General features: G+C 59.8%; 4 protein-coding genes across 9 annotated transcripts in view; 1 reads left to right on the top strand and 3 right to left on the bottom strand.

Moving 5' to 3' along the window:
• Positions 1–9816, bottom strand: part of SDF4 (stromal cell derived factor 4) — a 15921-nt gene extending 6105 nt beyond the window's left edge. The window contains 4 exon segments of the mRNA XM_025386660.1: positions 945–1058; positions 1488–1624; positions 5964–6441; positions 9585–9816. Of these exon segments, the coding sequence (XP_025242445.1) occupies positions 945–1058; positions 1488–1624; positions 5964–6289 (577 nt within the window). The 5' untranslated portion in view covers positions 6290–6441; positions 9585–9816.
• Positions 9817–9917: 101 nt separating this feature from the next.
• Positions 9918–12715, top strand: B3GALT6 (beta-1,3-galactosyltransferase 6). The gene has a single exon (XM_025386670.1). It carries the CDS (start codon positions 9973–9975, stop codon positions 10960–10962), a length of 990 nt encoding a protein of 329 aa, XP_025242455.1. The 5' UTR covers positions 9918–9972; the 3' UTR covers positions 10963–12715.
• Positions 12716–20230: 7515 nt separating this feature from the next.
• On the bottom strand, positions 20231–24708 carry C1QTNF12 (C1q and TNF related 12). Its single transcript, XM_025381279.1, has 8 exons — positions 24553–24708; positions 22152–22268; positions 21954–22065; positions 21717–21868; positions 21176–21284; positions 20790–20880; positions 20563–20641; positions 20231–20425 (listed from the first exon to the last, which is right to left on the bottom strand). Exons 1-8 carry the CDS (start codon positions 24706–24708, stop codon positions 20327–20329), a joined length of 915 nt encoding a protein of 304 aa, XP_025237064.1. The 3' UTR covers positions 20231–20326.
• Positions 24709–30026: 5318 nt separating this feature from the next.
• On the bottom strand, positions 30027–48213 carry UBE2J2 (ubiquitin conjugating enzyme E2 J2). 6 transcript variants are annotated; one of them, XM_025386699.1, is made up of 7 exons: positions 48013–48213; positions 41904–42034; positions 36781–36821; positions 32029–32131; positions 31812–31950; positions 31153–31233; positions 30027–30612 (listed from the first exon to the last, which is right to left on the bottom strand). In XM_025386699.1, the coding sequence occupies exons 2-7, from the start codon at positions 42032–42034 to the stop codon at positions 30328–30330; spliced, it is 780 nt and encodes a 259-aa protein (XP_025242484.1). In that variant the 5' UTR covers positions 48013–48213; the 3' UTR covers positions 30027–30327. The 6 variants fall into 6 exon arrangements, with proteins under 6 accessions (XP_025242484.1, XP_025242491.1, XP_025242514.1 ...); XM_025386706.1 differs by having other exon boundaries at positions 47728–48182; XM_025386729.1 differs by having other exon boundaries at positions 41778–42034; positions 48013–48160.
• Positions 48214–56784: the final 8571 nt, after the last annotated feature.

Genomic DNA, 56784 nt, shown 5'->3' on the forward strand with positions numbered 1-56784 from the left:
ACCCAAGGAAGAGCCTCCCCCTGGGACCTGACCACTCCCTGGTGACCACCTGACGGCCACACAGATGTCTCCAGCAGACCCAAACCACAGGGCCAAGCCCTCAGGCACAGGCTGTGCCCTCTCCCTGGGAAACTCTGCCTCAGGTGGCCTTCAGAGTATGGGGCAGGCCCCACCCCAGATGCACAGCCTCAGATTCTCTGCAGAACCCAACTGAATAACGGCCGTGAAGGTGCCGTGACCAGCAGAGTTGAGAGCCGCCCGGGCACAGCTCACACACTCCCCACCAAACCCCTGGGTGGTGCCTGAGTTGGCAATGGCCTCATCCACTTCCCTCCTGACAGCCACCACCACCCAGGTTGGGCCATACAGTTAGGATGAACACGTGTGCACGAGCACATACAATGGGCGTGAGGGCGCACTCACCTGCATGTACTCACGAGCACACACGAACGGCCACCCGGATGTACTCACAAGCACACCCACACATGCACGGCGCACTCGTACACACGACACGCACACACCGCATGTACTCACGAGCACACACGGCGCACTCGTACACACGACACACACGTACTCACAAGCACACATGCACGGCGCACTCGTACACACGACACACACGTACTCACGAGCACACACGGCGCACTCGTACACACGACACACACGTACTCACAACACACACGTACTCACGAGCACACACGTACTCACGAGCACACATGCACGGCGCACTCGTACACATGACACACACGTACTCACGACACACACGTACTCACAAGCACACACGGCACACTTGTACACACGACACACACGTACTCACGACACACACGTACTCACGAGCACACACGTACTCACGAGCACACATGCACGGCGCACTCGTACACACGACACACACACACGCACGCATGGGAGGCCTGAGACCTGCGGCAGGAGCCTGGCTGAGCACTCACTTTCCTCATCCACTTTGAGCTCCTCGTTGAGCCTGATGGCGTCGGCAACCTCCTTCTCGCTATGGCCTTTACTCGCCAAAAACTTCACCTTATACTCGTCCCATGACACGTGGCCTGGAAGAGCAGGTCACACCTGTCAGGATGTCTGACACTGAGCTGAACTTCTTCCATTGAGATAGGGTATTGCTCTGCTGCCCGGGCTGGAGGCGGCAGGATGCCAGTGTCTGGAGCCCCAGGGCCCCGGCCAGCACCCCGCACCCGCCTCCTCACCTGTGAGGCCAGCTGGGAATGTCTGTGCCTCGGCACCACCAGGTGAAGGCCCCAAAGTCCTAAGAGGCGCCTTCCATGGGCCACGCCCAGTGCTTGGCACACACGCCTTTGTCACCAAGATTCTGGCATCACGAACCCAGCTTTCAGCGCCCACCACACTTCGGGGTCTCCGGCTGATGCCTCCCCGCCGTCCATCCCTCAGAACTGGCCTGTCTGCCCTCCAGGCACCAGGCAAGGCCCATGGCCCTGCCCACCCCGGCCCGGCCGCAGTACCGTCCCCATCGGGGTCCACGGCACGGAAGTGTGTCTTGCTCTCCTCCATGGCCTCCTGGAAGTGCTCGGCCGTCTTCTCCATGATCCAGCGCTGCATCTCCTTGGCACTGATCTTCCGGTCGGTGTTCACGTCCACCCTGCAGGACAGCAGATGGGCAGGCGGCCATCAGACTGGGCCCCCAGACCCTGAACAGCCAGATGGACGCCGCCGGCCCAGTACTCCATGGCAGTGTGAACCTGCCACCGACGGTGACAGGCTCCACCGGACGACACAAGAAACATCGGGGACGGGGGGGCGGGGGGGGGGGGGCCACGCCAGAGACACTGGGGAAGGTGGATGCCACGGTCCCCTCCCCAGGGGGATGCATGGACCCTCCCCCTCCGTCACACAGAATCACCACCAGACCCCCCTCTCCAACCACAGCTTCCGAAAGTCACACTCTTCACGTTTTATTTTTTGAGACGGAGTCGCACTCTGTCGCCCAGGCTGGAGTGCAATGGCACAATCTCGGCTCACTCCAAGTTCTACCTCCCGGGTTCAAGTGATTCTCCTGCCTCAGCCTCCCAAGTAGCTGGGATTACAGGGGCCCACCACCACGCTCGGCTAATTTTTGTATTTTTAGTAGAAATAGGGTTTCATCATGCTGGCCAGGCTGGTCTCAAACTCCTGACCTCAAATGATCCACCCACCTCAGCCTCCCAATGTGCTAAGATTCCAGGTGTGGCCACCAGGCCCAGCCCATGTTTTATTTTAGATGCTTTACGTGTGGCTACAGAAAAACCTTCATACAGTGGCCACACCTATAATCCCAGCACGCTGGGAGGCTGAGACGGGTGGATCACTTGAGCCCAGGAGTTCAAGACCAGCCTGGGCAACATAGGGAGACCCCACCTCTACAAAAAACAATTACAAAAATCTGACAGGTGTGATGGCGTGCACCTGTGGTCTCAGCTACTCAAGAGGCTGGGGCGGGAGGACTGCCTGAACCTGGGGCATGGAGGTTGTAGCGAACTGTGATAACACCACTGCACTCCAGCCTGGGCGGCACAGCAAGACCCTGACTCGAAACAAGACAAAACAAAACCCTTCATATAAACGTCAAGTGATAAGATTGAGGAAAAAGAGCGTGTGGGGACTTAACATTGTGTCCAAAGACTTGGGAGACAGGGACACAGATTGAGGACACAGCGTCAGCACAGGCCAGGTCAGGAGGCCAAGGCCCCAGGACAAGTCACTTCCATCCCAGCTTCACAGCCATCATGTCCTTGTGGAAGCCACAAGCACCTGCCCCTGCTGAGGCTGCACGTGTCCTGAGCTCACCTGTTGGAAACCTAACCCCAGGGCAACAGCGCTGGAAGGCAGGGCTTCCAGAGGTGCAAGGTCTCGAGACCCCGGCTGGTGCATTTGCTGGAGGCGTCCCTGAGAGTAGGGTGTCCTGGCCCCTTGCCCCTATGCTCCACTCAGGGGCAGCCGCGGCCACGTTACGAGGTGGCAAGCAGGCCCTCGTCAGGTGGGTGTGGCCTCTCGGACCTGGGCCAGGCCAGCTTCCATGGTGCACACACCGCAGGCACGGCTCAGAGGCACTGGGCAGAGATCCCCACAGAAGGAGGCCAGGCCACCGCTCACACACGCCCCTCCCTCAGCAGCCACGGCAGCCCAGAGGTGGATGGGCCTGGGAGGCACCCTCGGCTCCACAGTCCCCACAGTACACCGGCCGGGGAGGGCGCCGCCTGGATGGCCGTGTGGCAGGTGGGGCACCTGGGGAGCCTCGCGTGGACAGCAGCATCCCCGACTGCTCTGGCCACACTCCACACGCGCCACAGATATGGACCACAAGCTCCACACACGCCACACGTGCCACAGACACAGGCCACATGCTCCACACAGAGCACATGCACCACAGACACGGGTCACACATGCCACACGTTCCACACACAGCACAGACACGGGCCACATGCTCTACGTGCTCCACACACGCCACAGACACCACATGCTCCACATGCGCCACAGACATGGGTGCACACGAGCAGAACAAAAAGGTGGAAAGAACCACGTGGCGCAGGATTCCAGTCAAGATGTCGGCGAGGAGTCGCTCATCCAAACTCAGGTGCCTGAAGACACGGCTGCAGGGCGGTGCAGGTACATGGACTGGCATGCACACATGCAGGTACACAGGCCAGTACCCGCGTGTACACAGCACACACATGAACAGGGTTGGCAGCACACAGACGTGACTGGGCTAGTGCACACGCATGTTATCGAGCTCTGACTCCTGAGAGGACAAGGGCAAGATGCCCCGTGCCCAGACCCTGGCTTCCAGCTCCAGCCACAGGAGCCAGGGCTCCCTGGAAAGGCGGCAGCTATCGCACTGCGGCAGGCGGCACAGAGGCAAGCCTAGAGCACCTCACAGTGCCAGGAAGCGGGAAGTAAAGCCTGGAGCATCTCATGGTGCTGGGAAGCGGGAAAGTGAGTGAAGCTCAAAAGCCCCTAGGACAGGGCACCTCCCCTCTGGGTGTTCTTTCCAAAAACCCTCAACACCGTACAGTCAGGAGGAAACACATCGCACTGAGGGACATTCTAAAACCTCCTGCTCAGTCCTCCTCAGAACTGTTACGTCCACAAAAAAACCAGAGTCTGAGATGCCGTCCCAGCCCAGAGGAGGCAGAGGAGACAGGACAGCTGAGTGAACGTAGGTCCTGGAGGGACAGGGCCCTGCGCAGAAAGGGGGTGAGAAGGGACCCGCATGCTGGGGAGGGAAGTCTGAACACCCACAGCGGCCGCTGTCGCCGCTCGGCGCTGGTGTCGGGGACCCGGAGACCTGCTGCTACGTCCCACTCTCCACGCGCCCACCCCCCCCCACCGCCTCCTCAAACGAGATGGCTTGGGGTTTCGTTACAGGCACCAAAAAGAAACCCCGGTCCAGCCGGAGATGCGCCGAGCAGACGCCTCAACTCCCCTCGCCCAGGCATGCAGCCCACCCTCAGCACTGGCCGAGCAGGGACGGGGACCCTCCCCTGTGATGTCGTGAGCCAGGCCTGCGTGAGCTCAGGGTAGTGAACCTGACAGGCCCCAAGGAGCACCAGCAGCCTCTTCATGGTTGGTCAGGTCACCACCAAGTGAACTCAGGCTGCGAAAGGATCCCTGAACCATGCCATCTGGGGAGAGGTGCAAAGGGACGCCACACCTGGCGCCCAAGTCCTCCAGCTGGCACCGTGCCTCTGTCCCACCAGCTCACCTGTGCTCTGCCCAAAAACCTGGATCCTCAGGGCCCTCCTGCCTGGCCCTCAGCCCAGGGCCCTGGCACAGCCAGGCCAGTCCTCACACCTTCCCTACCTGCACCTGCACCCCTGGGCCCCAGCCCTGCCCAACCCCCTTGCTCACCAGCTCTGCCACCTGCCCCTCTGCACTGGCCCTGGAGCACCAGGCCCTGCAGGAAGGTGAGCCTGTGGCCAGGCCCTGTGGCAGGGGCTGCCTCCGTATGCCCGGGTCCCACAGGTCCCAGGAGACCCAGGGTGTTCTCTCACCTGCACCCTGGCTCCCTGTCCAGCACCCCGGCTGGCCTGAAGGACTCACGGGCACATCCTGACCCTGCTCTGCCTCCAGGAGTGAGGCCAGCGCTGAGTGCACATGGGCTCCAGGGCCACACCGCAGGGCACCCCGGCCGTGCCACAAGGAGTAAGGCTCCCGTGCAGGACCTGGCTCCTTGTGGGTGAGTGGTCAGGTTGACTCATCTTATATCCCTTACACAAGGCTCCCGAGACTCGAGGATGGGGTCGGGGGAGAAAGCTCGGCACTAGGCACAGAGGCAGCGAGAGAGCCTCGGGGACTTGGCAGGGCGGGGGCAGTGATGGCCAAGGATGGGCCACTGACAGCACGGCTCTGCTCTCGAACAGGCCAACCCCACACACCCCCAGCCCGCGTATGACACACTGCCCACCCATGTCCCAGCCCGCATACGACACACTGCCCGCCCGCATACGACACTGCCCACCCATGTGTGACAGGGACCCCAGACACACAGGGTAGAGGGCGTGTCAGGAGGAGCCCAGAGCACCCTGTACCAGCTCTCCAGCTGCCTGTGGCTGCCCCTCACTCCTCAGCCAGGCCTCGTCCAACTGGTGCTGCAGCCTGCAGAGGCTGCCCGTGGCCGGCATCTGCCCCTCAGCATGGAGGACACTGACCGCCGCAGTGCCGGGAGGGCTCCTCCTCCAGACTGTCCTAGGCACAGCCACGCAGCCCACTCTGGCCCTCTGAGCCCTCACTGGACCCAGGGCCTTCAAGAAGCCGCTCCAGGTTGCCAGCACAGGCCTCAGTGCAAACACAGCAGGCTGGAAGTGGCGCTGATCACCGGCACGCCCTCCCAGCCCGGCAGGTCCTGACGCAGGATGTGGCGCCCCCTGCTGCGCAAAGCCAGGCCAGGAACACACGGGCGAGCGTACGCAGCGGCCCCCAGCCTGGGCACACGCGGCACCTACTTGGAGAAGATGACCATCAGCTTCCTCCGGCTCCGCCGCGGCTCCACGTCCTCATCAAAGCCCCCCAGGTCCTTGCCTAGGAAGACCTCCTGGTGGAAGCCCCGATTGAGGTGCCCGTCCATCTCCAGCTTCACCCCGTTCAGGTGGTCCGGGGGCAGGATCTCGTTCTCCTCCCTGTTGGCCGCTCTCTCTCGAGTGGACGAGTGGTTGGCAGGCCGTGCTGACGCATCCATCAGGAGTACCGCCCCCAGGAGCCAGAGGCAGCGCGGAGCCAGGCCGACGAGGGGACCCCACCTGGACGCCATCGCCACCCAGGACCAGACCATGGGGTGGGCTGCTGGGTGTGGGCCAGGTGCTGGGAGGGGCAGGGGCAGGGGCAGAGGAGGAAGTGAGGTCCTGGCTCCAATCCAAGCCCCAGGCACCACGGAGGGCTCTGTGTCCCCAGGACGGCTACAGGCTGGGACGAGCGGCTCACGGGCTGCAGAGAGACACAGACACGTCATTAGTGAGACTAGCAAAGACTTCCCCAAGCACGTCTATCCTGCAACATGAAACACATCCTCAATTCACAGGATCCAGACCACACGTGGCACTGTTTTCCCCAGACCACACGTGGCACTGTTTTCCCCAGACCACACGTGGTGTTTTTTCTTTATTTTTAGAAACAGGGTCTTGCTCTGTCACCCAGGCTGGAGTGCAGTGGCGACCACGGCTCACTGCAACCACGAACTCCTGGGCTCAGGGGATGCTCTCACCTCAGCCACCCGAGCAGCTGCAACCATAGGCGCGCACCACCATGCCGGGCTAATTTATTTTTATTGTATCTTTTGCAGAGACAGGTCTTGCTGTATTGCCCAGACTGGTCTCAAACTCCTGGCTTCAAGCGATCCTCTTGCCTCAGTCTCCCAAAGTGCTGGGATGACAGGCATGAGTCACTGTGCCTAGTCTTTTTTCCCTATTTTACAGACACTGGGTTTTCAGCCCTGTCTCTCCATCTTTCCAGCTCTCTCCTGAACCGTCAACACCTCCAGGGGCTAACCTGTCCCCACCGCCCAACACCTACAGCACAGCCTTCCTGTGGGGCCTGGCTCTGTCCCTCCTGGCATCATGCCACTGACCCATGGGGTTATGGTCACTCTCCAGACCCTGACTTGAACATTCTTGAGATCTATGACCTTGGCTAAGTCATGTGGTCTCCCAGGCCTCAGCTTCTCACCAAGAAACAGGAGGCTCTCCCTGACCCCCACCACCAGGCTTTGCGAAGACAGCCAACCCTAAGGGCAGAGGGTGTCAGGGCCTGGTCCCAGCAAACACAGCCCCCACACACAGAGGTGCACACACACATCCACACTCATGCATGCACATATTACACACACGTGCCCTTGCCCACACTCGTAAGTGAACGCCAAGGCTGGGGAGCCCAGAAGCCTGTCTTGGCGTCCGAGGCATGGCCAGTCCTGGTGGGAAGCAGGGGCTCACAGGGCCTCATGCCTCACGTATCCCAAAGGAAACTCGGGGTCCTTCCCACCCACGAGCTTGCTACTTTCACAGTCGGCTCCTCCGGCAAACACCTGCGGGTCCTTCCGGGTGCCGCTGAGGCCCCCCCGACCCGTGTTGCAGCTGTTCCCTGAACACACATGGACTGAGGCTCCTGTGGCCGTCTTACTCAGCTTCACTGTCCTGGCACCTGCCACTCTGCACACAGTAGGCGCTCAACGAATGCTACCTTGTGTAATATTAGACAGAGAAATGCTGCCTCCAGGTACCGAGAAACGCCAGTGGGGCCGCCATGAAAGCGGCCCTGAAGTCAGTGCAGTCTCTGCCACAAACCAACAGGGGTACAAGCCTGGGGTCACCCAAGGAAGGAAGCCCCGGGTGAGGGGTCATGTTTGGTTTGTTTTTTTTTTTTTTTTTTTTGAGAGAGTCTCACTCTGTCGCCCAGGCTGGAGTGCAGTGGTGCAGTCTCGGCTCACTGCAACCTCTGCCTCCCAGGTTCAAGTGATTCTCCTGCCTCGGCCTCCCAGTTAGCTGGGATTACAGGCACCTGCCACCACGCTCCATTAATTTCTGTATTTTTAGTAGAGATAGGGTTTCACCATGTTGGCCAGGCTGGCCTCGAACTCCTGACCTCAAGTGATTCTCCTGCCTTGGCCTCCCAAAGTGTTGGGACTACAGGCGTGAGCCACGCACCCGGCCTGATTTTCTGAACATGGCTGAGGGCTTTTCCCTTCCCTAGTGGTGGTATAATTCTGTTCCTGTTGTCCCAGCTCGCCTGACCAGGGGAGTGTCCTGGTTAAGAACCAAGACACCTCCTCCTGGTGCTGACTCCACTAACTACAGTCGTAAAACACATTCTGTGGCAAGCAAAGAGAGTGTACTTTGTTCCTAGAGAGCACAAGGCTAGTTCTTGATTCTACTTATCTTGATGAGTTACACGGTATACTTGAGGCAGGAGGACGGTGAGACCAGCCTGGGCAACGCAGTGAGACCGTGTCTCTTTAAAACACAAAAACAAGGCCGGGCGCGGTGGCTCAGGCCTGTAATCCCAGCACTTTGGGAGGCCGAGGCGGGCGGATCATGAGGTCAGGAGATCGAGACCATCCTGGCTAACACGGTGAAACCCGTCTCTACTAAAAATACAAAAAATCAGCCGGGTGTGGTGGCGGCGCCTGTAGTCCCAGCTACTCAGGAGGCTGAGGCAGGAGAATGGCGTGAACCCGGGAGGCGGAGTTTGCAGTGAGCCGAGATTGCGCCACTGCACTCCAGCCTGGAGGACACAGCCAGACTCCGTCTCAAAAAAAAAAAAAAAAAATGAGACCTGTCTCGAAAAACGGGGAAAAAAAGTAACCCCAAAATAACTATAAATATCAGGAGTCCATCAAGTGGCGCTTCCTCCCCTGGCTTCAGAGTATCTCTCCATCACGGTGAGCGAGGCTCGCAGCACAGCGGCGCGGGCCTGTCCCACCGGAATGGGGTTTCCACTTCGCCATCCCCCAGCAGCTCAGTTCTCAGCATGGACTCAGCACACCCCTGCGAAGCGGACGTGGTCAACAGCTTAGACAGAGACGCTATGTCTCCGCCATCCCCGGGCTTCAGCTCGGGTGGAACGCGGCTATTTCCGGCGGCTAACACACACGGTTGGATTCCAAAAGCTCGACAGGGTTCATGACACCGCCCCTGAGCCAGACACCAAGCGCTCCCCGCAGCCGACTTCACCTCTCCAGACCCCACTAACTGGGGAGGAGGGTCCGCGAGTTCAGAAGCGGAGGCGGAGGCGCAGGGAAGCGGGACAGCTCGTCCAAGGTCGCCTCGCCGATAAACGCGAGTCCAACCAGACTCCCTCGGCCTCCGTTTCGCGGTGGCACTCGTAGGTTTTGGCCAATAGAAGACGAGACGTGCCGGCGGCCGGAGAGGCCCGCGCCGTCGGCCCGTCCCTGCCCCCCGGAGTCCCGGAAGCCCCGGTGGCGGCGAAGTCTCGCCAGGGCTCGAGGCCGAGCGGACGGACGATGCCCCAGCCCAGGGCGGGAGACGGCGGCGGCCTCCAGACCCGCCCTCGCCGTCCGGCCGGCGTGGACACTTGGCCCAGCGGCCTGCAACGGCCGCCCCGGGCCCCTCACTCACCGGCCTGCCTCCCCGCGCCCGGGATCCGAGGACCGGAGCGAAGCGCCCGTGACGCCGTCAACGGGCCCGGATCAGGCCGCTGCCATCTTTCTTGCGGGCGGAGGCGGTGCGAACGCGCGCGACCTCACTGAGGAGACGCCGGCGCCACCATCTCTCCTTCGGGCGGAAGCGGTCGCGGGGCCGCTCCGAGGTTGACCAATGAGAAGGGTGCCCGAGGCCACGTGACAGCCGCTCCTGGTGCTGCCGGCCTCCGAGCGCCCCACGGCTCGGCGTCCGCGGAAGGCCCAGGCGCGCTCCCGGGAGCACCGTGCGCACGCGCACCGCCCCGAGCCGGCGGCGCCTGCGCACTCGCGCGTCCGGCCTGGGCCGCCGGCCCGGCGCGGGCGCCATGAAGCTGCTGCGGCGCGCGTGGCGGCGGCGGGCGGCGCTAGGCCTGGGCGCGCTGGCGCTGTGCGGGGCGGCGCTGCTGTACCTGGCGCGCTGCGCGGGCGAGCCCGGGGGCCCCAGGACGGCGTCGGGCCGCAGCCCCCCGCCCCCCGCGCCCGCGCGCGCCGCCGCCTTTCTGGCCGTGCTGGTGGCCAGCGCGCCCCGCGCCGCCGAGCGCCGCAGCGTGATCCGCAGCACGTGGCTGGCGCGGCGCGGGGCCCCGGGCGACGTGTGGGCGCGCTTCGCCGTGGGCACGGCCGGCCTGGGCACCGAGGAGCGGCGCGCCCTGGAGCGGGAGCAGGCGCGGCACGGGGACCTGCTGCTGCTGCCCGCGCTGCGCGACGCCTACGAAAACCTCACGGCCAAGGTGCTGGCCATGCTGGCCTGGCTGGACGAGCACGTGGCCTTCGAGTTCGTGCTCAAGGCGGACGACGACTCCTTCGCGCGGCTGGACGCGCTGCTGGCGGAGCTGCGCGCCCGCGACCCCGCGCGCCGCCGCCGCCTCTACTGGGGCTTCTTCTCGGGCCGCGGCCGCGTCAAGCCCGGGGGACGCTGGCGCGAGGCCGCCTGGCAGCTCTGCGACTACTACCTGCCCTACGCGCTGGGCGGCGGCTACGTGCTCTCGGCAGACCTGGTGCGCTACCTGCGCCTCAGCCGCGACTACCTGCGCGCCTGGCACAGCGAGGACGTGTCTCTGGGCGCCTGGCTGGCGCCGGTGGACGTGCAGCGCGAGCACGACCCGCGCTTCGACACCGAGTACCGGTCCCGCGGCTGCAGCAACCAGTACCTGGTGACGCACAAGCAGAGCCTGGAGGACATGCTGGAGAAGCACGCGACGCTGGCGCGCGAGGGCCGCCTGTGCAAGCGCGAGGTGCAGCTGCGCCTGTCCTACGTGTACGACTGGTCCGCGCCGCCCTCGCAGTGCTGCCAGAGAAGGGAGGGCATCCCCTGAGCCGCCGCGGCCCGGCTCTCGGGGCACCCGCTTCACCCGGCGGCGCCTTGGGGCAGATGCCGAGCGGGCGCGCCATGCCCGGGCCCCAGGGCCCCCGTCCCGCGGCCACGCCCGTGGTGGCTGCCTCCCCGGCCTGCGTTTGGGAGACCCCTGGGGATTGCCGGGACAGCGCGCCGTGTCCAGGTGGAGGTGCCGGTTCCTGGACCTTAGCGAGCCTAAGCGGGGCCCGGCCGCACGCTGACCCCCGTGCTGTCCGCAGCCGGCTCACGGGGCTGGGCCCCGATCTTCCGTGTCTCTTATCAGTGGCGTTTTTCATGTACGTGTCTCAGATCTAACGTGATTTCACATCAGTCCGCTTTCATGGGATTTTGGTCTCTGTCCAGTGACTTCGTGGTAAATATAACTCAGTGTTTGCTTGTAACTTATTTATAAATATTGTAAGTTTGTGTCGATGTGAGTGTAAGTTGGCAATGTGAAGGTCTCGGGTTTTTTACATGGTTTCAGGAAACACTTCTATGTCAGAACTTGGTGCCTGTACCGTCGGCCCCGCTGCTGCGTGTGTTTAAAGGCAGGAGAACTTTAAAACTGGCCATTTATCTTTTCAGTGTACACGTCATTGGACTCATTGCTTCTTTCTGAAGAGATTTTCCTTTTAAGGCTTCCCGTGGGTCCGTGGCGCTGCTTTATTTCAGACTCCGCCCCAGGTTCCAGGAATCCGAACCCCGGAGTGCTGATGCGGTTCCAATTCTGCCTTAAGAAAACAGGACCAGCGGGCACCCGGCCTGCCTCTCACCTACCTTAACACATCCTTGGAATCCCCTCATTTGACGAGAAGAGTGAACACTGCGGTCCTTGCCAAAATAAAATAAAGCTGCCCCAGGACAAGGGGTGACCATGAGCCCCCTTAAGTCCAATACAGGTTTTCTGTCTGGGGACCTGCGTGGTCCCCGCTGTGATCTCTGTTGTCCCACTTTGGAGCCCGGGCCGGTCTGGGGTCCAGTCTGGAGCATCAGGGTCAGGCTCGGCTGAGGGTTGGATTAGGCTCCGGGTCAGCCTTGTGGGTTTAGGAGCAGGTTTGGGTTATTTCTGTTTGAAGGCCGCAGTGGTCTCAGGATGAAACAGCTGGGGTGGAGGGGAGTGATGATCTGTGGTCAGTGGGTCAGCGACCTGCACAGTGATTGTCCCACCTCCAACAGGTAAGGGTGGGACTGGAGGCGTCCCTAGGTCAGGCAGATGAGTTCGAGCTCCGATGGGCCACCTTGAATACAAGACTGACCGCCCTTTGTGCACAGTTTGTTCTTGGACACGGACTCATGAGGATCCAGGGCTGGGGACCCCGGTGTGAGCAGGATGGGGCCCTGCCCTCCCATGGGGTCGCAGACTCGAGCCCAGGGGCTGCCCATCACAGCGGTGTCCCAGGTCCCTGCCATCCGGTTTTACCTGGGATGTCTTCTCTGGAGTTCGGAATTACTTGAGGAACCCTGTGTGTGCTTGGAGAGGCCAGAGGGCTTGCTGAGGATCCCATGGACAGTGGAGAGCGGGATTCGAACCAAGGGCTGGACGCCCACACCTCTGGCCTGCACTGCTGAGTTCTTCGTGGCTCCAAAGAGTTGACCCCTGTGGAAAACAGTGCAAATGTCCAAGACTCCCAATAGGAAGTCTAAAAATCCAGTTTGCAACCACTTCTGACCTACAAAAAAATGGAAATTTGGTGTTTTTCAGCCTAAGACATTAAATTTCATGTCAGAACAAAGCCTGCCCTGGGCGGACCCTCCCCAGCTGTGCCGTGGTGAACGGGTTCAGAGGACACGTGGGCTGAAGGCTGGGCCTCGGGAGGGCTGGGGGCTTCCCAGAGCCGGGGCAGCTACAGCTCTTTCTGGTCTCACCTGGAACTTGCCCTGTAGATCCTCCCTGCTCCCTGGTGTCTCCCTGCCCCGCGACTCCGCTCGACCGTGGACGTGCCGTGGCATCCCCTCCCCCAGGCGTCCCTCCCTGGTCTTAGCTTGTACAGCTCCCCACACACCCGGGTACTCAGTTCCCGGAGACCAGGGCCAAACCAGGAGGCCCTCGGGTGATGGGGAGTCACCGAGTTCATTTCCATGTGGGAACCTGGGATACAAAACAACCGACTCTTCTCAGCCACACGGATGTTTCTCCTCTGGCGGCCCCGAGAGCCCACCGTGGAGGGGACGGTGTCAGGGCTGGGCAGGCACGGCGCAGCCACACGCACACAGCCCCCAGGAGGCACATGGCCGGCAGGGAATGCAGGTCAAGCCAAGAGGGTGGGCTTTGGTCCCTTCAGGATCCCCCAAGAGGAGAGCACCCCCCTCTGCCCTCCTGGGGACCCTGGTCCTGCCCCTCTGCCCCCCACGACTGGTACGCAGGCACCTGACATTGGCTCCAGCTCTCTGGGCCAGCCCTGGGTAACCACAGGGCCTGTGGCCTGGGTGGTCGCCCCCAAAATGCAAAGCGCTACCTGCGTCTGGAGGCGCCCCCACCCGAGGCTTCCAGGTTTCCACCTGCCCACCTGTGCCTGGCTGGGATCGTGGCGGTCAAGGCTCCTGTTAAGGGACTGAATTGTGCCCCTTAAAATATATACAAACTGACCTTGTCTGGAAGTCAGGTCGCTGCAGGTGGACTCGCGTTAAGACGAGGTCCTGAGGTGGCCTTACTCCGACGGAACTGGTGTCCTTATCAGAATAGGCCCGGAAAAAGCCGCTGTGTGGCCACAGAGTGATATCCAGGGGACGCCTCTGCAGGCCGAGGATTGAGGACCCCCAGCACCCCACCAGGCGAGGAAGGGCTCTACCCAGAGTCAGGAGAATGGCCTCCAGGGCTGCGAGGGAAGACACCCCGTCCAGCAGCCCCAGGGTGCCAGCCCAGTTGCCTGTGCCTGGCACTGTTCGGTGCAGACGCGGGCAGGGGCTCCTGCAACCTTGTGGTGTCACAGATGCCCAGCACTGACTGGGCCCAGATCTTCTCCTGGGGCTCAGCACACCCCCTGTTCCTGGCAGGCGTTCATCAGTCCAGCCTGCAGCAGGGCTGCCCCCGCGGCCTGGGTCACCCCAGACTCTTCCGCCCTCTCCCTGGCCGACTGTCCCAGCTCCAAGTCCTCAGGTCTGAGAGGGCCACGGCCCTCCTGTGGCCCCACCTGCCCAGGCTGTCCAGCTGTGGCACCGTGAGACCGGCTGACAGTGCAGGAATGGAAGCCCCAGCTGCCCAGATGGCTTGCGGAATCCTGGGGAGCAGGTGGCCAGAGACAGGCACACGCCCGGCCCTCCGCACCCAGAGCGGGGCCCGGAGAAGAGAGGAGGCCCCTTGTTCACGTCAGGCCCTGCTTCCTGGGCCCACCGACAGCCAGTGAAAGAGGAGTTTCCAGCTCCACGGGGGCTGCTCCCTGGTTTCAGGGGCCTGGGAAGGGCTTGGCTCTTTTTCCTGGTTTCCTACGCTGGAGTGCGCTGGGGTCTCCCTCTCCCACTGTGGGCTGAGGGGAAAGACCTCTGTGTCCATCCCACAGGCCTGGCCCATCTCAGGGTCCATCCCACGGGCCTGGCCAATCTCAGGGTCCATCCCACGGGCCTGGCCAATCTCAGGGTCCATCCCACGTGCCTGGCCAATCTCAGGGTCCTCAAGAGGCTTTTGAGGGGGCACAGCCCAAACCCTTGGGCCTCCCCTTGAGGTCTCCTCTCAGCCCCCACCCAGAGGACCTTCCCACAGCCTTGGGAGCTGAAGCCCAGGCCACCCCATCAAGATGGCCTCTGTGGGTGTCTGGAGCAGGCGTGGCCGGGGTCCCTGGGGTCCAGGAGACCACATAGTCTTGGTCCCTCAGGGCCAGGGTGGGTCCCCACCCCCAGCACTCACAGCCCTCCCTCTCTGGCCTCCCTGCTCTCCGCACCCTCCCTACCAGAGACTGGTGCCACCAACCCTGCCCTGATGGCCACATGTACCGCACCGGCTAGGTCAGAACCACCCAAGGAGAAGAACCAAGATCTGGCCCCACCCCGTCCCAGGCTGCCTGCTCCTCCTCGGAAGGCCTCTCTGAGACCCATCCCTGCCTCCCTCCCCAAGGGTCTGAGCCTCCCTCACCAGGGTTCCCAGCGGAGGTGGACAGTGGATGAGTGGTCCGAGGAGGGGCGACTGCAGCCGAGGGGCTGAAGGGAGGTAGAGGCGGGAGGGGCAGGAAGGGGGATCTGGAAGGCACTCCCCACCCATCCAGCCTCGGCCTCTGCTCTGGTCACGTTGCCCAGCGAGGCCTCTCCTTGGACTGGGGCTCAGGCAGTCTGCCCTGGTTGGGGCCACGGATGCCGCAAAGACCCCTCAACTCAGCTAGCCAGGGTGCAAGACTGCACCCACGGCTGAGAAGCCAGGGGTTACGAGTGTGGCCCTGCCGGGACCTCCTCAGGTGCATCCCCCAGAGTAAACACCACAGATCTTCCAGGGCCAGCCGGGCAGGCAGGACAGGAGCCCAGGAAGGCCGCAGTCCAGCTCCCCTCCCCGCTGACCGGGGCCTGACCCAGCCCGGTGACCCGAGCAGAAGGAAACCCAAGCCCTGGCCCCTCCCTCCGGTGGCGTCTGAAGGTCTCAGCGGCCGCAGCCTCCCCAGGGGCCCTGCACCCACAGCCGCCCACCTCAGACCGGAGAGTGAGTGAGGGATGAGCAGAGCCAGGCCCAAGTCCCCACCGGGGTGACAGGGTCACGGTGCCTCACCCTTGACCGCCTCTGCAGACCAGCCCCACCCAGACTTTCCGACCCAGGACAGTTGAACTCAGCCTAAAAAGCATTCGTCCAGAGGGCCTGAGTCCGGCCGTGGTGCCTTCTGCTGCGGAGAGGTGTCCTGCACACCCGTGTGGCAGGGAGAGGCCTGGGCATGTGGGCTGGGGGCCTGAGGGGTCTAGAGATGCTTCCCTGTGGAGACAGGGTTTGCCCAGCCCTCACCTGTCACGCTTCTCGTCACCCCCTCGTGAGGTCCGTGGGCGTGGGGTGGGCAGGAGGCCCTGCTGGGCTGGGTCACACGCATGACACACGGCTGTCATCACACCGAGGCACCCGTGAGTCACTGCCCCAGAGCAGGGGCTGCCCCCGGCCTCCCAAACAAAGACCCTTTGTCCCCAGGCCTCTGGTGCCAGGCCCACCTGTGCAGCAGTCAGATGCGCAGGCAGACAGACACGCCGGTGGCTCAGCAGGCACAGGCAGGGCCAGGGCGTGTTCCCACACCCAGACACGCAGCCATTCCAGGGTCAGGCTGAGGGAGACCCCTGGGGGACAGGCCCTGAGGTCACCACAGCTCAGAGTGGCCTGAACTAGGAGTCCAAGGGCAGACTGGCCAAGCCCAGCCTGTGAGCGACGGCCCCAGGACACAGCGCCGAGCTCTGCCCCCAGCTCCAGCCCCCAGCAGCCTCCAAGCACAGCAGATCCCAGGGCAGCGCTGTACAGGCAGGAAAGAGCTCCCCCTCAGGACAGTGTGCTGAGCAGCCCCCAGCTGGGTGTGGGAGCCCCCTCCCTGGACCCTTTCACCCAGTTTGGGGAGCCCCAAATGCTGAAGCAGCCGTCACAGCTCCATGGGCCCCTGTGTTGTCCCTGGTGGGACCAAGACTATGTGGTCTCCTGGACCCCAGGGACCCCGGCCACGCCTGCTCCAGGCACTGAGTGGCCGGCCAAGGGCTCGGGCCCTGGGGCTCTGGACGGCTGCCCTGCGTTTGCTCCCACGGGGGCTGTGCTGCTGGCTCTGCAGAGTCCCAGTCCCAGGGCAGAGACCCACACAGACGTGCAGACACGTGGGCACGCACACACCAGCCACAGGGACACACAGCTGTCAACCCAGGGCCAACACAGGGCACCTGGCACATAGATTTTTAAAAAGGAGGCCAGGCAGGTCTGTTTGGATCCCACACGCCCCCCAGATGCCCCCAACATGCCCCCAGGCCACGCTTGTTCCAAGGCCTAGATGACAGTGGTCACAACGTGTGGTGTGGTCTGTGGCCTGGGACAGGCCCCAGGAACGCCCTGAGCTTACTCCAGAGAGGCTGGAAGGCAGCCCAGGGGGCCCTGGGAGCAGACACCCTCCCAGCTGCAGGGCAGCAAGGGCAGCAGGAGCAGCAGAGGCCCGGAGAGGGAGGTGAAGTCAGATGCCAAAGCTGGGCCTCCAGTGCCTGCCTGCCCTGGCTGCAGCCCCAGAGTCCACACCCAGGTGCCGCCAGGGGCCAGGCTAGGGCAGCCACATCTCCCACGTACCCCAAGAGTGGGGCCCTCGAGGCACCGGGGACAGATGGGCAGTGGTGTCCACACCTGACAGGCAGGGCCGGGGCTGGGCCCAGCCTCCTCCTCACAGCCAGGAGCCCCCGGCCCTGCCTCCCTGGCTCCTGCTGCCCCTCGGGGTGGCCGCCACACCTGGCCCCAAGAGGACTTTCTGGCTGCCCTGAGCTCTCGTCCGCATTTCTGTCCGTTCAAGACCAGGCCAGCACCAAAGCTGGGAATACTGGCTCCAACCCAGCCGAGGCAGCCCTGGGCAGGGTGGGCCTGGCAGGTCCAGCTGGGGCTCTAGGGAAGGGCCCGTCCTGTGAGTACAGGAGCTGGAGGGTTGGTGGGGGGAGTGTCTCCACACCGGGCACGGCCCCTCCCAGGATGGCAGGGAGCCCACAGCAGCAGCTTCCGACGCCCCCAGCGCCGGCCAAGCATCAGGTCGGACTGCAGTTCTGGAAAGTCAGCCCCGGTGGAGGTCACGGAGGAGCCGGCAGCTCCCTGCCGCTCAGGGCATGGGGTCAGGGGTCAGGCTGAGGCCTTCCAGCACTGAGCTGGCTGCCTTGGCTCTGCTCCTGCCAGGGTCCGGGAAGCCGCCAGACGCTTGGGACACTCAGTGCCCCCGCTCCCAAACCAGGGGGCACAGGCCTGAAGAGGTCCATTTCCCTGGGCTCCCCGGGTCCCCCAGCCAGCCCAGGCCCTGAGCAACTGCAGCTCTGGCAGGCCTGCGCCTGCCCCGGGGACCCCACGCTCAGGCTGGGTGAGTGACAGGCATCTCCCACCCCATCAAGAGTCCAGGGTCCTCTCTATGGCAAACACTGCAGTGTGGGTCCAGCCCAGGAGGCGAGGCTGAGAGAGAATGAAGGGGTGCAGCTGGGCTGGGCCGGAGGACGGAGCCTGGGCTGGGTGGGCTGGGGGCCTGGACCCTCCTGTGAGGCCGCCCACCCCACCCCAACCTGTCCATTCTTCTGCTCCTGGGTGCCCAGTCACGGGGGCTGGAGACAGCACATTCCAGGGGAATTGCGGCTAAGTGGCGGATCACCTCCAACTGGGGCAGAAACCAGGTGGCAGAGGAGGCAGAGGCCAGAGAGGTGGTGCCGGCGCCAGGACGTCCCCCCCCATTCACCCTAGCCCCGGCCCCCCTTCATCCTCGCCCACATCCCAGCCCCCAGCCTCCCCCACCAGCCCCCAGCCCCTCCCTCATTCACCCCAGCCCCAGCCCCCACCCCGCCCCCTCCTCCACGTCTCTGTCTCGTCTCTGTCTGGCTCCGCGCGGCCCTGGTTCCCATTTCTGGCGTCTCCGTCTGTCATCGCAGCCCCCACCTCCGGGGCTGGGGACTGGCTGCTGCCGAAGAACCTAAAGGGCCCCCATTCCCGGATAGTGAGGCCCCAGGAGGTGCTCAGAAGGGCCTGGCTGGGTGCTGCCTGATCTGGGTGCCCATTCTTGCCCAGGGTTGGCCTGCCAGGTGGGGGAGGAGCCACTGAAAACTGGAAGCAAACGGGGGAGTCCGTGGCCCAGGGCTCACACCAACCAGAAAGGTGCAGGCCACACTCCTGCCCCTGCCTCCTCAGGGTCCCCACACAGCTGTCCCGCTGACCCAGCTCCAGGAGGGCCCGGCACAGCCTCCGTTCCCCGTGGGGATGGGCATCCGCCCGACTCTCTGGAAGGGAGCACTGCCAAGTGCTGTGGCCAAGCAGGGCAGGGGCTGCAGAAGGGAGACCCCCATTCTGGATCCAGGCCCCGGGGCAGGCCGTGCTCACAGGCGGGGAGCAGAGAGCAGAGAGGAGCCCCAAGCCCGGGCTTTTGCATCTGGCCTGGTATCCCGCAGCCCCACATCAGGGCCTCAGGACTTGGAAGGTGGTGTGGGAGCTGTTGGGGGCCCCAGGATGGTGCCCCACACCGGCCCTTGCCCGGCTGGACATCCCCAGGTGGTGACCACAGCCTTGGCAAGTGAAGCAGAGACCCTTCCAGACAGCCCCAGCCCCTGACGCCACCCTGGGGGGCCCAGGGAGAGAGGTGGGGGTGGGTCAGCAGCCAAGTCCACCTCATGCTGATTGGCGCCTGCCCACACACCTCGTCGCCAGGCTGGGCCGTCCTGCCTCACTGCCCAGCAGACCTTGGGGAGGGCCCCTTCTCTGCCAGCCCCAGGCAGGTTCAGGTCCCAGGGGAGGGGTAACAGCCGTGGGCTCCGGCCTCTTCCAACTTCCCAGACCCCACCAGCCAGCAAGGGCCCTGGATGCCAACCAGAGACGGCATCTCCGCAGCGCAGCAGAGGCCCAGACGTCCTGAGGCCGATTTGCACTCTTTGGTCTGGGTTTGCCAGAGCCAAAATGGGGTGGGGGCAGGGCCCAAATCCACAGGACCTGCCAGGGGGCAGCAGCATGGGGATAGCATATGGGATCCATCCCACCCTCCATGAGGCAATTCTGGCCCCTGAAGCCCCCGAGGGGCCCTGGTCGTTAGGGTGCGGCTGTCCCTAGGGCAGGTGAGGAGAAGCCTACTGGTCCCAGCCCTGCTCCACCTGGGTGCCCCAGGCACGGCACCGTCTGGGTGCACCTGAGCCCGCAGGGGTGCCTTTCAGCTTCACACGCCTGCGGCGGCCAGGGCACACAAGCACACAGTCCCGTGTGTGGCCTGCACGTCCTCTTGCACAGAACCCCCCACAGGACGCAGGCCTCCCGAGGGCCCAGAACTGTGCTGCTCCCCAACCTCTGGTGCTTCCAGTGCCCCACGACCTGCTGCCCTCCCCAAAGGCTGGACAGGCTGTGGGCAGAGCTGAGTGGTGCTGGCATGGACAGTGATCCCTGTCCTCAGGGTTGATGTTGCCCCTGCAGGGGCTGCCAGGGCAGAGCCCAGCCTCTGGCCATCACCATAACCCCAGGCCAGACAAGTTGGGCCCAAGGGAGGCTCCACAGCCCGTACTCCAGACTACCAGGCTCTCATGTGAACAGCACCCTTCTGCCCGCGCCCATCCCCTGCCGACCTCAGCAGCCTGGCCTCCACCCCCAGTGAAACATCCAGGCAGCACCCGAGGGCGGCGGGCTCTTTATTGTGGTGACCACAGGCATCAGTGGGAGGGTCCCCGGGATCCGGCGGCAGCTCCTCGCCCAGCCCCCCTCGGCGCCCTCACGTGCCCAGGAGCAGCCCAGAGAAGCTGGAGCCCGCCTGGATGGTGAGGACGGTCCCGGAGCCATTGTCCACAAACACAGAAGCGTACTGTCCAGCCTGTAAGAAGCATGGGGACGTCACAACCGCGGCCACAGCCCAGCCACCCGGCAGCCGCGCTAGGAGGTGCTGAGGCCCCAGAGGTCTGCACCCTGAGTGCACCTGAGCCCTCCTGCTCACACCAGGCCCGGCCTCACCTGCAGCTGCAGCAGCCCCTGCACCTGTGCCGTGAAGACCCTGCTGTTGCTCTCCAGGCCTGAGACTGCCTCCAGGGACCTGAACACAGCCCCACAGGGCAAGGGGGAGGCGTTGCAGGTCCAGGGGGTCAAGACCCCCCCGGGGCCCAGAGACTTGTGTGGCCCGTGAGCCCCGCCCAAGGGTGGTCCCGGGACTGCCACCTGAAGCGGGGGTTGAGGTCACTCACATGTGGCGCTGGCACAACGACTCGATGCAGATAAGAACACGCACCATGTCCCGGGCCCGCAGCCGGGCCTTGCCCTGCAGCTCACTGTGGTCTGCGGAGACAGCCCTGGGGAGGGTGGTGCATGGGGGGCGGGGTGGGGGCCAGTGGGGAGGGGCTTCAGGGCACACCGCCCAGGACAGGCCCAGGAGTGGCTGCTGGGGCTGGGGGAGGGGAGGCCTGAGGCCGGGTGTGCAGCAGGGACCCCATGCCCAGTCCAAGGCCCCCATGGGGCAGGGGGCAGATCTCTAATGGGACCCGTGCCCGGGGCTGGCGATGCCAGGCACCCCCAGAAAGCTCAGCCCCAGCCCCGTCACAGCACACGGCACAGCCAGCCCCATCCGGCTCACCCACGTGCAGACTGGCAGAGAACTGGAAGATGCCGGACACGGGGGCTGTGAACCGACCTGAGGCCAGGCTCAGACCGGAGCCTCGCAGGAAGGCGCCTTGGGCAGCAGGCTGTGAGGGGCAGTGGGTCAGCGGCCAGTGAAGGGCCTGGTCCCCACCCCACAGACCCCGCCTGGGGAAGGTGCCTGCAACCAACAGCCCCTCACTTAGGGCAGGACTCCCCAGGACCCTCACTCTCACCACGGGCACCGACAGGACTGACCCTCGAGTCCACGGGCACCGACAGGACTGACCCTCGAGTCCACACCCAGGAGGGTCTCCCTGCCTCCCGGCCACCGGGGACCCATCCTCGGTCTGGGCATAAGGTGTGGTCTGGGACCCCAGGGCCTCCCAACCCTCACCCGAGGCAGCCCCTCGCCCTCCGAGCCCCTCCCAACTCCCAACTCACGTGGGTGCCCCGTGAGTGTCAGACAGTGTGTGTGGTCCCGTCTTGCCTGTGGGGCCCCACCCAGTGCCCTCCTCTGGGCTCCTGGCCCCACTCACAGCCTGGAAACCATGCAGCTCCACCAGTGTCCGCTTGTCCACCCGGCGGGGGCCCTGCAGCCGGCAATGAAAGGCCTCTCCCACCAGCCGCAGGCCCACCCCCTGGGGCAGCAGTGGGTCCAGGAGCCCTGAGAACCGGTGCTCCGTGGCCTCTGTGGGGAGGAGGGCACAGGCCGCCAACAGGGTCAGCGTGGGGCCCAGGCATGTCGGGATTCTGAGCAGTGCGGGGCGGCTGACCTTTCAGCAGCTCCTGAAACTCCCGCAGCAGAATCTCCGGGGTAACTTCTGCACCTGGAGGTCCTGGGGGGCCGGGGGGCCCAGGAGGTCCTGGGGGACCCAAGAGGTCCCGCTGGAGGAAGACAGAAGAAGAAGGTAAGTGTCCCAGTGGGACCCTGTCCCAGGCTCAGACCCCACAGCAGCCCGGACGGGGCTCACCTGCTTCTTGTCCCTGCTTCCGCACCGCTTCCTCAAGGCGCTGTCGTCCGGCCGCCGGACAAAGTTCAGCCATGTCATGTGGGCATCGGAGAGCTCAGGTCCTGAGGCCTGGGATGGCTGAAGAGGCGGGACGGGGCTAGCACACTGAGGCTGCGCCCTGCAGAGAGCTGGGAACCCAGGGCAGCGGGGGCCACTCAGGGCAGACCCAGGGAAGGCATCACCAGCCACAAGAAAGACCCATGGCCGCCCTTGGGGGACTCAGAACCTGGACGTTCCAATGCCAGGGGCACCAGCAGTGCACACACGCAGGGCTTCTGTGGATGCAGCCAGAGCCTGATGCCCTGAGCCCGACAGGGGCCTGGTCCTGGCTGAGGCAGGGACACGGACGGGACAATGTGGGGAGGACAGGAGAGGGTTTTCCACCAGCCTGAGAGTCCCAGAGACGCCAGGCCAAGAGTGGCTGCTGACAGGGGAGCAGCGGGCACGGACCTTCCCGCCAAGGACCCTCTGCCTTCCAGTTCACCCCAGTCCTCAGGTTCAGGTCCAGGCAGCTGGGGCCAGCCCACCCAGTTCAAGCAAGGGTCAGATAGGGCCTGCCACCCTCTCCAGCCCTCCAATCACCCTCTCTTAAGCCACCCCAGCCCCCATAGTCAGAGGAGATGTGCTAAGGAGGTTTGGGCTGGGGACAGCCTGGCCTGCAGGTGGAAGCGATAGGAAGTGCGCAGCCTGGCCAGGAGAGAGCCCCTTCCCAGAGCAGGGTGAGCCGAGGGACCCTGGCCCGGGACAAAGTCCTGTCCTGAGCTTGGCCTAGCCCGACACAGCGGGGCTGGGTTCTGAGGACAGCCTCAGCCTCCTGACCAGACATGGCAGGTGGGTCCTCCCAGTGGACCAGACAGGCCTCTGCCATGGGGGGTGGAGGACAGGCAGGGTGGGCGTGAACCCATCCCAGACCTGGGCCCACCCTGGGAAAAAACAATCCAAGAGCATTCAAATTCACCTTTACTCCTCCCCCGACTCCTTATCCCGTTCCTCCCCACTGCTCCCCCCTCCTCCCCCCACTCCTCCCCCCTCCTCTCCCCACTCTCCCCCCGACTCCTTATCTCCCTCCTTCCCCCACTCCTCTCCCCTCCTCCCCCTACTCTTCTCCCCACTCCTCCCCAGCCAACTCCACCCCCTACTCCTCTGGCATCCACTATCTGCTTGCTCTCCTGGCATCACCCCCGCAGTGTGATGGAGGGACCTGGCGCCCTGGAGGGGCCTGTGCATCAACCCGTCTGGGGACTGAGGGCCAGAGGCAGCAGAGAGCAGACTGCAGGAGAACCGCCCAACCCTGGAAGCCTGGAGGGCCAGCCTGAGCACACACCTTACAGCCCTCCAGCTGGCACCCTTTGAGGGAGGCCGCCACCCTGCAGGTTCTCTGGAGCAGTGGCCCTGGGCAGTGGGGTGCCCCCTCCCTTCCCCAGTGACTGGCCGGGACTGCTGAAGACCCCCCCCACTGCTCCAGCCGTGCCAGCACTGCCAGGCTGGCCCTGGCGCCGGGGACGAGCCCACTCTTCCTGAGCTGGTAGAGCCGGGCCTCAACCCTCCTCAGCCTGCCCATCTGGGAAACGGGGCCTCGGGCTCCAGGGGGACCGCGTGGGCTGAGAGGCAGCCGGGCTGGCTGTGGCAGAGGCGGCCTTGGGAGGAGGGAGGCCAGCATCAAAGGTGTGAGGGCTGGGGGTGGGGGCTGCTCCGGCAACTGCGGGTCCCCTCCCAGTCCTGGGGCCCCCGACGGCAGCGGCAAGGGCTGCCCTCCAAGACCCCTGGAAAGACCCTGAGCAGGAGAGAGGAAGCCCAGAGTTGAGGTGAGCTCAGGACCTTCTGTCTTTGTGAGGACGCCTGGCCAGTCTGGGGCCTGAGGACTTAACCTGCAAGGGGGGGGGTGCTGGCTACACAGGACCCCTAGAAAGCACAAGGGACAGGCTCACCATGGCGTCTCCAGCCGCGGGAGTCATGGGGCGCTGGGCTCCCAGGGGGTCTGGTAAACCATCCAGCAAGCTGCCGGAGCCCCTCCCCACCCCCAAATCAGCAATTAACTTAATAGCAACAGGTTCCTCAGGGCGTGGCAGGCCCAGGCTTCAAAGGGTTAACTGTAGCCCCCAACCCCTGCGGGAAGCCCCCCTTCACCCACCCACCCCAGGCCAGCTGGGGGCCAGGTCCGGGCTGCAAAGGAGGAGAGGGCTTCCCAGAGGCCGGCCCGGCTGGGCTGCAGCAGATTCCCAAGGCAGGACCGTGGCCGAGGCCTCAAAAAGGGCAACCCCGAGGCAGAGCCGGCGGGGACAGAGCCTGCTGGGGGATGACGCCCCAGGACCCGAGCTCCGAAGTCGCCCCACAAGGGACTACGTGCGTCCCGGCCGCGTACCTTGGGGGCCTTGGGCAGCCCCTCGCGGGAGGACGCGCTGGCGGTGGCGTTGGGGGGATCCGCGCGCTGGCCAGGCTGCTGCGTCCTCTGCGCCTCCGGCCGGGCCCCGAGGCCCCCCAGGAGGACCGCGACCACGGCCCAGGCCCAGCGCCGCATGGCTCCGTCCCGAGGCGGCTCAGCGCGGCGAGTCCCGGCGCCAGGGCGCAGTCATGGGGGCGGCCGGCGCTCAGAGCCCCCGCGCGGGGGCGAGGCCCAGGGGCGCGCCCGGTCTCCGCCGCTGCATGTCTGCGCGGACCTGCCCGGAACGGCGGCGCGACGGCGCTCAGGTCCCGCTGGGGTCCCGCTGTGGTCCCCGCTCCCAGCCAGTCCTCTCTGGCCTTCTCACTCCGCCGCCCAGTAAATCCTCCCCTGGCCGCCTCCTCCCCAGACCTCGCGGGCTTCAAGGGGGGCTCACACTTGGATGATCCGCCAGCCCCCGGGCGCCCCGACGGCCAGGGGCGGAGACGGGGCGGAGACCCCCACTGACCCCTGCCTCTGCTCCTTGCCTCCCCTCCCCAGAACCCGCCCTGCCCCCACTGCTTCCCCAAAGGTCCACCTCATCCTGGGAACCGTGAAGACAGCTGCCTGCCTCCTCGCCCTCCCTCCCAGCTGAGCTCAGCCCGGCTCCCCTCACACCAGCCTCTGCAGCGAGCCACCAGGAGGGCAGCTACCAGCCAGCCAAAGCCCCCCCACGACCTCCTCACCCAGGCCCTCCCGGGTGCCCCGCCCTGACTCACCGCCCCAGCCCAGGGTCCTGGGGGTGCTGGCGGGCCTGGCTGGGTCCCCACTCGGGGGAAAGGTGAGGCCAGATCATGGCGACAGACCCCTTGGGCTCACTGGCCAGAGGAAGGGGGTGGCCAGGTGGGGCTGGAAGACCCTCCAGCCGCTGGTCCTGGCCGAGGCTAACAGTGGCCCCAAAAGAAACAGGAAGGTCAACATGCCAGCCCGGATGCACAGCTCGGAACGCTCCAGACCCTCCCCTCTTGCCAGACACGAGGGCAGCCACGCTGAGACCCCAGCCCCAGGCCACACCCACAGACAGAGCCACCGGAGACCAGGCTGGGATAGGGATGACGCTTGGGAACCCACCAGGGACCCCGGCTGCCCCCGAACCCTCTGGGCTCTCAGACGCTGCCTGACTGGCATCTCCAGGGCGCACTGTGGAAGCCTCCCAGCCCCGTGTCCGCTGGTGAAGGTGGTGGAGGACTCTGGGGACATGGCACAGTGCCCACACAGTACCAGCCCTGCCGGACGCCCGCAGGTGAGCCCTAGATGTGACCTGCATCCAGCATGAGTCAGGAAAGGCAGCCCCAACACCCCTCAATCCAGGCTTGGGGCAAAGGGGAGGGGTGGGCAGGTGCCTTGGCCAAGGAGACCCCCGCCCAGGGCTACCAGACCCCTCCTCACAGGCAGGGCATCCAAATTTTCTGTGTCACCCACTAGCAATGTGCTCCCCTGTGACACCAGACAGGACAGGCTGCACCTCCAACTCTGCCCTACAGGCAGGAAAACGGGCAGCCCTGGGAGGCTGGACAGAGTGCAGCTGGGTCTAACTGGGAAGGATGTGGCTTCTTGTTCCCATCCCCAGGCACCTTTAAAATGAGCTTAGCCTGGCACCCAGGCAGGAACACTCAGTCCCCACACTCCCTCTAGAAAACGACCAAGAGGACCCCACCCTCTGGGTCACCCACCAAGGCCCCGGGGTACCCTGGGCCACAGCCGTGAGCTGCCCCCACAGGGAGGCTCAGGTGCAGCTGCTGGCTCTGCTCACCCCCTGCACCCCCCAACCCAGACACCCTTACACCCCCAGGCCGTGGAAAAATGGCAAAGGACCACAGTGCCCTGCCCGCCCGCCTGCTGCCCGCCCGCCTGCTGCCCACCTGCGGGCTGCCCGCCTGCCCGCTGCCCGCCCGCCTGCTGCAGGGAGAGCGGCTCCCTCAGACCCAGAGCGCTCTCGCTCAGGCCGGCCTGGGCATGCGCTCACAGAGAAGCTCGAGGCTGCCAGTGCACACAGGAAACACCTTCTTCTGAGCCCACGTGCTGCACGTGTCTGCAGAACATCAACCTTTCAGGGGCTTTTCTCTCCTCATTAAAAGACTCCACAGTGTGGTCTGCATGGCGAGGGGACACACCGTGCTCCCAGGGGCAGGTCAAGGATGGCCCCCACTGGTGACACCACAAGAACAGAGGGGCCCACAATTCCTCTACGGGAAACAGGGACAGAGGGCCAGACGTGCCCGGCCCAACAGGTCAAACATCATCTCTTATTTTGGGCCAGTGCAGACAACACGCCACGGGCACCGCCTTCACTGCTTGACCAAGGGTTGCTAAAAGTTGAGATTTCAGTCGGGCGCGGTGGCTCACACCTGTAATCCCAGCACTTTGGGAGGCCAAGGCGGGCAGATCACAAGGTCAGGAGTTTGAGACCAGCCTGGCCAATATGGTGAAACCCCGTCTCTACTTAAAATGCAAAAATTAGCTGGGTGTGGTGGTGGGCACCTGTAATTCCAGCTAGTTGGGAGGCTGAGGCAGGAGAATCACTTGAATCCGGGAGGCAGAGGTTGCAGTGAGCCGAGATCATACCACTATACTCCAGCCGGTGTGACAGAGCAAGACTCCATCTCAAAAAAAAAAAAAAAAAAAAAGGTTGAGATTTTAGTCAGGCATGGTGGCTCACGCCCATGATCCTAACGCTTTGGGAGGCCGAGGCAGGTGGATCCCTTGAGCTCAGGAGTTCAAGACCAGCCTGCACAACATGATGAAACTCCATCTCTACAAAAAATACAAAAATTAGCCAGGCATGGTGGCGCACACTTGTGGTCCCAGCTACGTAGGGGGCTGAGTTTGGAGGATCCCTTGAGCCCAGGAGGTCAAGGCAAGCCACGCAGGTGCCAAGGCAAGAGACCAAGGGCACAAGCTGTTCCGGTATAATAAAGAAAATATACACAATAAGAATATACTAGAAATAGATTATAGATATGATTACATATACTATTAATCACAGTTGTAGCATTACTCTTTATTCCAATATTATAATAATCTTTATTCTACAACTATAACCTAGGAAAAACCAGGTCATACAGAGATAGAAGCTGAAGGGACACAGTGAGAAGTGACCAGAGGACAAGAGTGTGAGCCCTGTCACGCCCGGACAGGGCCACTAGAGGGCTCCCTGGTCCAGCGGTAATGCCAGCGCCTGGGAAGACGCCCGCTACTTAGCCAACCTTGGTCTAGCGCTAGTGCCAGTGCCTAGAAAAGGCACCCGTTACTCAGCAGACCAGGAAGGGAGTCTGCCTTTGCCCGGGGGAGTTAGAGAAGACTGCGCCACCACCTCTTGTGGAAGACCTGACATCAGTCAGACCCGCCCGCAGCCATCCGGGGGCCTGACCGTCTCCCTGTGATGCTGTGCTTCCGCGGTCACGCGCCTGGTCTGCTTTCACGTTCTGCCCTGTACAGCTGGCTCTGCCTTCTAGATAGCAGTAGCAGAATTAGTGAAAGTACTAAACTCTTTGAAATGCATAGAATAACGGCATAAGCTGTCCTCTCGTTCTGCCTCGGCTGCCAAACAGGGAAGGGCCTCCTGTCCGGTGGACACGTGACTCGCGTGACCTTACCTATCATTGGAGATGGCTCACACTCCATACCCTGCCCCCTTGTCTTGTATCCAATACATAACAGCTTAGCCAGGCATTCGGGACCACTACTGGTCTCCGCATCTAGGTGGTAGTGGTCCCCCAGGCCCAGCTGTCTTTTCTTCTATCTCTTTGTCTTGTGTCTTTATTTCTACGATCTCTCATCTCCACACATAAGGAGAAAAACCCACACGCCCAGTAGGGCTGGACCCTACAGTTACAGTGAGCCATGATGGCACCATTGCACTCCACACTGGGCAACAGAGCAAGATTCTGTCCCCATTAAAAAAAAAAAAAAGTTGAGATTTCACATATAGAAAACATTTGAGACAGGATCTGGCTCCCTTGCCCAGGCTGGAGTGTGGTGGCTCCATCATGGCTCACTGTAGCCTCCACCTGCCGGGCTCAGGCAATCCTCCCACCTCAGCCTCCTGAGTAGCTGGGACCAAAGGTGTGCATCACCACACCAGGCAGTGTTTTGTATTTTTTGTGAGATGGGGTCTCACTATGTTGCCCAGGCTGGGCTCAAGAGATCCACCCCTCAGCCTCCCAAAGTGCTGGGATTGTAGGCGGAAGCCGCCGCACCCGGCAGTAACGTGTGTTAAATAAACCTGTTCGTTAGCATTCCACCTCCCGTGAGCCTCGGGAAACACCAGGCTTGGGAAGTGATGCAGGCAGTCACGGAAGCGCTGGGGATCAGGGCACGGTTGGCATCCAGCACGGGATGGGGACAGAGTCCTGCAGAGGGCTTCACACCCGGCCCCAGCGACGCGATTCCCTACCGGGACCCACCTGCCCTGCAGCTGCCACCCCAGCCAGCAGGTGTGACCCCTGGTCACGGGCCACCCCAGCCCAGAGCACAGAGACGGACACACGTCCCGCCCACAGAGACACCAGCAGCACGAAATTCAGAAATAAAGATATAATGAAAGACTTTTTGTTTTCCACAATAGGTTAAATACATACAATTGGTAAATTATAGAGCAATTCTGAATAAACCGATGAAAAAACAAACAAAGAGGAGCGCGCGCGGGCTGGGCTTGTCTGCCGCCCGCCTCTGGACACGGTGGGTTTCTTGCCGGCGGCCGCGACCCACCTCGACGCGATGCACCTGCGGCACATCCCACCCGGGCCAAGTCACGGAACCGACGGAGAAGGGGGAGACGGCCGGACCCGGGGAGCCCCTGCCGGCTCAGGCGTCGTTCACGGGCCGGGGTCCCCCTCTGCCATCTTCCGTGGAGAGCGAACCCCGGGCCGGAGCCGTTACCTACGGTGAAGACCGGCGCAGGGGGCGCGGGATGGGATGTGAGCGGGGCCCGAGCGCACGGGGCCAGCCTGCCGGTCGTGGCGGCCTCCCGCAGGGACTCCGGTCCTCCGCCTTCCGCCAGCACAGGACGGGCTCTGGGCCACCGGACTTAAGGAAGTCGGGGGAGCGGCTCTGCAGGTACCCGAGGCCCCCGCGCCTGCAGCCCCGAGGGGCGCCCAGGAGGCCCCGCCCCCCCCCCCCCCCGGCCGCCGCGGTCAAGGGCGACACCTTGTGGTCGGAGCGGGCAGGTCCTGGCTCCACGACCGCCGAAGGCCCCGCGCACTTTCTAGAAGGAGCGCGTTTCACCCCGACTGTAAACACGTTCGCAAATGCTGGGACCAAAGCCCATCTCCCTGGATGCTGAGCCACGGCCGGCGCTGTCCCCGCTGGGCCCCGTCACCACGCGGCCGCCTCCCCCGGCCGGAGCCCGGAGCTCCAGGAGCGCACGCGCAGCGCGCTCAGCAGCGAGCCTGTTTCTAAGTGACCACATCTAACAGAATGAAAAACGGGTTTACTAAAACAGCTCCAAAGACAACACGGAAGAGAAGCTACAAATCCAGCGCACGGGCGGCCCATCCGCGCCAGCCCCAGCGGCGCGAGCCCGGGGCAGGCCTGAGTCTCGGGTCTCCTCCAAAGCCCAGTCACACATTTTGGTTTTCGCTTCCCCTTTCAGGCTTTTAAACGCTCAACCCAGGAGCCTGGTGGGTCCGCCGGTGCCGGGCAGTGTGTCCAGCCTGCCCAGCTCACGCTCTGGCGCGCGGTGCCCTCGCTGGCGCCTTGGGTCTGGGCGCCCGGGCCTCACTCCTGCGCGATGCTCCTCAGCACGTACTTGACCGTGTACGCAAAGGCTGCAAACCCAACTATAACGAACAAGTTCGCCAGGGCGCCGCCCAGGAGTCCGTGGTGCCGGTTGGCCTGCTGGAGCCCCGCGAGGTTCGGGACGGCCCCCGGCGCATGCCCGTTGAGAAGCTGAATCCCATTCTGTACGAGGTGCGTCTCCCCGTCTGGAACCACGTCTGGCAAGGGAAGAGTCTGGGGTTTGCTACTGAGTTCGTCTTGTGCTTTCTGTTTTTGTTTAATTTCCTAAGAGAGAAACAGCGAGAAACGCAGCTGGTCTCCAACCAGCGCCTCAGCACCAGCACTCCGGTTCTCAGGAGCTCACAGTCCACCACCAAGAACCCAGCCCTAGGCCGTGTCACATCCTGACCCCATCTCACAGGTGAGGGCCCGAGCGTGGCTGGCCTCACTGGCCCTGTGCCTCTTGGCCCCTGCACTCAGGCAGACCAGAGTAAGGCTGAGCCACAGAGGCCAAGACCAGGGAGCACTCCAGTCCCACACGGCAGCTGCTGTGCCTCCCAGCCATCCCCCGACCACCCAGGTGGCCGCTCAGGCCCACGAGTGGAAAAGGCCCAGCTCCCCGCCCACCAGCACAGCTGTCCGCAGGCCACCCCCCAGGGCCCAGGCCTTCTGCCTCCCCCGCCTCGGGGCTCCTGGGGGAGAGGAGCCATACCCTGAGGAGGTCTGCAGCTTCAGGACCCAGATTTTACTCTTTGGAAAGAGGTGAAACTGAAGCGTTTTAACACAGGGGAAGGCGAAACCCATTTCCGACTTTCTCTTTCTTACCTCCACAACTTCAGGAAATAATTCACAAAAGACTTTATCTTTCAAATTAAACGCTAAACTCTGCGCTGCCAGTTGTCTTTTCTAGGAAGGAAGAGAAGGGAATCAGCCAGAAAACTAATTTCAATTCTTTTAAAATTATAAAAGCAGATGATTTCAAAGTCAAGGGCTGCAGTCTTCATGCTGCAAAAAGCACTTAATTAGCACACTCTTCACAGCAAACTCAGTCTTATAAAGGCTTCTTAATCTTCTCATCTATTAATGATATCACACTCGATTCCTATTAAAAATAGAAAAACAAACACCAGCTAACAAAAGCACTGTGCTCCCGGCTGAAAAGGCCCCCGCCGTCTGTGCGACTGGCACTGCCTCGGCCCACCCCAAGATCCCGAGGAGGAGCCACTGGCGGGTGTGGACGACGCTGGAGGTGAAGAAAAGCAAGACCGAGAGACAGCGGGGAACACGAGGCCACAGCGGGGAACACGAGGCCACAGAGCAGAGCAGTCTCCACCACGGTGCCTGGGACAAGGGGTGCCCGGGACAAGGTGGGAACTCCACCCAGCCCCGCCTGCTGAGAAGAAAGGCAGCTGCAACTCAGGAACAGAACACAGCCCCAGACACAAGGCTGATGGCCCACAAGGGAGAGGCGCTCAAAAGCTCACTGTGAAGTCCGACGTCTCTATACTGCCCAGGGTGGGGCCCTTCTCCACCATGAAGCTCAGGAGCCCGGTCAGGATGGTGGAGACAGACCAGGCTGGGTTCCACGTGTCCGGGTGGAAATCCGTGATAGAAAGACACAGCCTGCGAAACAGGGGCCCTGTCAGTGCACACTCCCCACTGCGGCCAGAAAGCTTCCACGGCACCCTCCAGGCACCTTACCTGGTGTTGCACTTAAATCTTCCATTGGGAGTTATCATATAAATACTAGGAGGTTTGAAAGGAAATTCTCTGGGAAAAATTAGTTTTCCATGATAATAGCCACCTACATGGAAACAAAACAAAGAGCCTTGTCGTCCTCCACAGCAGGGGCTCCTGGAGACCTTGTCCCCATCCCCACACCACCCCGCCCCCCAGCTCAGCTCCTGAGTCCTCACTGCCCTTCCGTGCCGAGCCGGCTCCCAGACTCAGTCCCCCACTGACCTTACTCTCCAGTGCCACTCCTGTCATGACCCACCCACCGTCATGACCACCCAGACCCAATGCCCCTCCCCACCCTACCCGTAGCCACATGACTGGACCCAGACCCCCCACTTCCCCGGGAGCTCAAGACCCCCACAGCTACCGCACACCTCTCCCCCTGGAGCGTCCACACACCCACACCAAGAGCAGAGGGTCGGGAGAGGCAGGCAGGCCTCCTTGCTACACCCTCAGCACATCAGGAGCTCCAGGCCCAGCTGAGGCCGCCCCTCCCAGGACTCAGGTCCAGACCCAGCGACTCTCCAGCATTGTTCGCTTCCCCGACCAACCGCACCCAAAGGCCAGCAAAACCCACCTCAAACACACCACTCTCCACCACACCCCCCTCCAAGTTCTGCCAAATGCCCCCGCCCTGACCTGAACCCCTGGATTCGGGCCTCATCCATGGCTGTTCCCACGTCCTCCCCTCCCAAGCTCTCGAATCCACCCGACCAGGCTTTCTCCCTGGCCTACCAAACCTGACCTGAAGGTCGACCTCAGGGTCACCCACACGTACCCACTGGTGGTGTTTTTTTTTTGTTTTTTTTTTTGAGACAGAGTCTCGCTCTGTCACCCAGGCTGGAGTGCAGGGGCGTAACCTCTGCCTCCCGGGTTCAAGCGATTATCCTGCCTCAGCCGCCTGAGTAGCTGGAACTACAGGCGCCTGCCACCATGCCTGGCTAATTTTTTTTAAATTTTAGTAGAGACGGGGTTTCACCGTGTTAGCCAGGATGGTCTCTATCTCCTGACCTCATGATCTGCCCGCCTCGACCTCCCAAAGTGCTGGGATTACAAGCGTGAGCCATCTCGCCCGGCCCTCCCACTGGTTTCTGACCACCCAACGGCATAGCCTTATCAGGGGCCACTCCTGGCTCTGCCTCTCCAAAGCCCCAACCTGGTCTAGCTCCTCCCTCCCCACCCCCTCTTCCCACTCCAGCCAGCCCCTCTTCACCCACCCAAGCACAAGGCGCTCTCCTCTTAGTCCTGGCATCTTCCTGGAGTCGCCCCAGTTTCACGGCCTCCCATCAGGAGTCCTGGAATGGCTGCTCAGCCACTGCCCCCACGGTGCACCCACAGGCCCCCTGCACACTCCAGGCCACTACACTGACCGTCCACAGCACAGCGCCCAGACGCCCCCATCCAGGACAGAATTCCGGCCACTTCCACCAAATGGCAACTTGGCAACTCCATCCTCCTGGCACCACACCCACACAATGAGCAAATCCTGTTGGCTCCACCTTCAAATCAATCTAGATCCGCACACCCTGCATGGCCTCCCCCGGCCCTGCTCCCGGACCCTCCACAAGCTGCCTCGTGGCAGCCCCGCCCCAGCCCGAGGCCCACACCCTGGCTGCCCAGGCTGCACCTGGAGTTGGTTGGAAATTCAGAGCTTGGGGCCAACCCCAACCAGAGCACAAGTGCATGAGCCAGGACTCCCCGGCCACACCTGCATGCGTGTGTGCGCATGTCTATGCGTGTGCATGCCGTCAGGACGCGCGTGCGTGCACGTGTGTTGCATGTGCGTGTGTGTGCATGCCATCAGGACACATGCATGTATGTCTGTGTGTGTGCATGTGCATGCCATCAGGTTTGAGGAGCACTGGCCTCTGTCCTCCCTTCGGGCTCCCTGTGCACAATCCTGCCCCAATGCGAGTTCCCAAATCGTCGCGGGCTCTTCTGCTCCAGAGCCACCCTGTGTAGGATGCAGCACCCCTGCCCCTAGGGCGCTTCACGTCTTGCAGGGAACTCTCATCGTTTTAGGCCACCTCGGGATCCACTCTGAATCTAGGCTGGACTTTCTCTGACCAGAAGCGGGGCTGTCACCCAGGACAATTTTCAGTTCACATCCCCCTTCCTCGAGCTGACCCACGCAGACGCCCATGCTATGCACTGTACCCTGGTGACCCCCCCGTGTCCCCACAGGCCCCACGCCCCACATGGACTGTGCAGCCACAAAGCAAGAGTCCCCCACAGTCACAGTGTGGCCACACGGCAGCCACACCACAGAGACCCCCCCAGTCACAGCGTGACCACACCGCAGAGACCCCCCCCAGTCACAGATTCCACTTTATTCTTTAGAAAAATTGTTTTAACTGTTCCAGGTCCTTTGCCTTTTCATGTAAATTTTAGAATAAGCCTGTGTAGTACAGAAACTGAGATTTTGTTAGGACTGTGTGAAATCTACAGATTAACTCAAGGGGAATTATTTAACAACATTTGCAGGAAGCCAGCTCTGAACTGTCAGAGTGGGCATGCCTGGGCAGAACAGCCACGGAGCCCAGTGCACGGAGGGGACACAGCTAACGCACGCCAGGCCAGAAAGACATGGACCTGGCACAGAAGCCACCAAGAAGGCAGGAAGAGGGGTCAGAAATCCCCAAGTCAGGAAGGAAGCCATCGTCAGCAGCATCAGATACCAGAGGCTAAGAAACTGAGGACTGAGAACAGCCCCTTGGCAAGTGGCAGTTCAGAGGGGTTCCCTGGAGACTCTGAAGGAGAGCAGAGGGCAGGGCTGCAAACAGCAGAAGGCATCCCCCAGCGAGAGGGAGGGCCACAGGGATGGGAGCAGCAGTGCCACAGAGGGGAAAAGGGAGGGGCAGTAGGAACACACCTGCCTCTGAAGTGAGGCTTTCCTGAGACCCAGGACCAGCACAGAGCCACGCAACAGAAGGGATGGGAAGGGACCAGGATAAGTGCACAAGTGACAGGGTTGGGGCCGGCAACGGCCCCACCACACCCAGGAGCTGCCCCCTCTTCTCCCAACTGTGTCCAGCCCTGTCGGGGGAGCAGCTTATCTCCACCAGCAACTGACCTGGCTGGTGATGCTGAGGGAGGCGGGGTGTAGATACAGAATTAATATTCATCATTTATTTCAAAAAAACTAAAATCACAAAAGTAAAGCTGGCATAATTTTGCTTGTCAAAGACCACCACTCATTTTGTTGTTTTTTTTTTTTTTTTTGAGACAGAGTTTCGATCTTGTCACCCAGGCTGGAGTGCAGTGGCGCGATCTCGGCTCACTGCAAGCTCCGCCTCCCGGGTTTACGCCATTCTCCTGCCTCAGCCTCCCGAGTAGCTGGGACTACAGGCGCCCGCCACCATGCCCGGCTAGTTTTTTGTATTTTTTTAGTAGAGACAGGGTTTCACCGTGTTAGCCAGGATGGTCTCGATCTCCTGACCTCGTGATCCGCCCGTCTCGGCCTCCCAAAGTGCTGGGATTACAGGCGTGAGCCACCACGCCCGGCCAGGAGAGCCTTTTTCATTCTTACCCACCCACAACCCTCCCGACAGTCCAAAGCAGGGGTTTGCAAACCACCTTCTAGCAGCAGCACTTTCCTCTAGTGAAATCTCACCCAAAGCCTCCACACACAGGCAAACAGAGCCTGCTGCTCCAGCCACCTGAAGCCGGGGCCCTGCGGCTGGACAGCCAACTGCTGACCTAGCCCTGCTGTGCCTTGCACTTGCCGGTGGGACGGTATCCACGGGCACGCTGACTCCTGACCTGGTCCAGACCAAGGCTGGCGCCCGCCTCCACCAAAGGCCCCAGAAACTTGCTGACAGCTCCAGCATCTACTCTGTAAATGACACCCAGGACTCTAGGTGGTGTCTGCTGACCTAGAGGGGTCAGGCTGCTGGATCGGCCTTGGTAGCTAATGAAGGACTGAGGTGCTGGGCAGGTCCTGCAGCCTCCCAAAGCCCCAGATGCCACCACACAGGGGTACTTCCGCTTAGCTCAGAGACCGTCCTGGGGATCGCGAAACCCTGGGGGCGCCCAGCACAGAGGGCATATTGAATACATATGTCTCTCCTTTGATGATATGCACCAGGTCTTAAGAAACAGTAGAACAGGCCGGGCGCGGTGGCTCAAGCCTGTAATCCCAGCACTTTGGGAGGCCGAGACGGGCGGATCACGAGGTCAGGAGATCGAGACCATCTTGGCTAACACGGTGAAACCCCGTCTCTACTAAGAAATACAAAAAACTAGCCGGGCGAGGTGGCAGGCGCCTGTAGTCCCAGCTACTCGGGAGGCTGAGGCCGGAGAATGGCGTGAACCCGGGAGGCGGAGCTTGCAGTGAGCTGAGATCCGGCCACTGCACTCCAGCCTGGGCTACAGAGCGAGACTCCGTCTCAAAAAAAAAAAAAAAAAAAGAAACAGTAGAACAGGCCAGCTTCAGTGTTTACCCCAGTCTGGTTTTCTCGGCTGTGGCCCTATGGTGTCAGAGGCTGGTGAACACAGATGCTACAGGCGGCCCTGTGGGCTGAGACACATCAGCAGAGCAAACACTTCCACTGCGTGAAAAAGCAGACAAGGATGAGTTCCAACTAAGCCAATTCAACTAGCGCACATCCAAAGTAGAAAGGCTGCTGTTTGCAAATAAAAGATGTTGAACAGGCAAGGTTGATCCAGAATATAAAAACGGCCTGGTGTTCTTCTACCTAAGTACAGAATCCTTACCTTCGTAAGGGGTCATCTCTGGGCCTCGGACGACATAGTGCCTAAGGGAGAGAAGAAAATTACTTGGGATTTGGGGACAGCAAATTCTCCAAAACCTGAAGCATTCCAAGCCTGGGGTTTATAGGACCCAGTCAAAATTACATTCACATTCAGGCAGTGAACAGATGCAGGTGAAATGTCACACAGCCACACAGCTTCAAAGCTCCCAGTCTCTTCTACTGTGGGTGCTTTCAGTCTCTTTGTAACAGGATCTTAAAGACTATACTTTCTATGTTTATCATAAAATACCTTTGTTTCTACAATATAGTTAATCCTAATTATTAATAACTGAAATCTTAAATAAATTTTAATTTCACAGTACGTTACTAAGATGTACTTGAAGACGGTAATCCCAGCACTTTGGAAGGGCATGGTGGGAAGATCACTTGAGCCCAGGAGTTTGACACCAGCCTAGGCAACACAGCAAGACCTCACCTTTATTAAAAAAAAAAAAAAAAAACAGCCAGGCGTGGTAGTGCATGCCTGTGGTCGCGGCTACTCATGAGGCTGAGGCGGGAGGATGCCTGAGCCAGGAGTTTCAGGCTGCAGTGAGCTATGACTGCTACCACATCCCATCTGCGCAACAGAGTGAGACCCTATCTCCAAGGAAAAAACGATGTACTTTAAAATGTATATTCTTAAATGTACTTATACATAATGTGTTTTCTGGTATCACACACACAGGCTAAACAGAACACAGCCAGTGATGTGGGGCCGGCTCTGTGCCCCAGCCGTTTTTCATGCTCCTGGAAAAACCATGAGTGACTTAAGCAGCTGTCCTGGAGAAGGAACAGGAACTGCCGTGATTGTCCCCACAACCACAGTCCCCACACGGAGCTCACCCTCAGACCAGGGGCAGCAGCAAACCGACTAAACCCCCCTCCACACAAATAAACAAGGCTTCTGCTTCACGGAAAGAGGTGTCTGGGCTTTACAGATTCCCAAACCAAACAGAAGCGCACAGAGATGGAAAGTAAAGCCAGCTAGAAATGCCAGAAACCAGACACGGCTGCAACTGCCAACACCAGCCAACACCAGCCATCATCTTTCCCCTTGCTCTCCCCCAGGACATGTGTGACATCAGTTTAAAACTAACGGGGGCCCAGGCTTAGTGGCTCACGTCTGTAATCCCAGCACTCCGGGAGGCCGAGGTGGGTGGATCACCTGAAGTCAGGAGTTCGAGACTAGCCTGGTCAACATGGCGAAACTCCGTCTCTACTAAAAATACAAAAATTAGGCTGGGCGTGGTGGCTCACACCTGCAATCCCAGCACTTTGGGAGGCCGAGGCAGGTGGACTGCCTGAGGTCAGGAGTTCAAGACCAGCCTGGGCAATACGGTGAAACTCCATCTCTACTAAAAATACAAAAATTAGCTGGTCATGGTGGCGCACACCTGTAATCCCAGCTCGGGAGGCTGAGGCAGGAGAACTGCTTGAATCTGGAAGACAGAGGTTGCAGTGAGCCGAGATGGCGCCGCTGCACTCCAGCCTGAGGGACAAAAATACTCAAAAGAAAATACTAATGGGATGATGTGATGCGTGCTATCTGGCAGCTGATATGTTTTCTTCAAAAAATGCCATTGTCATGTGTCAGTGGCCCAGGAACCCAGTGACTCCGAGCTCAGCACACGATGCACCCAGGAGTGTGGCCTTAAGTTGTTCCTGTTCCCAATTCCTGTGCCCAAGCTGCGAACACTGGGAAGAAATAAAGAAGTCGCTCTCTTCCTGAGACAGAGCCCAGCAGCCTTGGGGCGGCCGAGACAAGATGGGATCCATGTGGCCCACAGCGCACCCCACAGGCCTTTCCTGGGAAAGCACACTTCTCTCAGGGAGGGGAGAGACCTGTGGAGGCCCTGCCAGGGGCTCCCGCAGCACAGGCCTGACACTGACATTGTCCTCCCGGGTCAGGTGCCACCACCTGACAACCGGGGCTTACTGCCTCAACAGTACACGCAACGTGGTCTACGCTGAGCCCCTGCTCTCCTGGAAGTCCGGTATTTTGGTATTTTGGCAGGTGCCAGACAGAGGATGCCTAGGACCAGCCCCATAAAGTTCCTGGGCCTTCCCCTAAAACGTTTCGGTTTCCAATGAGCTTCTCTGGTCAACATGCCACATGCGCCGTCCAAACCCAAGCCTGCTGCTGGGAATGGAGCACAGAGACTTTGCCCCACATGCCTCTTCCACTGCTGTTTTCTCTCCATAATTTGTGTGTGTGCGTGCGTGTGTGCGTGCATGTGTGCGTGTGCGTGTGTGCGTGCGTGTGTGTGGCGGAGTCTCGCTCTCTCCAGGCTGGAGTACACTGGCGCGATCTCAGCTCACTGCAACCTCCACCTCCCGGGTTCAAGCGATTCTCCTGCCTCAGCCTCCCAAGTAGCAAGTAGCTGAGATTACAGGCACACGTCACCATGCCCGGCTAATTTTTGTATTTTTAGTAGAGAACGGGGTCCACCATGTTGGCCAGGCTGGTCTCGATCTCCTGACCTCGTGATCCACCTGCCTCAACCTCCCACAGTGCTGGGATTACAGGCGTGAGCCCCCGCGTCCAGCCTCTCTCCATAATATTAATGGTGAGTATTCTTTGTGAATCATCCAACCTGCACAGGGTCTTGGGGATGCCTGACCCACAGACTTGTGGGAAACGATTCCCCACACGATGAAGGCGTCCTCGCAACCAGGGAGGCGGCGGCTACCGTGGAACTTGTCCCTCGCACCTGCCAGCAATGTCCTGGGGGGCCACATCTGATTTTCAGCACTGGGGGCAGAGAGCACTCTGGTGGCCAAGGGGCTCTGCCTCACCCTGGGTATCCTCCACCTGCCTGGGCTGGGCCTCCTCTGTGAGCCAGAGAAGGTGGACCCCTGACCAAGCAGAAACACACTTCCTTTCAACTCACTGAAGTATCTTTTCTCTGGAATTAAAAAAATTAGGGCCGGGTGCGGTGGCTCAAGCCTATAATCCCAGCACTTTGGGAGGCCGAGACGGGCGGATCACGAGGTCAGGAGATCGAGACCATCCTGGCTAACATGGTGAAACCCCGTCTCTACTAAAAATACAAGAAAATTAGCCGGGCGAGGTGGCGGGCGCCTGTAGTCCCAGCTACTCTGGAGGCTGAGGCAGGAGAATGGCGTGAACCCAGGGGGGCGGAGCTTGCAGTGAGCTGAGATCTCGCTACTGCACTCCAGCCTGGGGCACAGAGCAAGACGCCGCCTCAAAAAAAAAAAAAAAAATTAGGCCAGGCATGGTGGCTCATGCCTGTAATCCCAGCACCTTAGGAGGCTGAGGCAGGCAGATCACCTGGGATAAGGAGTTTGAGACCAGCCTGACCAATGTGGTAAAACCGCATCTCTACTAAGACAGGAGAATTGCTTGAACCTGGGAGGCAGAGATCACAGTGAGCCGAGATCATGCCATTGCACTCCAGCCTGGGCAACAGAGCAAGACTGTGTCTCAAAAAAATAAATAAGGCTGGACGCAGTGGCTCACGCCTGTAATCCCAGAACTTTGGGAGGTCGAGGCGGGCGGATCACGAGGTCAGGAGATTAAGACCATCCTGGCTAACACAGTGAAACCCCATCTCTACTAAAAATACAAAAACAAAAAACTAGCCGGGCATGGTGGCGGGCACCTGTAGTCCCAGCTACTCATGAGACTCAGGCCAGAGAATGGCGTGAACCCGGGAGGCGGAGCTTGCAGTGAGCCGAGATCGCGCCACTGCACTCCAGCCTGGGCGACAGTGCTAGACTCTGTCTCAAAAAAATAAATAATTAAAAAATAAATAAATAACTTTTTTTTTTTTTCTTGAGACGGAATCTCGCTCTGTCCCCCAGGCTGGAGTGCAGTGGTGCGATCTCGGCTCACTGCAAGCTCCGCCTCCCAGGTTCATGCCATTCTCCTGCCTCAGACTCCCAAGCAGCTGGGACTACAGGCACCCGCCAACACGCCTGACTAATTTTTTGTACTTTTAATAGAGACGGGATCTCACCATGTTAGCCAGGATGGTCTCAATCTCCTGACCTCGTGATCCGCCCGCTTCGGCCTCCCAAAGTGCTGGGACTACAGGTATGAGCCACCACGCCCGGTCATAACTTTTTTTTTTTAAAGATCAAAATATAAAACATCCTCATATTTTCCCTTTTTTTTTTTTTTTTTTTTTGAGACAGAGTTTCACTCTTGTTGCCCAGGCTAGAGTGCAGTGGCGTGATCTCGGCTCACTGCAACCTCTGCCTCCCAGGTTCAAGAGATTCTCCCGTCTCAGTCTCCCGAGTAGCTGGGATTACAGGCGCATGCCATCACGCCCAGCTAATTTTTGTATTTTTGGTAGAGACGGGGTTTCACCATGTTGACCAGGCTGGTCTCAAACTCCTGACCTCAGGTGATCTGCCCGCCTCAGCCTCCCAAAGTGCTGGGATTACAGGCGTGAGCCACCATGCCCGGGCTCTCACGCTTTATTTCTTACCAAATTACTAGCAGACCTGTCATGGCGGTGTTTCTACAGAGCGGTATGCACTCTCACACTCTATACTTCAAAGGGGGAGAGTCACCATGAGGTGAACGCTTATGAGGCACAAGTCCTCTCGTTGTCAGCCTGAGGGTCGGGGCACCTGGCCCAAGCCAGTGCCAGGAACAGGAGTATCGGACCCTAGTCCAAGCCAAAACAGGCTGATTCCCGTATCCAGAAGCAAAGACCAGAGTCTAGAAAGGCAGTTTCTCCTCTAAGTGCCTGGAGCACACATCAGCAGCAGCTGTGAGCCCTGCATACCTGGACCCCTCCCCCAAGGACCCCACACCAGAGATTCTCTCCAGCCCCAGCCTGAGGCAACCTGGACCCCTCCCCCAAGGACCCCACACCGGAGATTCTTTCCAGCCCCAGACTGAGTCAAGCAGGGTTCTGTGACATCCCCAGCATGCGTCCATTGGGAAAAGACCGGAGAGTGTCCACCGGCCCCTGGGCACCCACTCACCCCTGGGGAGGGTGCAGGAGCACCTTGCCAATGCCATGACTGGGGCACCAAGCTCACCCAGCCAGGCCAGCAGAGGCCTGCGTGGCAGCGAGAGTCAGTGCAAGGTGATCAGTGACGCAGCCTTACCACTCCAGAATATTCGAAGGGAGGGGCTCGGCACAGATGTAGGGCACTGGGTCTTTCTTAATGCGAAGGTAGTCCTGCTTCAGCCTCTGGGTTGCTGTGGTTGGAGCCCTCTTATTGCTGGTGCTGCTCATCTGTTAAAAACAATGTCTACACTGACAAAGAAAAGTGGTGCTGGCCACAGCTCTCCCCCCAACGCGGCTCCACTCCCGTTTCTGCAGCCCACCACTCATTCAGGGCCCAGCCATAACGTACACACCTCAGCCCAGTCACCCAGAGTCACAGCTCACAGGTCACCCTGACTTGCCACCCGCCCAGATACCCAGAGGCCCTGCGGCTTCTTTTCCCATCTGTCCCGCCACCGCCTTCATTGACACAACGTACAGCTCAGGTACAAAGATGAGGAGAAACCCAAAGCCGGGCTCCCGTCCTCAAAGAACTCACACAGGGATACACTTACGGGGCCTGAGGTGGTGCTAAGGCCACAGCCTCAGACCAGCTCCTGAGGGCAGCTACTCGCACCTTCCAACTCTGAGCTCACTGACGGAGAATCCACACCATGGAAATGGGCAGGTACCACCGCCAGCCCCTCCACTGCACCCAGAAGCTGCCCAACGTTTACCACTGGCCACAAGCAAAAGGAGCCGCAGAATGGGGAAGCCTCTGCGGCTGGAGTGATGAAGACGCTGGAGACTCCGAGGCACTCGCTGGGCAGAGGAGCAGCTGTCTTCCTGGTAGAAGGGGCCACAGGTGAACAAGCCACACCTGAGAAAGCCCAGTGTGCAGGGGCCCAAGCACAGTGAGGGCACGGATAAGACTGGCCAGGGAGGCAGAGCCAGGGCATAAGGGTTTATTTTCTTATTTTTTGTGAGACAAGGTCTTGCTCTGTCGCCCAGGCTGGAGTCACTGCAGCTTTGACCGCCTTGGCTCAAGCAATCCTACCACCCCAGCCTCCTGAGTAGCTGAGACTACAGACGCGTGCCACCACGCCTAGCTAATTTTTTATTTTTTGTAGAGATGGGATCTCACTGTGTTGCCCAAGCTGGTCTCAAACTCCTGGCCTCAAGTGATTCTCACGCCTCAGCCTCCCAAAGTGCTAGAATTACAGGCATGAGCCACTGCAACCTGGGCCCCACAGGGGTTTTGAGTCCAAGCCTTAAGGCAGATCGTATCTTCTGTTAGGAAGGTCACTCTGGTGGCTCCAGGTGGGACATTTAAGACAGCACTGCAGGCCAAGCACGGAGCGTGAGGCACCATCACGCAAGAGAAGAGGCTGGATCGGGGACCCCAAGGCCCCTCAGCCATGCCCGAGGCTGGGGAGAGGGGTGGTGATGAAAACAGGACTCCCCGCCGCATCAGACTAGCTCCAACTCAAACCTCTTTTATTTATATTTATTTTTTTGAGACAGACTCTTCACTGTTCACTGCCCAGGCTGGAGTGCAGTGGCGTGATCTCCGCTCACTGCAACCTCTGCCTCCCAGGTTCAAGCGATTCTCCTGCCTCAGTCACCCAAGCAGCTGGGATTACAGGCACTTGCCACCACACTAGGCAATTTTTTTTTGTATTTTTAGTAGAGATGGAGTTTCACCATGTTGGTCAGGCTGGTCTCGAACTCCTGACCTCAGGTAATCTGCCCACCTCAGCCTCTCAAAGTGCTGGGATTACAGGCGTGAGTCCCCCGTGCCCAGCCATGGCCACACGCTTTAATAAGGTCCCTGGGGCCGGGCGCGGTGGCTCAAGCCTGTAATCCCAGCACTTTGGGAGGCCGAGGCGGGCGGATCACGAGGTCAGGAGATCGAGACCATCCTGGCTAACATGGTGAAACCCCGTCTCTACTAAAAATACGAAAAAAACTAGCCGGGCGTGGTGGCGGGCGCCTGTAGTCCCAGCTATCGGAGGCTGAGGCAGGAGAATGGCCTGAACCTGGGAGGCGGAGCTTGCAGTGAGCCGAGATCGCGCCACTGCACTCCAGCCTGGGAGACACAGTGAGACTCCGTCTCAAAAAAAAAAAAAAAAAAAAAAAAAAAAAAAAAAAAAAAAAAATAAGGTCCCTGGACATCAGTGGTGATCAATAATGGCCAGTGACCAGTGATCTCCATCCTGACCTCCCAGTTCCCACAAACGTGAAGCCGACTCCACCAGCTTCCCTGCTGATATGCTTTGGCTGTGTCCCCATCCAAATCTGATCTTGAATTGTATTCCCGTAATCTCCCATGTCGAGGGAGGGACCTGGTGGGAGGTGATTGGATCGTGGAAGTGGTTTGCCCCAAGCCGTTCTCAGGAGAGCTGACGGTTTACAAGGCAGCGTTCGCTGCTCTTGCCCGCTCTCTTGCCCGCTGCCATGTAAAACATGCCTCTTTCCCTTCCGCCATGGTTGTAAGTTTCCTGAGGCCTCCCTGGCCGTGCGGAACTGTGAGTCCATTAAACCCCTTTTCTTTATAAATTACTTTATTTATTTATGTATTTATTTTTTGAGACAGAGTCTCGCTCTGTCGCCCAGGCTGGAGTGCAGTGGCCGGATCTCGGCTCACTGCAAGCTCCGCCTCCCGGGTTCACGCCACTCTCCTGCCTCAGCCTCCCGAGTAGCTGGGACTACAGGCACCCGCCACCTCGGCCGGCTAGTTTTTTGTATTTTTTAGTAGAGACGGGGTTTCACCATGTAAGCCAGGATGGTCTTGATCTTGTGACCTTGTGATCCGCCCGTCTCGGCCTCCCAAAGTGCTGGGATTACAGGCTTGAGCCACCGCACCCGGCCTTCTTTATAAATTACTGAGTCTCGGGTACATCTTTATAGCAGCATGAGAACCAACTCACACACCTGCAGACAGCCACACACTCTACCTCCCTTCAGTCTCCGCCTGCAAGAGATCTCCAGACTTGGACTCTCTGACTGGTTTATTCCTTCTCAGAGAATCATCACCAGTGGCCTGTTCAGTGTCTGTTCCCAACCTGAGGATGGCGATGGCCAGGGCTTGGCTGCTCACCCCACACACCCAGGGCCTGGAGTGCAGAGCTCAGCCAGGGCACCCACAGCGTGCTCCCAAATGTGTAGCCGAGGCACCACCCCCGACCCTGCGTCTTGTTCTGGGGTCCCTGACTCTTGCAATCCTTGTTCACCACATCCTTCCCACTCCCATTATCCACTCTAATGCAGAATGGCGTCACTTCTTCCATCAGCACCACAGCAGCCTCCCAACTCCCTCCGTGAGTCCAGAAGGTCTGAGCTTCTAGTCTCTTCCCATCTCAAGGCCCTCTTGTACCCCTAAGTCCACACACTGTTCTGATCACCCACTCCCCCAACCACCCTTCAGGATGCTCCACAGTCAAGCAAAGAAAAATCAACACCTCCTCCTGCCTGCCAGCCCCTTGACAGAGCAGCCCCAGTCAGCCCTCCCCGTTTCCAACTCCCAGGACCCAGCACAGCCCGGGCCCCACTCCAAACCCCTGACCGACACACTCCTTCTCACAGCTGCTTCCCAACCTAGACTCTACTGGAAACTCCCCTAGGCCCTTCCGGGCCACCGCCTTCAGAGGCCTCCCTGATTTCCCTGCCAAATGCCTCCCACTCTGTCACACATCACTGGCCTCCATGTGACCCCACACACCACGCAGGGCCCTTTTGGGCCCCAGCAGAGGCAAGGGCGGGCTCCTCTGCCTAAGGAGTGCCTCCCCAGGAGGGCCCTCACCAGGAATGGGGTTCTAGTCCTGCCCGGGAAGGAAGTGCTCCACACAGTGGCATCCCCAGCTCCTGGCTCAAGAAGCCAATGGGCCAGAGATCTCCCCTCAGGCCAACACCTGGTGATGGACACAGCGATGACCCCAAGCAGCACTCTACACAGGCCGTCCTTTCAAACGCTCACCCTGAAGCTAACACTCTGCCATATAGAAAATAATTCACTGGACAATTCAAGTACAGGTGTGTCTGGGCTTAGCTAAGTGGCCAGGCTGCGGGTTTAATGAAAGGTCATGGACAGCCACGCAAAAATAAAATAGATTCCATCAAGTCAGTCACAAGCAAGCTTCCCTCCCATACTTGCTTGGAGAGGCTTTTAAAATCATGTTCACGATTCAACTGCTGTTTCCCCAGACACCCTTCCTGAGCTTCACACAGAACAGCGTTCTCACGTCCCCCAAGGCGCCAGGGGGCGACTTCCCCCAATTCATCTCATCCCAATATGACAGCAGGAAGGACAAGGAAAATAAAAATCCACAAAGGGGCTGGGCATGGTAGCTCACACCTGTAATCCCAGCACTTTGGGAGGCCGAGGTGGGCGGATCACCTGAGGTCGGGAGTTCGAGACCAGCCTGACCAACATGGTAAAACCCTGTCTCTACTAAAAATACAAAATTAGTCAGGTGTGCTGGCAAATGCCTATAATCCCAGCTACTCGGGTGGCTGAGACAGGAGTATCGCTTGAATCCAGGAGGTGGAGGTTGTGGTGAGCTGTGATCACGCCATTGCACTCCAGCCCAGGCAACAAGAGCGAAACTCCATCTCAAAAAAAAAAAAAAAAAAAAAATTAGCCGGGTGTGGTGGTGGGCACCTGTAATCCCAGCTACTCTGGAGGCTGAGGTGGGAGAATTACTTGAACTCCGGAGCCAGACACTGCAGTGAACTGAGATCATGCCACTGCACTCTAGCCAGGGCAACAGAGACCCTGTCTCCAAAAAAAAAAAAAAAAAATCCACAAAGGAAGCAAACTGTGAGAACAGAGTTTGAAGCATATGTGCCTCGGGTTCCCTTCAAACATCCCCACAGACAAGGGACACCAAGCACATCATCCTGCTGAGAGAAAGAGTTGGCGATTTTAAAACAAAAAGGTACAGAAAAAAAACGTTTACACGGAAACTGCATAAAAGCAGCGTGAATCACCGAGGGCAGCTGTGCCCAGGCGCTGAGACAGTGGCTGCCCAGCATCCCTCACCCATCCCTCTTTGTCTGGACAGCTCTTTCCTGCTTAGGGATGTGGCAGGAAACCTTGGCCTGACCCATCTGCCAGGCGCGTGGCACGCCCAGGTCCAGGACTGCCACGGAAGTCTCTGCTTTCTCCACCAGACTGCTCCGAAGTCTGGATGGAAGCCCGGGCCGATGGAGGTGGGACACTCACCTGTAACGCACACATGCACCTGCCTGGCTCACCTGCCTGTCACTCACACATGTACCTGCCTAGAGCGGAGTTGCGAAGGAGGTCAGCGGTGCCAGGCCGAGTAGATGACAGACTGCGAGTTCCGGGCACCCAGACCCAACCACGCCCTAGGCTCAGGTGCTGGACATTTGGATTAAGCGAGATACTCACTTCTTCGGAAGCCAGATTACACCGTCTGTTTCCCCTGGGGCAGGACGCGGGGCCACCGACCTGCCCCAGCCAAGCCTGCTGTACGCTCCTCGCTGCCCTCCCACCGGGCTGAGGCCCGACCTTTCAGCCGCTTCCTATCTGGGTCTGGCAAGAGGGTGGCAACCGGACTTGAGTTAAATACACACGCACTAAGTGGCAGGCGTTGAAAAGGAGGCCAGGAGGTGACACCTGGCCAGGGACTGAGAGGGTGCAGGGAATTGGCCGGTGTGGACGGCGAGGCCCGGGGCAGCTCAGGGACTTGTTCCGGGCTCGTGTCTTACTCCCGCCGGCCGGCGGTGGAGCCAGACTCCGGTCTCCCACTGTCACCGCCCGGGCTTCCCAGAAACGCTGGCCCCGAGCACCGTCCCGGGCACGCTCGTTTCTCTCGTGCCTCTCGGGGCAGTGTGGGGTCTAACAGTTCAGGGCGAGGCGGCGGCGGGCTCAACGGCAGCCCTCCCCCGACGCAGACTCCCGGGATCCATTGACAAACCAGGATCGAGGCTGCCCGTCCTGGGGCAGCCGCAAGTGTCCCAACGGACGGGAGACCCGGCCTAGCGGTCAAGTCCCCGACCTGACCCTGACCCGGAGCTCCGGGAGCCCGCCGTAACCGACCTCGGGTTCCGCGCAGGCTCGGGCCAGGGCCCCGCGGGCGGCGGGCGCGAACGGAGAAGCGTCGCGCAGGGTCCCCCGCAGCCCCGGGCCGCCGCTGTGGCCGGCTCCGGCGGGGCGGTCGAGCGGGCCCGAGGACCCGGCGCAGGACTGCGAGCGCGCTCACCTCTCCCTGTCGCTGCGCGTGGGCCGCCGCCGCGCTCAGGCTCGCCGTGGTCGAGGCCGGAGCAGGGTGCGGAAAAGCGGGGCCCGCGCCCGAAACAGCCACACCGCGCCGGGACTGGGCCCACCGAACCCGTCGCAGGGCCGCCGCCGCCTCAACCTCCAAGATGGCCGCTCGCGGGGCGGAACCAGCCTAGTTTCTGCTTCCGGTGCGCGTTCCCTGGGGGGCGGGGGCGCCGCTCTAGGCAGCCTGGAGGACCGCGCCCACGACTCTCTGTCGCCGCCGGCGCCGGGCGGGGGAGGGCGGGGGAGGGCGGGGGAGGGCGGGGGAGGGCGGGGCGGTCGGCGCGTGCGCACTGGCGGGCGGCTGCGGGCACCGTTAGTGGGCGCGAAAGCCCTGGACCCCGAAGCCGCGCGCTTACGTCCCCACGTGCCACGGCCCAGGGCGGCAGGCCCGGCTGAGGGCGACCCCGGTGGAGAAAGGACCCCGGCCCTCCCGCCTCCCGGCTCCCGCCTTGTCGTCCGCTCCCACACCCTGCCCGGCCCTTAGGGGAGGCGCGGCGCGGCCCCGGCGTGGAGCGTCCCGGGCGCCTGGAGGCCTGGCTCGTTCAGGGACCCGAGAGTGACACGCGTGGGTTCGCTTTGCAACCCACGTCCGCGCCCCAGCACCCTCTCCTGCAGGTGCCTTCCCAGCCCCGGGACGCCCCCGCCCCAGCACCCTCCCCCTGCAGGTGCCTGGCCCAGTCCCGGGACGCCCCGACCTCCCTCTGGACAGACTTTAGAAAGCGCGGGGCGCTGCGTCCTTTCCACCTCTCTCTGACCCCAGACACATTGGGAGGGAGCTGTAGGTGGCCGGGCGCTGGGGTGGGACGCTAAGGTCAGGCACACAGCCCACCGCCTCACCGAGAGGCAGCTAAGAACAGCGGGGAGCTGAGGGTGGTCCCCTGGTGGGGGATTGGGAGGTGGACCTCGCCACCTGGCTGCCTGTGGCCCTGTCCTTTGCCCCAACCCTGATGGCCTCTCAGAGACAACCACAGGTCAGCAAGGTGGCTGAACACTGAGGGTGGGTCCCGCTGTGGCTACGGGCAGAGGGCAGTCTGTGTCCATGCTCAGCCTGACTCTGCCCCTCGGAGACACCTTGGTGGGGGTCTGAGACGCTGCTGCAGGTCCTGGGGCAGAAGCCAGGAGGAATGTCCACACAGCCCCAGCCCGTGGGAATCCAGCCTGCCTCCATTCCTGACGTCACAGGCACCACCTTTGGAAAACAGCTCAGCATCCAGCCTCCTTCCTCTGCCTCCTCTCAGGCCTCTGCCGTTCCCAGGCAGGGCGGGCCGAGCTGGTTTTACAGCATGGAAAGTTATGTAAGGGAAGCCACACCGGCCGCAGATACAGGCACCAGCACGTCCACACGCTTGCACACTCACGGCTGTGGCCCGTGGCAGATGGAGGCCCGCCCTGCCTTGTTTGTCCCTCAGTAGTGTGAGATGAGAGCGCACCTTTGGGGACTCTGCAGGTGGGAAGGCGGCAGTGAGGCTCAGCTCAGAGGATCCTGCTCAGGAGCATGGCTGAGTCACACCCCAGGGAGAAGGTGCCCGGGACAGGTGTGGCCAGCATGCCTTGCCAACCCCCCACCATGGCCCTTACCCCACCCGCCTGCATTTGTGGCCTTCTGGTAAGCAGGACACAGGCTGCCCAGGCCTTAGCCAGTGGGATCGGCACAAGCAGCTAGGTTGGTGGCGGATGGTGGCTGTAACCTTCTCAACCCTGAGATTGCCCTCCGAGGGCAGGAGCAGCCCTTCTGCTGTGGGCCGGCCCTCAGGAGGGACTTCCTCTGGCATCTTCAGGAATAAGACAACAGGGACCACCCTCAGCATCTTGGGCAGTGGGGGGCACCCTCTGCTTTGGGGACCCAATGAAACATTCCCCAACCCAGTTGCCACCTCCTGCCCCAACCTCCTCCAGCCCCCAGGGTCGGACCAGAAAGCCTTGGCTGCCTCTGAACAGCAGGGACTGTCTGGCCGGCGGGGGCTTGAGGGACAGAGAATCCCAACCTGGAGGGTGCAAACCCAAAAGCATCTGAGGAAGGTCTCAGTCCCTTTAGAAAATTTGTTTTGCCAAGGTTAAGAACACACCCATGACAGCCTCAGGAGGTGCCCAAGGTGCTTGTGGCACAGCTTGCTTTTATACATTTTAGGGAGACATGATTTATTTACACGGGTTCAATCGGAAAGGGCAGGATAAGTTGGGGTGGTGTGGGGAGACTTCTAGGTTATAGGTAGATTCAAAATGATTCTGATTGACAGTTGGTTGAAAGAGTTATTCTCAACAGAAAGGAATGTCTGGGTTTCAGTAAGCGGTTGTGGTTTTCCATGCAGCTGAAGCCTCGGGTCTCCAGCTTCAGAGAGAATACCTTGTAAATGTTTCCTATCAGACTTAAGGCCTGTGTTGATGTCAATGCTGGTCGGCTTTTCCTGAATTCCAAAAGGGAGGAGGCATGACCTACAACCCCTTCCCACCATGGCCTGAGCAAGTTTCCAGGTTAACACTGGAATGTCCTTGGCTGAGAGGAGGGCTCCATGCGGATGGTTGGGGGGCCTTAGGGTTTAATTTTTGGTTTGCATTCACCCCTTCTGGCCAAGATTTGCCAGAGGCAACATCAATGGCTACCAAATCTTTATTGTGTCTCATAGCATTGCTGGGCTGGTATGGCTGCCTACCCTGGGTCAATCCTGCCCCTCAGTAGGACTCCCTACGACCCAGGGACTTAGAGTTAAAAGATTTACAGCCCATTAAAATTTCTAGGCCAGATAGGAAAGGACATGGACCAGCATTCATAACCCCTTAAAACAATTTTTTTTGTTGTTAGATGGAGTCTCGCTCTGTCCCCCAGGCTGGAGTGCAGTGGCCTGATCTCGGCTTGCTGCAGCCTCCGCCTCCCAGGTTCCACTGAGTCTCCTGCCTCAGCCTCCTGAGCAGCTGGAACTATAGGCATGCACCACCACGCCTGGCTGATTTTGGGATTACAGGCATGAGCCACCATGCCCGACCTATCATGTAACATTTTTATAAATTCCTTTTTTACTAAATGTATTGCAGCTTACACAGACCATTCATGACCTGTGGACTTTCTAGATTGTCCTGAACATCCCTTTTTTAAAACAACCAGTCATTTATTTAAGGACATTTACCATACAAGATTCTTTCTCATATAAAATTATTTTTCTTTTAACCTTACTTAACAAAAAGACCTCTTTATATCTATAACTTCCCTCAGTCTCCCTTATTTTCTTGTTCTTTTTACTTCATTTTATACATAAACTTTAAATAAGCTTTGAATTAGACAAAATTATTTACCTTTTAATAAGAAATTTTGGGCCGGGCGCGGTGGCTCAAGCCTGTAATCCCAGCACTTTGGGAGGCCGAGGCGGGCGGATCACGAGGTCAGGAGATCGAGACCATCCTGGCTAACACGGTGAAACCCTGTCTCTACTAAAAATACAAAAAACTAGCCGGGCGAGGTGGCGGGCGCCTGTAGTCCCAGCTACTCCGGAGGCTGAGGCCGGAGAATGGGGTGAACCCGGGAGGCGGAGCTTGCAGTGGAGCCGAGATCGCGCCACTGCACTCCAGCCTGGGTGACACAGCGCGAGACTCCGTCTCAAAAAAAAAAAAAAAAAAAAAAGAAATTTTGTAGAAAGAACGTTTTCCTATAATTTTTTTTTTTTTTACATGCAGTCTCACTCTGTTGCCCAAGCTGGAGTGCAATGGCTCGATCTCGGCTCACTGCAGCCTCCCCTTTCCAGGTTCAAGTGATTCTCCTGCCTCAGCTTCCTGAGTAGCTGGGAGTACAGGCGTGCGCTACCACACCTGGCTAATTTTTGTATTTTTCAGTAGAGATGGGGTTTTGCCATGTTGGCCAGACTGGTCTCAAATTCCTGATCTCAGGTGATCTATCTGCCTCGGCCTCCCAAAGTTCTGGGATTACAGGCGTGAGCCACCATGCGTGGCATTCAGCTGGGTTTAGAGTTTTATAATGCTTATGCCAAGTTTTGACCCCATATAAATCAATAAATGCAAACAAAAATGTATGCTGACAGTTTTAAAGACACTTTTTATATTACTTTACCAATACTTTTGGCTGGGCACAGTGGCTCATGCTTGTAATCCCAGCACTCTGGGAGGCCGAGGCGGGCGGATCACGAGGTCAGGAGATCAAGACTGTCTTGGCTAACACGGTGAAACCCCGTCTCTACTAAAATATACAAAAAATTAGCCAGGCGTGGTGTCGGGCGCCTGTAGTCCCAGCTACTCAGGAGGCTGAGGCAGGATAATGGCCTGAACCCAAAAGGTGAAGCTTGCAGTGAGCCGAGATCACGCCACTGCACTCCAGACTGGGGGCAGAGCGAGACTCCATCTCAAAAAAAAAAAAAAGATTTTACTTAAGTCACGTGAAATTTGTTATTATGTACTAAATGTATGGGTACTCCTTAACTTAAGCCAATTTGGTACCTTATGGCCACAAAACATATAACAGAATCCACATACGTACACATAAACACATCTGAACACGCATGCACACTCATACAAAAACCCTACAGCTTTTGCTTTACACCTCTAACCATGACATATCAGCACAAAGTCACTGGTCAGAAAAGCAATAACAGAAAGAAACATCTAGATGCAAACTGTGGATGTCATCTCAGTAGAAAAGTAACAGCTGGTCGGGCACAGTGGCTCACACCTGTCATCCTGGCATTTTGGTAGGCCAAGGCGAGCGGATTGCCTGAGGCTAGGAGTTCAAGACCAGCTTAGCCAACACGGTGAAACCACGTCTCTACTAAATTTACAAAAATTAGCCAGGCATGGTGGCGCACACTTGTAATCCCGGCTACAGCTACTTGGGAGTCTGAGGCAGGAGAATAGCTTGAACCCGGGAGGCAGAGGTTGCAGTGAGCCAAGATCACACCACTACACTCCATCCTGGGCGACACGGTGAGACTCTGTCTGAAAAAAGAAAAAAGTAACAGCAACTTTAAAGCAGGCAGCAAAGGAAACAGAGAGGTAGAGAACTTAGGAACTCTATAGTTCATTTTTTTTCTTTTTCTTTTTCTTTTTTTTTTTGAAACAGAGTTTTGCTCTTGTGGCCTTGGCTGGGGTGCAATGGCATGATCTCAGCTCCCTGCAACCTCCGCCTTCCAGATTCAAGCTATTCTCCTGCCTAAGCTTCCTAGGTAGCTGGGATTACAGGTGGATGCCACCACGCCCGGCTCATTTTTGTATTTTTAGTAGAGATGGGGTTTCACCCTGTCAGCCAGGCTGGTCTCGAACTCCTGACCTCAGGTAATCCGCCCACTTTGGCCTCCCAAAGTGCTGGGATTTCAGGGTAAGCCACCGCACCTGGCCAGGAACTCTGTAGTTCTATAGTTGCAGGCCGACCTTTGGGCTCTGAATTTTTCCTGGATGGAATTTGCCCATCAGTTTAAAATGTGCCCCAAAAGACCATAATATGAAGCCAGCTGGGGCACTAGGAAACCCAGCATGCCCTTGACATTTTCAGTTTTACATCAACACTTGCAAGTAGAGGCGCCGTAAAACCAGTGGGTGCCTGGAAGGAGGTAGTTCCCTGTCTTTCCTGAGTCTTACATTATTTATTTCCCACTTTTTTTTTTTCTTGAAAGGAGGAACTGGGCTGTGGCCCGGGGTTCCGTGGAGCAGGTTGAGTGTGCCGGTTGTGGACGGGTCGTGGGCGGGACTCCACAGTGTGTCACCACTGAGGCATCTCCGCCCTCTTACGTGTCTCAGTTTCTCTCTCTAGAAGTCCAACACCTCTGAGAGGACTCAGAACACGGAGTGAGCAGCTCCTGCCTGCATCTCCTGGACAAGCCTTTAAACTGATTGTGTTGGGGGTCCCTGGGGAGCTGCTGCATGTTGGGGGGGATCAGCCCACAAGACACACCCGCTTGGCTCACAGTCACCCAGGGGCGCCTTTCAGCTGGGAGGAGCAAAATGCCTTTCTTTCCGGAGCTGAGAAAACTCAGTCTCTCATTTGTCTATACAAACAACAATTCAGTTCCTCATACAAATGCACGGACAAGCCAGCTGGGCTTAATTTTGGGAGAAAAAGCAACAGAGAAGACCCCAGGCGTGCATGTCTGAGCTAGAAGAAAATGGGGTCGTTCTCCTTGTCTTAAGAAAAAGGTAGGCCGGGCGCGGTGGCTCAAGCCTGTAATCCCAGCACTTTGGGAGGCCGAGACGGGCGGATCACGAGGTCAGGAGATTGAGACCATCCTGGCTAACACAGTGAAACCCCGTCTCTACTACAAATACAAATATTAGCCGGGCGTGGTGGCGGCGCCTGTAGTCCCAGCTACTCGGGAGGCTGAGACAGGAGAATCACTTGAACTCGGGAGGCGGAGCTTGCAGTGAGCCGAAATCACGCCACAGCACTCCAGCCTGGGCGACAGAGCGAGACTCCGTCTGAAAAAAAAAAAAAAAAAAAAGACCAGCTGGTTGTCAATTTTAGTCATTAAGGAGGATTTCCAAGACAAAAACCCCAATTCCGCTACTTCCCTAGGAATGGGGCCCCGTTCAAGACTGCCGTCTACCCTCCTGAAAACAGGAACTAAAATTCGAACTCCCCTTCCCTGTTGGATGTGAGCTCGGACTCCAGAAGTTACCAGCCTTCCATTGTCATGGAGGCAAGTAAAACTCCAGAAAATGATTCACACAGCAAAATAAACTTCAGATCTCCACCAAATTCTGAGAGGTCGGGAATTGTGTGGGGAGCTCTGAGGCCTCCGTAAATCGTCCTATTGGTCTGAGCCATAAGGAGAGCTTTAGCTGGTACCAGGCACCAATAGGAAATCTGTCAAAGGTGAGGGGCACCGCCATTCAGAAGCCCTTCGTGGTTACCAAGGTGCGAATCCAGAAGTATCTGAGACACGTCTCAACCAATTTAGAAGGTTTATTTTGCCAAGGTTAAGGCCGTGCCCGGGACAGGGCCTCGGAGGTCCTGACGACACGTGCCCGAGGTGGTGTGGGTACAGCTTGCTTTCGTACTTTTTTTTTTTTTTTTGAGACGGAGGCTCGCTGTGTCGCCCAGGCTGGAGTCCAGTGGCGTGATCTCCATTCACTACAAGCTCCACCTCCTGGGTTCACACCATTCTCCTGCCTCAGCCTCCCAAGTAGCTGGGACTACCATGCCCAGCTAATTTTTGTATTTTTAGTAAAGACAGGATTTCACTGTGTTGGCCAGGATGGTCTCGATCTCTCGACCTTGTGATCCTCCTGCGTTGGCCTCCCAAAGTGCTGGGATTACAGGGGTGAGCCACTGCGCCCTGCCTTACACTTTAGGGATATGAGACATCAATCAATACATGTAAGATTCACATTGGTTCCATCTGGAAGGGTGGAACAACTCGAACGGGGGCTTCCAGGTCATAAGTAGATTTAAAATTTTTCTGGGCCAGGTGCAGCGGCTCACACCTGTAATCCCAGCACTTTGGGAGGCCGAGGTAGGCGGATCACTTGAGCCCAGGAGTTCAAGATCAGCCTGGGCAACATGAGACCCTATCTCTACAAAAAATACAAAAATTATCAGGGTGTGGTGGCACGTGCCTGTGACCCCAGCTACTGGAGAGGCTGAGGCAGAAGAATCGTTTGAACCTAGAAGGCAGAGGCTGCAGTGAGCCGAGGTCACACCACTGCACTCCAGCCTGGGCGACAGAGCAAAACTCTGTCTCGGGAAAAAAAAAAAATCTGATTGGCAGTTGGTGGAAAGAGTTATTATCAGTAGAAGGGAATGTCTGATTACAATATGGGGTTATGGAGATGAAGGTTTTATCACAGATGAAGCCACCAGGTCACAGGCCTCAGAGAGAAGCAACTATAAATGCTTCTCGTCCGACTCAAGGTCTGAGGCGATGCTGGTGCTGGTCAGCTGTGCCTGAATTCCAACAGGGAGGACGCACGAGGCGCGTCCTACCCCCTTCCCATCATGGCTGAGCTAGTTTTTCAGGTTAACTTTGGAATGCCCGTGGCTGAGACCAGGGGTCCATTCAGACAGTTCAGGGCTTATCATTTTATTTTTGGTTTATGAGGGAGCCTAGAAGGCAGCCCACACACACCTCACTCCTCCCAGTGGGGGACACCGGCCAGACCCCAGGCTCCACCCTCCCACCCTCAGCACCCACCCAGGCTAGCAGCTGGGGGCACCTTAGTGCCTGTCCTGTGGGGGCTCCACCAGACAGTGCAACTGATGCCCAGGGCTGAGGGGCCTCTGCCTGGGGGGTTCTTCACCTGCCTGGGTACAGGACCCCAGAAGGACCCCAGGCCACTCCTGGCCTGCCCACGCCCACAGGAATCCTGACCTTGGGCTGCCTGTCTGTTGCACCAGAACCCTCGCAGGGCTGACTCAGAGTGACCCTGAGTGGGGGATGCTCACCCCAGGGGAAGAAACTGGGCTCTGGGGTAGGAGGTCCTGGCTGGGGTCCCACAGATGCCAGGCGCCTGCCATCTCCAGGGCGGCGCTGGCATGGGAGATGACACCGCTCCCTCATTACCTGTGGCCTGGCTACCTTAGTGGCCCAAAGGGGTGAGCTCCCAGCCTTGCTCGGTAAATGGGGCCTGGCCATCCTTCCTGGGAAAGGGCAGAGGCATGGGGCCAAAGGGAGCCAGGGATGCCTGCCCGTCCCTTCTCTCATTCAGGCTCACGTGATCATGGTGCAGTGACCACAGGACCCCCACATGCCAGGAACTGGGTTCGCTCCACCCTACCCCC

The sequence above is a fragment of the Theropithecus gelada genome, chromosome 1, assembly GCF_003255815.1.
Source record: "Theropithecus gelada isolate Dixy chromosome 1, Tgel_1.0, whole genome shotgun sequence".
Lineage (NCBI taxonomy): Eukaryota > Metazoa > Chordata > Mammalia > Primates > Cercopithecidae > Theropithecus > Theropithecus gelada.

Excerpts from the sequence above, each read along its gene's own strand:
- B3GALT6 (XM_025386670.1), top strand. The coding sequence starts at position 9,973 with ATGAAGCTGCTGCGGCGCGCGTGGCGGCGGCGGGCGGCGCTAGGCCTG.
- C1QTNF12 (XM_025381279.1), bottom strand. The coding sequence starts at position 24,708 with ATGCGGCGCTGGGCCTGGGCCGTGGTCGCGGTCCTCCTGGGGGGCCTC. Across the intron at positions 20,642-20,789 it reads TCGTTGTGCCAGCGCCACAT|GTCCCTGGAGGCAGTCTCAG; the intron begins GTGAGTGACCTC and ends GGCTGTGTTCAG. Across the intron at positions 20,426-20,562 it reads AGGGGCTGCTGCAGCTGCAG|GCTGGACAGTACGCTTCTGT; the intron begins GTGAGGCCGGGC and ends TGCTTCTTACAG.
- UBE2J2 (XM_025386699.1), bottom strand. The coding sequence starts at position 42,034 with ATGAGCAGCACCAGCAATAAGAGGGCTCCAACCACAGCAACCCAGAGG. Across the intron at positions 31,951-32,028 it reads AGATTTAAGTGCAACACCAG|GCTGTGTCTTTCTATCACGG; the intron begins GTAAGGTGCCTG and ends CCTGTTTCGCAG. Across the intron at positions 31,234-31,811 it reads TAGAGACGTCGGACTTCACA|AAAAGACAACTGGCAGCGCA; the intron begins GTGAGCTTTTGA and ends CTTCCTTCCTAG.